We start from the raw sequence: 72,089 nt of genomic DNA on the forward strand, positions 1-72,089 counted from the left end.
TTGAGGAGGGGATTTATTGAGAAGAGAGGATTTATTGAGGAGAGAGAGGAGATTTATTGAGAGAGAGAGAGAGAGAGAGAGAGAGAGAGAGAGAGAGAGAGAGAGAGAGAGAGAGAGAGAGAGAGAGAGAGAGAGAGAGAATTTATTGAGGAGAGAGGGGATTTATTGAGGAGAGAGGGGATTTATTGAGGTGAGAGGGGATTTATTGAGAAGAGAGGATTTATTGAGGAGAGAGGATTTATTGAGGAGAGAGGATTTATTGAGGAGAGAGAGAGAGAGAGAGAGAGAGAGAGAGAGAGAGAGAGAGAGAGAGAGAGAGAGAGAGAGAGAGGATTTATTGAGGAGAGAGGGGATTTATTGAGGATATATATATATATATATATATATATATATATATATATATAGAGAGAGAGAGAGAGAGAGAGAGAGAGAGAGAGAGAGAGAGAGAGAGAGAGAGAGAGAGAGAGAGAGAGAGGATTTATTGAGAGAGGATTTATTGAGGAGAGAGAGAGGGGATTTATTGAGGAGAGGATTTATTGAGGAGAGAGAGGAGATTTATTGAGGAGAGAGAGGAGATTTATTGAGAGGATTTATTGAGGAGAGAGAGAGGGGATTTATTGAGGAGAGAGAGAGGGGATTTATTGAGGAGAGAGAGGAGATTTATTGAGAAGAGAGAGGATTTATTGAGAAGATTTATTGAGGAGAGAGAGAGAGAGAGAGAGAGAGAGAGAGAGAGAGAGAGAGAGAGAGAGAGAGAGAGAGAGAGAGAGAGAGAGAGAGAGAGAGAGAGAGAGAGAGGATTTATTGAGGAGAGTGGATTTATTGAGAGAGAGAGAGAGAGAGAGAGAGAGAGAGAGAGAGAGAGAGAGAGAGAGAGAGAGAGAGAGAGAGAGAGAGAGGATGAACAAAATACTATATGATAGACAAGAACATTTATATAATCTTAATTACCAGGCACACCATGAGGCACTCAACAGGAGAGAGGAAGTCCTCCACCTCTTAAAGCTAACCTCCACAATGGGTTGAGTAGCTCACTCCTTTAGACACTTCCCTAAGGTATAAAATCTCCTTCAACGAATGTATTTTCCTCCCTTACTGACGTACAGAATCTTCATCCTAAGAGCTGCTAAAGAAAGGTTACTAAGGTAGGTATACTTAGATGCCTCACTCCCTCACATCAGATATTTCCAAAGGCCAAAAATGAGGTCAGTTAAGTCTTATTGAATGTTTTGGCAAGTTCATGGTTCAGAAGAATGGTCACACTACCACCAGGGTCATTAAACTACCCCTGGAAATGCCTCAAACTCCTCCGAAAGCCTTCTTAAATGTGTGTTTTTCAGGTTCATGGTACAGAAGAAGGGTCACACTACCACCAGGGTCATTAAACTACCCCTGGAAATGCGCAAAACTCATCCGAAAGCCTTCTCAAATGTGCATTTCTTCTGATCATGGTACAGAAGTCACATTACCAGAAGGGTCATTAAACTACCCCTGGAAATGCCCCAGACTCCTCCGAAAGCCTTGCCATGTATGTGCTGCTGGGTGCAATACAGGCTTAGTCCTCACGCAGGAGCCCAGCCAATGCGAGACTAGACTAGCCGTGCCGTGTGAGGTCAGAGCGTCAAAATACAATTAACCTGGTAGCAGCGACAGGCCAATTTTATGGCTTTACCGTGTAGCAGCGACGGGCCAAATTTTTGCCATGACATAAACCCCCTAAAATAGATGATACATAAGGTCGCATTATAAGACATATATTTGACAAGGCTTTCCTCGGAGTTGTGGGTATATCCAGGAGTAGTTTTATGACCCTGGTGGTAGTTTAACCATTCTTCCGCACCGTGAACCTCAAGAAACGCTCATTAGAACCCGACTGACCCCCTCTTTGGCCTTTTGAAATAGCTGATGTGGGAAGCAAAAGTGTCTTATGATACCGGTGTTACACGCCATAGTGTCCTCCCCCGCCTAAATGTCCTCCCCCCCCCGTCGGGTCCCCGGTGTCGGAGCGAACATAAACAAACAAAGGCCAGCTGATAGCAGTCTCACGCCAGAGTGTCCACCACAACAATGGCTTCGGATCTCCGCGACAGGATTTTCCATTTTAATGAGAATTTAGTCCCGCTTAAGCAACTAATTCTTAACAACCAGTATCCACCAGGCTTGACTGGAAATCAAAGGAGAATTTTGAGAAGACAGAGGGAACATCACATGATAAAAGGTGAGTACTGATCGAGTGAAAATAGTTTATTGTTTCGGGGAAACAACAAAGGGGTACTCTTGCATTTAATAAACTCTGGTTTGTTGAAAAAGCCAGTCAGCCTGAATAGCACCCGTGGAAAGTGGCAGCCACAAGCTGAGCAATACAGTGGTTTGTGTTTTATGGTTCCAGGGCTGAAGGTCAGCTCAGGCTAGGGCAGGTCATACCCAGTCTTGCCCCCCCCACATAATTATCAGAATTTATCTACCATCCCTAAGGAAATCCCCTTCATTAAGAACTATGAAAGGGAAAAAGAAGGCCTGGGCCACTTAAGGAAATGGCCATAAGTGTCTAGGAAGTGCTGTGGCTGTACAAAAATAGAACACTACAAAGATGGCCACCCATGATGTGAACAAAGGCACCCAAGGCAGGCCAGCCATGTGCTGCCAGGTCAAGTGGGCAAATTACCCTACTTTCCCCCTTAAAATTACCCTGTTTGCTTTAAAATTACTCAGTTTGCCATCTGTTTTATACATAAACACACACACACACACACTATATATATATATATATATATATATATATATATATATATATATATATATATATATATATATATATATATATATATATATATATATACGGTATATATATATATATATGGTCAAAATGTAATATTCATACTCATCAGTGTGTACTGCTGTGTAGAGTTGTTGGTAAACCATGTCATGCCTGAGAATAGAAATTAAAGTGTTTGGTGACTATATTAAGAAAATTACATTAAAAGAATCCTGATGGATCCTAGCATCATGACTCATGAGGACTGACTTCAGTTTGTGAGTATGTAGTACTATGTTATATTCAATGTATAGGTCGGTGCGCTCTCTCTCTCTCTCTCTCTCTCTCTCTCCTAAATAGCTAGATTTCAGAGGGTTTTGCAGTCTGTGGTGAAATTACTCTAGAAATCTGTCTTTGTCTATGCTTCTACCCATTACCCTGATAGTGTTCAGATTACCCAAAAAACAGGGTAATTACCCTGCACCTGGCAGCACATGATGTGCTTGGCAGTGTTACGCAGATTATGACACCCTGGCTAGTGAGAATGAAGAATGTATGCAATCTGCACGGTTGCAGACCATCAGTGGCACACACAACACTGCAAACGCTAATCTCCATGGGAAATCCATAAAATAGTGGAAGAGATACATGGTCAAGGGGAGGGAGACTAGAGGCCAGTAGACAAAGACACTCCTTCACCCTAAAGGCACACAATTTCCCAGAAGCCAGAACAACAGAGGCAGAGGTGTTGAGCTACCAAGTGGAGAAAAGAAGTCATTTTTGAAGGACCTGTAATTATACCATAAAAAAAAGACTGTACATTTGGCTAAAATGGAATCAGCTGTCCTTATGAACACTCAAAATCATGCCCAAAGCTCCTCACACTTGGCTTGGACAAACAGATACACAATGCAGACAAGGGAAGCATTGTAAAGACTTGCACCCAATTTGAAAATTTTTGTTGAGTTTTGAATTAATATAACAGTTTCTTGTCAAAATCACATTCTATATTACTGAAATAATAGGCCTGGCCAGCGATGGTCAGGGCTGCCACTCAGGGTGCCTCGCCATAACTGTTATTTTGTCCTTCAACTGCTGTGCTAAATCCCCTCACTCACAGAATTTTCTAATGAAGAAACAGTAAATTTTAAAATTAAATCAAATCTAACCTAACTAATCTCCTAACTTAAGGCTTTGCGTCTTAACCCCCTTGAAAATTAAGAAATTTATATCATTGTTATTTCTAAATTTTTCAACCTAGTTCAACTGTGAAAATGTTGAGATCTATTCAATGAAACGGTTAAGGTTTGATTGTTTCATGGATGCTGTAAAGCAGTATATAATACCATTACTTTTACATGTGGTAAAGTTATCCTTGTGTTACAGAGAACCAGCTGTATCGCAAGAGAAGAAACACATGGGTTCAGATTCCTTCAACACTGGGAGAAGTGATTGATATTCTGCTTTTTATCATGTCACAAGTGGCTGTCATGTTGGTATTGATAAAACCAAGTCCAGGATTTCTGACCATTATTACTGGCTTGGTATGTCAAGGGACGTCATTGCATATGTAAGTAAATAACACCTTCAGGTAAAAGTTTTATTGCACTTTTATCTGTGTATATTTTAGTTATTAGTTGTATTTTTTGAAGTCCACAAAAGTGAAGGTTCAGATCATAGGTTTAGGAATTAACAAATTTCACACTCAGAATATAAAATATGTAGTATATTACTGAAATGCATACTGTACTATCTGTTTCTCTTTAATAATGCTAATATCTCTTTCTATTTTTTATTGATATTTCCACGCTGACTGCTCTTCTGAACTTGCTAACTGCATGCCTCACCCCTCCGCAGCCCCGCTGCACGCAATTTTCTACTCATGCTCATCCCTATTCTGTCCAAACCCCTTATGCAAGAGTTAACCAGCATCTCCACTCTTTCATCCCTCATGCTGGTAAACTCTGGAACAATCTTCCTTTATCTGTATTTCCTTCTGCCTATGACTTGCACTCTTTCAAGAGGAGGATATCAGGACACCTCTCCTCCCGAAATTGATCGATTTGGATATATCTATCAATTCTTTTTTGGGGAAGCAGCGAAAAGCGGGCTTTTTTTTTCATTATCTTTTTTTTTTTGTGCCCTTGAGCTGCTTCCTATGTTTAAAAAAAAAAAAATCCACCAAGACAGTATATAATAATTTTGTCTGCCTTCTGTTTAAAGTCAGCAACACAACACAAGGTGATAGTGTTATTTCCATTTAATACTTGATATTAGCAACACATCAAAAATAATTATGCCACAGCTACAATTCTTTACAGAATCAGGATAGAAGCACAATAACCCTGCCTACCTTTCAGGTTTACTACATCCTTTCTTTACTTTTTTCAGATATCAACTTGTACAACTTGCCAGACTTTTGAGGTTGTAAAGACACAAGCTCCCACACTTAAACAAATTAAGGTGTCTCAACCCATGGAAGTCGTAGGCATGGATCTTATTGGTAAGTGTTTTGGTGTATTTATCGCCTCTACATCAATGGATAATATTTAATAATGTTTAGTCCATTTCTTTCATGCTTTGTTGGTGGACAGACGGAATGAAACAGATTATAGTTATTTATACATGTGTGCAGTATCTGTCATAATGTTGTTTAAGACTGAAGATTTTGATATTTTTTATCAATGTACTGAAGCTGATGATTGTCAAAATTTAGTATAATTGTTAGTGTCATCACTATTTGTCAAACTACATTAGTGTAGCATATTAATTGTCCATTATGTAAATTCCAGCTATTGTCACATGGATTTCCATGCTTGTTTTCAATTTACCATAATTTCTTGAGCAATAGGTTAAGGCTAGATCTAGTGGAATATATATATATATATATATATATATATATATATATATATATATATATACATATATATATCTATATATATATATATATATATATATATATACAGATATGAGAAATTGATTTCAGGATTTACATGTTATTACAGGAAAAGCTAAGGTAGTGTTGCAAGCAGGCAGTGACAAATACAGTTCGGCGACATGACATGCTCATCTTGTCCAGGACCTCATCCAGTATAATGAAGGGCAATCAGTTTCTAGTTTATTAGAATGCATATGAGATTTTAAGATGCATGATGAACCCTTGCATGTTTTATGGTGTCTTAAAAGTTTTAGGTGAACATCGTGAAATATATTATATTTTACCTGTAAAAATGTAACTCATTTATTTACTTTTGCTAAGGTTTCACATCAGGAAGTATGGTCCCTCTTCTTACTGTTTCTTATTATTGTGTGTACATAAACACATTACTTTCTCACACTTATGTTGGCTAATAGTTCACTCTATGATGGCATGTTCCCTGCAATGACCTCTGTATCACATTTACTGCTTTCTCTTACTTATTTTTGTTATGTGGTTGCCACTAGCATTAGGGCCCCAGTTACTGTTATTAGGTTATAAGAAATAGCAGCTGCACTTAATTAGCCTAACTGTTACCTTTTTCTGACAAATTAAAACCTAAAGGGTGGAATGTACAGTGAAAGCCATAAATCCTCGCACAAACTTCAAAATTATGGCGGAAAAAGTCGGACCAGAAAACCCTGTCACCCGCCCTTTAGGGTTTAACCTCCCCTGCTTCATGCCCTGGCCAGTAATCCTCACATCCCCTGCACTTAGGAGTTTGGTTCAGTAGGTTTTGTATGCCTTATTTATATTACTATAAAATCTTACCATCCTCACACCAGATAAGATAATGGTTTTTGCATGTGGAATTTTGTATCTTAAGAGATCTTACAAATGACAGAGTGTTGCTCTGCGATGGATTTCTCAATTGACTTCATTGATTTAGAAATGATGAGTTAAGGGATGATGATAGAAGATACTTTGATGCAGTAAATACTGTTACATTTACAATTGCCACAATTTAATTTTCCACAATATTTTGAAACAAAACAACTTAGCATTCAGTGTTCCATTGTAATGACACCTTTATTATCTGTTTTCTGCCACCACATAGTAAGTCATTACAGTGCTGCTCCTCATGTTTTTCAGCTAAATGATATCCATCGTGGGGAGGAAATATGCCACTACATGTATACTGATATATTTTCACTGTATTACAGGACCACTAGCGATGACCAAGAGTGGGAGTCAGTACGTATTGACAATTGTGGATTACTTCACCAAATATGTACTGTTGTTCCCTCTTCCAAGAAAGGATGGGACAGGTGTCAACAATTGCATCAAGCAGTACATAAGCATGTAAGATGAATTTCATTGATACGTACTGGTTTTGTAGGTCTTTGTATTCCAATGGGACAATCCTTAGTGTAATAAGATATCAATAGTATTTCCTTTACAGTATTCTTAGGTAGAATAAGCATAAACATACACAAAATATATTTTATGTAAAATATTTATGGCACTGTAAGGTCCATGAGGGAGAATGTGTAAGCTCGCTGTACCATATGGTGTGTGTTTATGTTTTCACAGATTGGGAGCACCAAAACGCCTCATCTCTGATCAAGGGAAGGAGTTTTGTAATAAGGTATGGATCATTTAGAATGACAGGTATAATACTGGAGCTTTTGAAATTGACAATATATATATATATATATATATATATATATATATATATATATATATATATATATATATATATATATATATATATATATATATATATATATATATATATATATATATATATATATATATATATATATATATATATATATATATATATATATATATATATATATATATATATATATATATATATATATATATATATATATATATATATATATATATATATATATATATATATATATATATATATATATATATATATATACATATATATATATATATTGTATTCTGTTTTAACTGTAATATTGCAGTGTTCTGCCTTAGTTACATCTGTTGCTTTGTAGTTTCTTAGCTTCGCCTTTTGCTCTTTAAGCACCTGAACACAGCTTGGCATTCATAAAATCTACTGGTGGTAAGGTATGATATACTACATGTATGACTTCTTTAGATAGTCACTTTGAAAGGTTGTCCATACTTAATAGGCCTCACCAATTTTTCAGTTCGGTTAAATCAGGAAATTTTGAACTTATGATAATGGTTGTGCACTATTTTGTACCTCCCATACTGTAACCAAGTAGGGGGGAAGGAACACCACCTCCTTACTGTCAGCTGAAGGAGAGGACATTCATGTCCCCTGATCCCTGTCACACATTCATTTGCTGCCGTGCAGTCCTGCCACAACAGTAGTTGTCACCCCGCCATGACTTCTTGTGGAAAGTTTAATATTTTCTTTAGTGTTTAGTGTAGCGTGAACGGATTACTCAACCCATGGCTATAAGCTACATAAATGTGTTAGGATGATTAACACATATAATTAATCTTACGGTTTGTTGAAAATTACTCGATCATTGACAGTTTCTACAATGTGTGCAATATTTTTACATGCAATGCCTCATACTTTCAGATCAACAATGACTTCTGCCAGCAAATGGGAATAAAAAGGTGTGTCTCCAGTGCTTATCATCCCCAGACCAATGGTTAGTTTGGCTTAATTATACAGTATACTTTGAAGCAGGATGCTTCAATTAACACAACTTGGGAACCAGCTTTTATTAGCTTAAGTTTTATCTGGCACTGCTTAGGGAATCATTTAGTAAAAGTTTTGTTAACAGCTTTCCTCTAATAAAGTGGTGGTGCTTATCATCCAGGGCATAACAGTTCACTTACTATTTACCAAGTATTATCAATTTAATGACGAGATTTTCTGTTCTCTTTTCCTATTACTCTCGCACGTCCTCTGCGTGTATCAAATCACACGAGAGACTAATCACAAGGAGAGAGTATTCGCCGGCTGCCTGGGATTGAACCTGTGACGAGAGTGTCGGGAGAGCCACTCCTTACCGAGTTGGTTATGGGAGGATGTTCATCAGGCATAGTCACTGCAGTACATAAACAGCTTTGTTTGGTCTAAAGTACTACTATTCTTGTGCTTTTCTTGCCTTGGAATGTCATGCAGATCAGGTCCCCATTAGAGTATGGGCACTGTAAAGGAACTGCACAGCAAACAGTCTCAGGTGTAGCAGATTTATTTTCACTGAGCTTCTATAACAGTGGGATTATAAAACAGTAATGTTGCTGTGATAGTGATATGGCAGATCAGTTTGAACACATTTCCTGATATCATATGAGTTGAGTTATGTGGCTTTTATTTGGTTCTTAAGATTGGTATCCATTTCTAGGTTTGGTGGAAAGAGTAAACGGTATGGTGAAACGCCGAGTAAGCAAGCTGTTGGTTGACCGTGGCAAAAACTGGGACGAGAGTCTGCATGACATCATTTTCTCAATAAACGCTCAGCCACAGTCAGCTACGAAGTACACACCATTTTTCCTAATGTTTGGTCGGGAAGCCCACACACTTTTGGAGGTCAGTATAAACATTGTTTTTGGTGCATGTAATGCCTAAAAGTAACAGTTATTGGTGTGCATCACATTTTTAGTCAGAGAGGGAATATGCAGAAAACACTATATGATTCATGTAAGCTTCAAAACCGTAATGATAAAAATCAACAGAATTATTTTTAGCACTACTGAATAAACTTATGGGGACGTTTGCATTGTCCAACTATATGTAGCTTGTGTAATACGTATTTCATGATGACCAGTATGTCTTATTGATTATGTAGTTCATGTAAATTTGCCTTCCCTCAGATCAAAGGTGTGGACTCTGACACTGACATCATAGAAGATGGCAAGCTTGAGGAATTTGTAGAAGACCATGCAACCACCTACGAAAAGGCATATGAAAAGGTGAGTCTTGACTTTACTTATAATAGTCTCTTTTGAATGGAAATTACAATTTGTAGCATGTATTACTTGCTGACATAATGTAATTGTATTTTGGTAGTACATTATTACATGGATTTGTAGTAATTTCCATATATTGGTTTTACTCTCTTTTAATAAGTATTAAATTTATAGGCTTAGATCAACCAAACAAAAGCACATGCCAAGGCAAAAAAGGCATACGAAAAGAAAAAATCCAAGGGGGTCAAAAGCTTTGCACTGCATGTGGGCCAGCTTGTGCTGAAACGCCAGGCAGCCAACATTGCACGCAAAGGTGGACAGTGTGATCCACTGTGGACTGGCCCATTTAGGTGAGTGACATTTTTTGCTAATCTATGAATGGCATTTGAATATGTAATTTTAGTTTTACTAATCCAGTAAGATGTGATCCACTTTGGAGTGGGTAAGAGAAATTTGTAGTTTATATATGAATGGCTTTTGAATATAATGTTATACTAATTGACAACAACACACTATTGCAAATTTTGCCTCCACAACTTCCATAAAACATAGTTGACAGTTGACTACATTTAAGCATGGTACCTATATTATGTGTGCTGTTAGATTGCATATTTTTCCTGTTGTCTTTTATGGGCATGTTTCAGTTCAGTAGTGATTGTGTTTCCTCATGTACCTATGTTGTGATGTATGCATGTTTTAGTTGATGCTTCTCTCATGTATGAACTTTTCCTCTTTCTAGTAGTGTTGAGGGCAGAGCCTTGAGCCTCCATCAACTGTCTTTACAGAGAGGTAACAACAGGCTGCAGCGTTGTGGAATTCAGCAGTGGCATGATTAGGGAGACACCACAACTCTGGCTGGCAATGGAGCACTCGCCCAGCTGTGGGGTCCAGCCATTAATTGAGATCACCAGAACCTTTCTCAACTGTTTCCATTGTCTCCACAAAATAATATTAATTATCTTTCTTAACCCTTTCATTGCTAAGCGCTCACAATGAGACTCCCTCAGGCGCGTTCACAGCGAGCTTTTAGCACCACCAGCAAGTGACGCTAGTGCTCGCTTTTAACCTTTGTATAAAAAACTATTTATCACAGCTAAAAAACAAAACACCATTGGAAAGAGGAGGCCAAGATTTATAATATTCGGTAATGTAAGCTCTCCTGCGAAAATACAGGCACGTTCAGGGGTGTTTCCTGTGAAGATGTACATTTATGTGTGCGTGACGGTCAGCCGCAAGGCAACTACTGTAGATCTCTTGATGATGGGTGCTGGCAAGGGAGTATTGCCAACTGCAAACTTTACAACTATTTGGTCAAAATATGAGTCAAGTGATAGGTGAAGCTGTGCAAAAATGTCACTATATTGGGCAAGAATATCCACCACTTGCTCATCCGTAGATTTTCTGTGCTTGGCTGACATGATTTTCCACCAAATTTAGTGAAGAACCCACTCTATTGGCAATCGGACCTGTGTTATGAGAATTAGTTATGGAACACTCACATGTGGGAGATTTGAGTGCAGCTGGAGCTCACAGCGAGTGTTTAGCGCCACCAGCAAATACGCCTAATGCCCACTGCAAACATTTATCAATGAAAGGGTTACTAAAATTTCATTGCAGATTTATTTATTCTTAATGAAATATTGGCTTCTCCATTTCCTTCCCTCATACTCTCTCTTCACATATTCTTTTTTTTTTATGAAATATTGGCTTCACCATTTCCTTCCCTCATACTCTCTCTTCACATATTCTTTTTTTTTATGAAATATTGGCTTCTCCATTTCCTTCCCTCATACTCTCTCTTCACATATTCTTTTTTTTTTTTTATGAAATATTGGCTTCACCATTTCCTTCCCTCATACTCTCTCTTCACATATTCTTTTTTTTTTATGAAATATTGGCTTCACCATTTCCTTCCCTCATACTCTCTCTTCACATATTCTTTTTTTTATGAAATATTGGCTTCACCATTTCCCTCATACTCTCTCTTCACATATTCTTTTTTTTTTATGAAATATTGGCTTCACCATTTCCTTCCCTCATACTCTCTCTTCACATATTCTTTTTTTTTAATGAAATATTGGCTTCACCATTTCCTTCCCTCATACTCTCTCTTCACATATTCTTTTTTTTTTTGTAATGAAATATTGGCTTCCATTTCCTTCCCTCATACTCTCTCTTCACATATTCTTTTTTTTGTAATGAAATATTGGCTTCACCATTTCCTTCCCTCATACTCACTCTTCACATATTCTTTTTTTTTTATGAAATATTGGCTTCACCATTTCCTTCCCTCATACTCTCTCTTCACATATTCTTTTTTTTTTTATGAAATATTGGCTTCACCATTTCCTTCCCTCATACTCTATCTTCACATATTCTTTTTTTTGTAATGAAATATTGGCTTCACCATTTCCTTCCCTCATACTCTCTCTTCACATATTCTTTTTTTTTTGTAATGAAATATTGGCTTCACCATTTCCTTCCCTCATACTCTCTCTTCACATATTCTTTTTTTTTTGTAATGAAATATTGGCTTCACCATTTCCTTCCCTCATACTCTCTCTTCACATATTCTTTTTTTTTTTGTAATGAAATATTGGCTTCACCATTTCCTTCCCTCATACTCTCTCTTCACATATTCTTTTTTTTTTAATGAAATATTGGCTTCCATTTCCTTCCCTCATACTCTCTTCAAATATTCTTTTTTTTTTTGTAATGAAATATTGGCTTCACCATTTCCTTCCCTCATACTCTCTCTTCACATATTCTTTTTTTTTTTGTAATGAAATATTGGCTTCCCTCATACTCTCTCTTCACATATTCTTTTTTTTTGTAATGAAATATTGGCTTCACCATTTCCTTCCCTCATACTCTCTCTTCACATATTCTTTTTTTTTTTTTGTAATGAAATATTGGCTTCACCATTTCCTTCCCTCATACTCTCTCTTCACATATTCTTTTTTTTTATGAAATATTGGCTTCACCATTTCCTTCCCTCATACTCTCTCTTCATATTCTTTTTTTTTGTAATGAAATATTGGCTTCCATTTCCTTCCCTCATACTCTCTCTTCACATATTCTTTTTTTTTTGTAATTAAATATTGGCTTCCATTTCCTTCCCTCATACTCTCTTCACATTTTATTTTTTTTGTAATGAAATATTGGCTTCACCATTTCCTTCCCTCATACTCTCTCTTCACATATTCTTTTTTTTTGTAATGAAATATTGGCTTCTCCATTTGGTTCCCTCAGACTCTCTCTTCACATATTCTTTTTTTTTGTAATGAAATATTGGCTTCACCATTTCCTTCCCTCATACTCTCACGTCACATATTCTTTTTTTTGTTATGAAATATTGGCTTCACCATTTCCTTCCCTCATACTCTCTCTTCACATATTCTTTTTTTTTGTAATGAAATATTGGCTTCACCATTTCCTTCCCTCATACTCTCTCTTCACATATTCTTTTTTTTTGTAATGAAATATTGGCTTCACCCTTTCCTTCCCTCATACTCTCTCTTCACATATTCTTTTTTTTTTTTAATGAAATATTGGCTTCTCCATTTCCTTCCCTCATACTCTCTCTTCACATATTCTTTTTTTTTTTTTTTTAATGAAATATTGGCTTCTCCATTTCCTTCCCTCATACTCTCTCTTCACATATTCATTCTCACAGGTCCACACCATCTCAGTGCCCCATGCTTCACCCACTCCACAATCCACTTTTTCACTGTCACACCGATACCAAACTGCTTATGCATGCTTTCACTACTTTCTCCATCTCATCCGGACACACATGTTTTGATGGGGCTACCCTATGTTATATTATAATAGTGATGCAACTTAAGGTAATGAATGTTTATATTTGCAGGATTTTGGAAATAACAGAAAGGGACACAGTAAAGCTGGCTCACGTCAAGATTGGACACGATGATGTTCCCCTGGCACGGATGGTGGCTTACGATCAGCTTAAGCCTGTAAAGTTCGGTGCTCTTCACAGGCCCTCAGAAGAGCTGCCAGCAGGCAGTTCTACTGATACAGACCCTGAACTACACCTCAATGAGGAATTATACCAAAAAAGACAAGGCCTTTCCATCCCTGTGTCAGTTACTGCCCCTCCTAAGCCAGGGGACACAAGGCATCCAGACACGGAGGAAGACGTCATTCTGATCGGAACCAGGGCCAAGGCTGAAAGAGAAGCCGTGTGTCTGCCCCCTGTGCCAGCCAGTCGCCAAGATCCACAAATGGAGGTAATGATTCAGATTCTTGAAGAGAGAAGGTGGCTCACTGATGACCACATGAATCATTGCCAGGCCCTCCTCAAACATCAGTTTCCCGAGGTTGATGGCCTCCAAAGCTGTGCAATATTTGAGGCGGTGGAGCATATTCGTGTTGGTACCCCTAGGGGGAAGTTTGTTCAAATTATCAATGTCAGTAGTAATCACTGGATTACAGTAAGTAACATTCAAAATTTTCAAGAAGGTAAAGTAAGAATCTATGACTCCATGTTCACTAAAGTCGGTATGTCCCACCGCCAAAAATTCATTGAACAGCTTGGGTGGATGCTACACACCTCTAGCGATGCCATAACAATGGAATGGCGTGATGTTCAGCGTCAGAGGGCGGCGATGCTTGCGGCTTGTATGCCATCGCTAATGCTTATGCACTCTGTGCAAATATCAGACCTGAGGAGTGTGCATGGGATCAAGATAGTTTGTACGACTGGCTGGTTGGATGCCTTCAAGGAGAACTGTCTCAACCCCTGTAACAGTACCCCAAAGGAACAATAAGGGTACTGTTCACACTGAGGTGGAAACAGTCTTAGGTAAATGCCGTTTGCCAAACAATGAGACCTGTCCCATGATTGCCTGTGATAACTGCAACGCGTGGTATCACTTCAGCTACGAGGGAGTGTCAGAAGCTAACAGCCAGACATTCCACTGCAGCAACTGCAGGTAACTTCTTTTCAGATGTTATTTGAAAGTACCTGAAAGAATAGGAGTTGTTTGCTGCATTCATGGACATAGAGATGGCATATGAAAGGAAGGGTTAATGGAGTAACATCCCATAAACCCTTCCTGTCAACCTTGTCATATACCATCTCTAGGTCCTTGAATGCAGCAAACAGCTTCCTATGCTTCTCTAGGTACTTTTCAAATAGCATTTTCAGTAAAAGAAAATAATCTACACAACCTCTTCCTTTCCTAGAAACACCTTGGTGTAGATTTGCTCTAACCTCTCAATGTTTCTGTGTGTGATAATGCCGCACCGTGGAGCAGTATTCAAGCATTGATCTCACAAGTGTGATATACTACTACTAGTTGTATAAGTGTTTTTTTTTACAGTTATGTTGATTACACTTAAGGATCCAAAAGTGTTCAGTTGGCTGTGGCACTGATGTGTTCTGTGTGAGTGTTGAATTTTAAGTTAATGGAGAATTGAACTCTGAGGTATTTGTGTGTGTGTACAATTCACATGAGCATTTGGGTTGTAAGGCCATGTTGTGAGTCAGAAACAATGTTGTTTGTGTCAAGCAGATTTCATTATGTGTTTGTGTATTGTGTTCAAAGTTCCACATGGAATCAGTGTTAGTGAAATGGGGCAATAATTGGCTGTGTCAGTCCAGTCACCTGTCTCAAATAAAGGGTTGATGTTTGTCAGAAGCCAGTCAAAGTAATGATGAGGATGATATATATTGGATCAAGGAGTCCCTGGAGGACGGGGCTAAGGATTTAAGAATGAAGGCAAGGATGTTGTCGGGCCCAGTGAATTTACTTGTCAAGTCCTTCTGTAATGCCAGGATTCCCCCTCTCCTCCCCATACTGTTAATGGGAATGTTGAGGGGGGCTGTTGGAAGAAGGGGCTGTGTGGCATGGTTGGTGTCTGGTAGTGTTCTTGGGTGCACACTAATTGGAACGGTGTTGTGGGCTGGTTACTACTGTGATATTGTTGTCTTTCTGTGATATAATAGTGTTGGTAGCATATTTGCATGCCCTAAAGAATTTGAAAAAATGTTTATGTTGTTACTTAAATTGTCTGCGAGGAAGGTTGCTATGTGTTTGTGTTCGGCAAATTTTATGTTTTTGTTAAGTGTTTTTTGGGGGGCCATCTAATTATCTGTTGTGTTGTATGTCTGTATCTGTACCTTTTTTATTATTATAATTAGTAGTAGCAGTAGTAGTAGTAGTAGTAGTAGTAGGTAGATAGTAAATTAATACACAATTGTGTAAATAACTATATGTAATTTACCAAATATATATTTATGCAAGAAATTTTGGAGCCTTCTTTGACCCTTAAATTAATTATGGATGGTTGTTAGACTACCAAAGGAATATCTTGTAACATGAAGAACTAGAGAACTAGAGAGCATGAAGAACTGGGGTCTTCCTTAAGCCCTTGGGAGGGAAGGAAGGGGAAAAACGTGTACCAAGGTAAGTAAGATCTTGCAGCATGAACTGGGGTCTTCCTCCGAGCGCTTGGGAGGGGAAGAAGGGCACAGACCTGTTACCAAGGTAAGGAATCAAAATCATGCTATATGAAGAACTGAGGACTTCCTCAGAGCCCTTGGGAGGGGAGGAATTATGTGAAAATATGTACCAGGGGGGATCTTATAACAAATGATGTCCTTAGAAGAGAAGAAAATATAAATGGATAGCTCTCTGGGACCTATTACATTCTTAAATAGCCATTTTTCCAGCAAGATACTTGATTCCTGTAGACAATCAAACCTCACCCATAGCACAGTGTACCGCAATGTAATTCTGATAACCTGAGTTGTTATACAGTAGGGTCATATGTAGTAGACCCCACATAATTATAAGAGAAAGCAATCTGCTTTGGGGGGGGGGGGGGTAAGCTATTTATATAGCACCCCCCCCAACTTTTTTTTAGATCATATTAAAAATTCCCTTAAAGGGCTTATATAAAGAAAAATAAAAAGCACATATGCATGGCATGCTCAATTCGCTCACCCCCCCCCCCCACACACACACACAAAAAAGGGTCTCATAGGCTATGCATATCGACATTTTTTTTACTATAGCAAAAGGCTATTTGCCGTTAATTTACTGATGAATCATTGTCATGAAGGCTATTTATTGTCCCTTCACTTCATTTATACAAAGCAGAGCGTTGTAATGTATTCACTGATGTTTTCCTATGAAAGAATATAACAATATGCCCTTCCGTGCTGGAAAATAATGGGAGGACATTTAGGAATTTGAGGACGCGGCGGAACACGATACCGTAAGCCTTAATGTCCTCCCTTTTGTTTGTAAACAAAGGGGGACATTTAGACGGGGGAGGACACTGTGGCGTGTGACACCGGGCATAAACTGATCACAAATGCGTTGATATATATTATGAAATGGTTTGCGTGAGTGATGATTTTTTCTCATTTTTCTCGCTTTGATGGAGGAGCCTTTAACCCGAGAAGTTTCTGGTCCCTACAGAGTTTGGGATGAATAACTCTGTAGGGACCCAAAACTCCTCGGATTGGCCCTGTAAAACGGCCCCTAAACCGACCTTTGGAGGGACCCAAAACTTCTCGGGTTTAACTCGTAATACTTTGCACAGTCCCAACACTTTATTTTTCCCTCTCATGTATTACCAATAGATAACATAGGAGAGGGAGGGAATCCAACACCCAAACAGACTATTTGAAATGGTTATACTGAAGTCGTTTGATCCTAATTCTGTCCTTTCATGGGTTTTTTCTTTATTTCCAGGGGTAGATTTGTGACCTCGATGGTAGTTTGATCCTTCCTCTGTATCATGAACCTAAAAACACAGATTTGCCAAGGTTTTCGTAGGAGTTTTGAACATTTCCAGGAGCAGTTTTGTGGCCCTGGTGGTAGTGTGACCTTTCCTCTGTACCATGAACCTATAGAAACACACATTTGTCAAGGATTTCCTAGGAGTTGTGGGCATTTCCAGGGGTAGTTTTGTGGCCCTGGTGGTAGTGTGACCCTTCCTCTGTACCATGACCCTGAAGAAACACACATCTGGCAAGGCCTTCCTAGGAATTGTGGGCATTTCCAGGGGTAGTTTTATAACCCTGGTGCTGGCCTAACCCTTCTTCAGTTGCAGGAACCCCACAAAACACTCATTGCAACCCAACTGATCCCCTCTTTAGCCCTTAGAAATAGCTGATGTAAGAAGCAAAACTGTCTTACTATACTGGCCAAAGACATGCCCAAGTTGGTGGCAATGCAGACCCCACAAGACCGCCACAAAGTCATCATTATCCTTGACGGTGAAGGCCTCAGTCATCGTCAAATAGCACAGCCGACTGGTGTGTCTGTCTCTAACGTATGAATGGGTCTGCAGACAACATGTGGTCACAGGCTCCACTAGTGACAGGCCTCAAAGCCTTGCAGCAGATTTTTAACAGTGTAATCACAGCATTACTAAATAGATACCTATCATCCTCATATATCGTATAGCTATGGTGCAGTATGTGCTTTACGTATTAATTTTGGCAGATATTATAATTCTGTATAATTTTACCGGTAATTATGCTTCTATACCACCACCTAGAGTTATCATTGACTCAATTAAATAAGGATGAGGTCAGCCCCAGCATTTAAACTGCCTGAGAATGGTTCATGTTACAATACAAAACATGAAGAAACACTCATTAGAACCCGATTGCCTCCTCTTTGACCTTCAGAAATACAGAACATAGTTGACGTGAGAAGCAAAAGTGTCTTATTATACCAATCCCAGGATATAGTTAATATTGTGTCATCAAAACCCAGATTAAATTCAAACCTCTCCTGCGTCCATCCCACTCTGACTGGGCTCATGTTAACGCCGCCCTGCACTGTGACGCCTTGTTTAAGAGGCCCCCGAGCCAAGAAGGACGGAACAGAGAGGGAGAAAGCTGTTGCTGAGAGTGAGAAAATATAAGAAAGATTTTAATGGAAGCGGCCAAGATAGATAATGGAGAGAGAGAGAGAGAGAGAGAGAGAGAGAGAGAGAGAGAGAGAGAGAGAGAGAGAGAGAGAGAGAGAGAGAATTACCTCCACTAAAAATGATCCACAAAGTCTAAATGGATGTATATAATCCCCCCTTTGCGCCCATGGACCCCCCTAACGAAACAGACCAGCTATAGTGTAAGCTATCTAATGGGGGCCTTCTCCCCCTCAACAACTTGACAAAACTACAAAAAACATCACACTTCCCTCCTTATTATAAAAATTCCTTGACTGCTCCGTAACCATTGGAGAAAAAATAAATCACCACTCACCAATGGGCACCTCCTGTGTTCCTCGTCTTCTTCCAAGTCCTCCTCCTCCTATTGATCGTTTGGTTGTTTCTGCAAATCAAGTTCGGTGTCAATTAACTTTGTAAATGTGGTACCTGCAGGGCGCTGCATCCACTAACACAGACGCAGTAACGTCAACTGACCCAGTACATCCATCACAAATAAACAAGGAAGACGAAAGCGACGTAGAACGTTAGAATACATCCAACTTTAAGAACAATTTGAAGAACACAGCACAGCGAGGCGACAGTGAGAAGAACAAATCATTATCAAAACACACAGGAAGCAAAAAGGCGTCTCGGCCACCATACAGCCGGCGCTCTGCCGGCTTCCCGAAACCGCCCACTTCACCCAACGACAGCACCACGCTAAAGACTATAAGGACGAGAATCATGTAAACGGAAGTCATGTAAAATAACACTACTCATGAATATTCACTCTTATGTGCTATAACCATAGAGGATGTAACAATATCATAGGGAAAGGAGTGCACCTCAGTGCAGGAGCCTTGTGTACCCAGTCAATAGGTATGACGTAGTGATGACGTATAGTGACGTAGGCAATCGCCCATATAAGGGGTTCCTCGAGTACTCGGGCAGAACTAGAAATATTCTGACCGACACTCACGTGTCCTCTAAATTTTAGACACAATATGTGTCGTGTGTTCATCTACGCTGTCGTGAGTAGAAAGTGAAGTGTTGTACCGTAAAGGAAAGCGCACTAGTGTCCATTGTGTATAGTGGTATTGTTTAGATTATAAGAGTATATATCTTCAGTGTATGTGTAATAAGAAATATTTAGGATTGCAACTAGTATTGAAGTAGGACGTTACTTGTCCCTTAACAGGCAGTGTGCGAGGCCTGACGACCCGCTGGGTCTGATTGAAGTGTATTCTGTATTTTATATTATTTTGTTATTCAAAGTGTTAAAATAAGTTAAAATTAAATATAAAAAAGCGACAACGTTTCATCACCCCAACTACGAGCTCCTTCAAATACTCTTGAAGTACCAGAATATTAAGTCAGTTGTCGCTACGACGAATCAGTCTTAAACCTCCTTGAGAGCCCGGTAGCGTACTACAACATAAACATTAACATACTTTTTGTTTACAGTAAACAGTTCAAGAAAAAAAAAGGAACCAATAATGAAAAAAAGCCTGTCACTCCAAAAAAATATCATTATAAATTGTGCGCAACAACTTCAGCGTGCGATGGTGTACCCAGTGCAGTCCAGCCCAGTATCACAAGTCTACAACAAAATGACCTGACCTGTCTCCCAAAACCTAGTCCTGATTTGAGTATGTAATGACCTAGCCACCATAGTAACCTGTCCCAAACATTCATAACAGCTTTTCAAACGAGCAGAGTGCGTCGTCATTACGTTCAAGGCTTTATTCAGAAGGTAATTCCTGGTACAGTGAGCAGTATAATCTGACTTACAGTGGACTACTCTGGGGATAGAAAGCAAAGATCCGCACTCGTGGCTTACCCGAACAGGTCCCAACGTTACGTACCACATACCCGTAACCCAGGGGTGGATATGGGGTGACCTCATTCCTCACATGCAAGCAGAAAGTGAATTTTAGTGCAGGCCACTATCATCAGGAAATAAGGGAAGACTTCCTTGCCTTTGTGCACGCCAGGCCTCACCGGTAAAGGTTTAGCCTGGCTCCTTTTGCGCACCGTTGAAGACCTCGGATTGGACATGGCCAAGTGCAGGGGACTTGGTTTCGATGGAGCAAGTGCCATGATGGGAAAATTCAAAGGGTGTGCCGCAGTACTCATGAAGAAGTACACCCTGGCCAAGCCAATCCACTGCTCTGACCACCGGCAGAATCTAGTACTGACGAAGCCGTGTGACGTCAAGGAAGTGAAGATCGCTCTTCAAACACTGACCGAGGTGTGCAACTTCGTTCATTCTTCAAATATGCACTGTCTCCGCTTCACAGAGGTTGTCAAGCTTACCTCGGCCAAGCGCGAAGAGCTTGTTCCCCTGTGCCCCACCAGGTGGATTGAGAGGCATGACGCAGTGCTGGTTTTTGTTGAATTTCTGCCTGTCATTGATGTTTTTCTCAAGGAAGAACTTGACGCCACCGCTGGGCTCCTTCTCATCGCCATACATGTTCCCCGCTTTCTCGTTGGACTGGTTGTAGTGGAGTGTACATTGGCGCATACTCTCAAGCCAAGCCGAACTCTTCAGAGAAAAGATGGCGACCTGGTGTCAGCCTATGCCCGATTCGTGGCATCGAGACCATTTTTGGCAAGTTCAGAGCAGATGTGGAGAATCATTTCCACGATGTGTTCATGAAAGCGGAAGAGCTTTTGGTAGAGGTGGGGTCATCGCATGACACCATCCCTGTGCCACGACTCTGTGGACGACAGACCCAGCGATCAAATGTTCCGTGCGAGAATGCTGAGGAGTGCTACCGCCGGGCGGTGTACATTCCATTCGTGGACCACGTCTTGGCTGAGTTGAAGAGTCGGTTCGGCGACTACACAGTGCCTGTCGCACTTCGATCAGCTCAAGCAACTCCTCAATGGCCTCGAAACGGATGTTGCAGCTGTGCTTCAAGCGGAGAAGCTCTACGAGCTCGACATGGAATCCCTGACACTCGTGAAGGCACTGGGCATTATCTGTTTTGGTCTTCCAAACTATCAAAGAAGCCCAGGCACACGCCAGCACCAGCGTGTTCCCCAATCTCGCCATTCTCTTGAAAACTCTGTTGACGCTTCCAGTCTCCAACGAGAGGTCTTTCTCAGCATTGAAAAGGCTTAAAACCTATTTGAGGAGTACCGTTGGCCAAGAGCGCCTGAACGGACTTGCCCTCCTCTATGTCCACTATGATATCCCCCCCATTTCAGTCAAGAGAGTGATAAGCAAATTCGGCGAAACAAACGCCAACTACTCTTTGCTTAGTGAGGCACTTGTTGAATACTTGGGAATTTATTGTAAATATATTTCTGTACCGTCCTGAAACCCTCACTTAAGGGTAAGGTCAGGATAAGTTAAGGTAAGGTTAGGATATTAAGGTAAGGTCAGGATAGGTCAGATTCAGGTTACCTTGGAGTGAATTACGTTTAGGGGATTATTTTAAGGCAAGTTTAGGGTAATTCAACTGTAGTTTTAGGTAAGATGGGAGTGAATTACATTAGTTTAGGGTCATTCAAGACAGAGTAAGGTTACTTTAGGGTGAATTAGTAAATTCAGGCTGCTTATGACAGACTTTCGGCACTTAGGGATCCTTTGTTTTGATCGTTACCAATGGCGCCGATCGATGCTATAGTTTTCCATGTGAAACTGGCCTATGGGGTGGTGGCGGCTGCAGAGGAAGCGAGAGGGGTTGAGAGTGTGTGGCTAATATATTGCTCCACATAATTAATGGAAGCTGAGATTCCGGTGATGTGGACTCCAGCAGCCATTATACCTCCATGGGAGGAACCAACAGACGGAGAGAAGAAACAACTGTGGAAAGGAGAGGAGGAAGAGGAAGGATCAGAGAATGAAGGAGGATTAGGCAGAGAACAGATGTAATTAAGAGGAGGTAGTATAACGATAAAGGGAGGAGGAGAAACAGGAAAGAATTATTATTGACACTCACCAACTGATTCCTCTGTATCCTCTTCCTCCTCCTCTTCTTCTTCTGGCAGTATCTGCAGATCAAGTGAGGGATTAATAGGCTGTATAAACATTAACATGCTTTTGGAAATAATAAATTCTCTTCACTGTCTAAATTCAACACAACAATAGTTCGCATGCATAAAGTTCATACACAATTGTTTGTAAGCAAGGATAAAGTTCGTCTGAAAAAGTACGTACGCTGAAGTTCGTATGGTATAAAGTATGTATGTAAATTATTCGTAACGACAAAAGTTCGTATGGAAAAGTTTTGTATGAAATTGTTCGTAAGCAAAAGTTTGTACGCAAATTTGCATCAGGGATTAAGTTCATCTGACAAAATACTTAAGTAAAAGTTCGTTCGCTAAAGTTCGTATGCAGATATTCGTGTGGTATAAAGTACGTATGTAAAATATTCGTAACGACAAAAGTTAGTATAGAAAAAAAAATCATGTGCAATTATCCGTACGCAAATGTTCGTCAGGGATAAAATTCTTGTGTGTAAAGTAGTACGGACGGAAAAAGTTTGTGAGCATGTTTGTATGGCAATAAGGGCCGCTTTCAGTCGTTTTGTTTGTTTTGATCGTTACCTACGGCGCCGATCGACGCTATATTTTTCCATGTGAAACTGGCCTATGGGGTAGTGGCGGCTGCAGAGGAAGCAAGGTGTTGAGAGTGTGTGGTAGGTGCGGGCTGGGCTAACCCGCAGCCGCCACTTCCCATCGGCCAGTTTTGAGTGGAAATTCTAAAGCGGCGATCATTGGTAACGATCAAAACAAACAAAACGACTGTGAAAGCGGCCCTGAGTTGCTATGGATACTTGCGACACGAAGCTTTTCTATACGAATTTTTGTCCGAAACCCATGAAAAATGGGGGTGTCGCTAAGAGCCGACCCTGCTGACAACCACCATCACCTCCGCTACCAACAACCAACATCATAACTTTGCACTCTGCCGCCACCGCCCTCATTAACGCAAAATAATACACACTGACAAGATGAGCCACTGCCTCCAGGAATTATTTCAAGACTAAAGATCTTGTCGCCCAGTACCTTAAAAAGTTTCTTACTGGACCAGTTTTTCACCACGGGGAGACCTTTTGGTCCCCCAGTTATGTTAAAAAAATGCACACACACACACACACATTTCTCTCTCTCTCTCTCTCTCTGTACAAACTATTTCCATGCGTACTTTGGTCCTAGAATCAAACGAACTTTACCATACGAATTATTGCCATACAAAGTTTTTTTCTATTCCATACGAACTTTATCTCTGACGGATATTTGCGTACGAACAGTTGCGTACGAACATTTGCATACGAACGTTTTCCATACAAACTTTTACGTGTACGAACGTCTTTCTACCGAACATTTGCACGACGAACATTTAAGCTTACGATTTTTTTCCTTTACGATTTTTTCCCATTACGAACTTTTGACATGACGAACTTTATACTCTACGTACTTATGGCAAACGAACTTTATCCTTCGAATTTGCCATTGACTGGCCCAACGTGCAAGTCGATCTCAATCTGATTGTTATGCTTCTTCGTCGAGTGTCGCAGTTACTTTACTAGCAATTTTTGTGTCATCAGCAAATTTTGATACTTTGCAAGTGAGCCCATCATCGATATCATTAACATAAATTAAGCAGAGCATGGGGCCAAGCACTGATCCTTGAGGTATGCCGCTTCTGACGTCGAGCCAGTTAGATGTAACACCATTTAGAACTACTCTCTGTTTCCGCTCAGAGAGCCAGTCCACAAGCCAATTGTGAATGTTACCCGAGATACCGTGCGCCAATAGTTTGCTGAGCAATCGTTGGTGGGGGACCTTATCAAATGCCTTTTGAAAATCCAGATATATGATATCTACTGATCTGCTTTCATCGAACACCTCAAAAATATAATGAAAAAAAATCAAGTAAGTTAGTTAAACACGAACGTTTACTACGGAAGCCATGTTGCGAATTATTTATCATATTATTTTCTTCGAAAAATTTCACCATATTGTCGCGAATGATAGTCTCCATTAACTTACAAACAATCGATATCAGGCTAATTGGTCGATAGTTTCCTGGATGAGACTTGTCCCCCTTTTTGAAAATTGGTGTGACATTTGCAAGTTTCCAATCTGACGGAACTTTTCCAGCTGTTAAAGATTTATTGAATATGATGGAATAGATGGGAATGGAATGGAATGGAAGGGAAGAGAAGGGACAGGAAGGGATGGGAATGGAAGGGAAGGGAAGGGATGGGAATGGAAGGGATGGGAAGGGAAAGGATTGGATGGGATGGGATGAGAAGGTAAGGGATGGGAAGGGAAGGGAAGGGATGGGAAGGGAAGAGAAGGATGGGAAGGGAAGAGAAGGGATGGGAAGGGAAGGGTAGGGAAGGAATGGGAAGGAAAAGGAAGGGATGGAAAGGGAAGGGTTGGGAAAGGAAGGGAAAGGAAGGGAAAGGATTGGATGGGATGGGATGAGAAGGTAAGGGATGGGAAGGGAAGGGATGGGAAGGGATGAGAAGGATGGGAAGGGAAGAGAAGGGATGGGAAGGGAAGAGAAGGGATGGGATGGGAAGGGAAGAGAGGGTTAGGGAAGGGGAGGGGAGGGAAGGGAAGGGAAGGGAAGTTAAGGGAAGAGAAAGGTTAGGAAGGGGAAGGGATGGAAGGGGAAGAGAAGGGATAGGAAGGGAAGGGATGGAAAGGAAGGCATGGGAAGGGATGGGATGGGAAGAAATGGAGTATGATATTCCCAAACACACACACACACACACACACACATATACACTCACTCACCCACCCAGATACATACATATTCAAAGTGTGTGTGTGTGTGTGTGTGTGTGTGTGTGTGTGCCCTGAGACTTCCATATAGTTGTGTGTCACTTTCATGAGGTGCTTTTCCTACTAGTGTTTTTAGGGCGAGTCCATTCAAGGCACCTGTGTACCACCCCATACAAGCTCGAAGTCTTGACAAATGTGTGTTTCTTTAGCTTCATGGTACAGAGGAAGGGTCACACTACCACCAGGGTCATAAACTACCCAAGGAGATGCCCCAAACTCCTATGAAAGTCTTGACAAATGTGTGTTTCTTTAGGTTCATGGTACAGAGGAAGGGTCACACTACCTCCAGGGTCATAAAACTACCCAAGGAGATGCCCCAAACTCCTATGAAAGTCTTGACAAATGTGTGTTTCTTTAGCTTCATGGTACAGAGGAAGGGTCACACTACCACCAGGGTCATAACACTACCCCAGGAAATGCCCACAACTCCTACGAAAGCCTTGTCAAATATGTGTTCTTGGGCGGCGAAATGTCTCATAATACGACCCTAAGAGCCACCTTGCCACCAGGGTCTGACCACCAACTGACTCCAAACCAACCCACTCTCTCTTTGAACCCAGTCATGATTAGGACCACCCTATATATGGCAGGGACTTCACTATTCTGTACAACTGCTCCCACAACATGTCACGCTTGATGGCAGAGTCCCTTTCATATGACAACTCTGCCCTGCACTGTGACCTGACATTGTACCGAGGGCAGCTGTGTGGCAGGAACTAACAGGAAGGAGAGAAGACTGAGAGCTGGAAATGGAAATAAAAAAGACCGAGAATTTTGCACAAAAGGAACAATTGCAGGAAGAAAATTGGTGCAAGAAGATGAACAAGGAAAATAGTTATAAAGTTAACAACACTCACCATTTGATTCCTGTGTGTCCCTTCATCCTCCTCCTCCTCCTCTTGTTCTTCCTCCTCTTCTTCTTATGTCTGCAAATTAAGTTAGGAATGAGAACTGTATAAACACTGAGTCAGGCAGAAGTATGGGGCCATCCAGTCCCCATTAAAGCTAATGATACATATATGGAAAAAATTAACATCTATATATAGTGAGAGTTATCACCTTCATATCACAGGTAAAACTCCAGAAATACACCCACCAACTACCAGTGACAATGGAGCAGTGCAAAGCCTGCCCCATTTTTACCAAGGCAACCTGACCAAATCTAACCTAACCATTGAGTAAATAGAACGTTAAATGGTAAAAAGCGCTCAAAATAACGGAAAAGATGAGTAAAAAGATGAATTAATCTAACCTAACCACATCTGATTTCTGGAAAAACACACAAATAGTTAGGGATAAATGTATAAATAATTAGGCTACCCTTTCTTCAATAATCCCTTAATGATAACAAATACTCTAACCTATCACTGCCGCTGCCGATGTCAATGGAGGTGGAATTGGTGGAGTGGACATGGCGGCTGACCCCAATCACTGCTGAGGGTCTAACACCATCATCACCACCACCACCATCAACACTGCCATCACCACCACCACCACCACCATCACTGCCATCACCACCATCACCACCGCCGTCATCACCACCACCATCATCACCACCACCACCATCAACACTGCCATCACCACCACCACCACCACCATCACCGCCGTCATCACCACCATCAACCATCACCACCACCACCGTCATCACCACCAACACCTGTCACCACCGTCATCACCACCATCAACTCACCACCACAGCCGTCATCACCACCACCACCATCACCACCGCCGTCATCATCACCACAAACACCTGTCACCACTGCCGTCATCACCACCGCCGTCATCACCACCACCACCATCACCACCGCCGTCATCACCACCGCCGTCATCACCACCGCCGTCACCACCACCACCACCATCACCACCGCCGTCATCACCACCACCACCATCACCGCCGTCATCACCACCACCACCATCACCACCGCCGTCATCACCACCGCCGTCATCACCACCACCACCATCACCGCCGTCATCACCACCACCACCATCACCGCCGTCATCACCACCGCCGTCACCACCACCACCATCACCGCCGCCATCACCACCACCACCACCATCACATGAAACAGATTTTCCAATTTTCCCCTATTTCCACGCCCTGATTTCCTGTCCCTGCACACTAAAATAAGGGCAAAGGATCCACCTACCTTCCCACAGCATGGCGCTTCCGGGCACTTTATAATAACCTAAAAAAACAAGAAAAATACAGCGCTGTCTCGGCAGCCTTCACAGACGACAGGGAAAATGGAGGCCGTGACGTCATCATAGTGTTGGAACTTTAATACACGACAACCTTAGAACTTGACGACGGATAAATAGAGCAAGTTCACTGGTAAAAACACGCTCAAAATAACAGATAAGGGGAGACGAATAAGATCAGGGTATGCTATTAAGTATTAACGAAAGAAGAAAACGATACCCGAAGGGAAAGTTTGCATCAGTAAAGTCTTCAGAACACTTGAACTCGGGGCATAATAACGTGTTTAAGTGTGCAGGGTGACGTGGGTAAGTGTGGAAAAGTGTACAAAAGTGTGCAGAAGGATATGAAAAGCGAGACAGAGCGGGGAAGGTCAAAATATTAATAATTTTCTCCTCCTCTCTCTCTCTCTCTCTCTCTCTCTTGTCTATTTCTTTCTCGTAGTAGTAGTAGTAGTAGTAGTAGACTGGACCAATTTTTTCTTCATCAACGTTGTAGTGCGAGGATGGACTAAGCTTAATTAAGGTGACCTTTCTGAGACAAAATCCGGGGACATTTTCGGTGGACCCGAGGCTTAAAAACTTCCAAATGTAGCGTTTTTGTCACTGAAAAACCAAAACGGGGACACTGCCGGGCTTAGTACCATTCATGGAGCAGCATTCAAAAGTCTCTCACCCTATTTGGTTGATTGATTGATAGTTTATTGTTGCAAGTAAAAAAATAAAGGAGAAGGGAGTTCCTTAGCTATATACACTGCGCCGAGGTCCACAACTATATATACGTAGAGTTTGCTCAACATTTTCGTGTTCTTTTTTTATCTTTGAGTCACAGTGAAAACCGGGGACAGGTCACTGAAAACGGGAACGTCTGGTCACCCTAAATAAGCTTCCTGCCTTCCTTCAGTGGTCCAGTGTTACACGACTGACTCCTTGAAAAACAAGCTCGGCCGTGTATTTCCCTCAACTCAATATTAACTATATAGAAATGCAACGTTCTGGAGCCATCGGATTAACGTAGAATCACTTAGGTTTAAGGACAGACTACCTATGTCTGGACCATGGGGTCTGTGTGGTCTGATTTTCTATGTAAATCTATGTAAATTTAAATCCACACAGCTCCGGTAGCTATGACGTAATGTTTAAATCTCCGCTTACCCAATCAGCTGATCGGTCACCTCAGCGCGTACACTACTGATATATCGTTTCCGGAGTCATCACACTCGTACAGAACATGTTTATTGCATGACTTGACCTGACCTAGCATACCGAGACACAGGGATGGATGAAATTCTCTAATATATAAACTTACGAGAAAATAACAAGTTTTTTTTCTCTCAGAATGGCAACACCCCCGCCAATAGACTCGATCGCTCGCCATATATAATTCTTCCGCCTCGTCATATTTTTTTTTTTCAGCTTTCTCGTCCCCTGCATGCATGATGGTTAATGTTGTACTTAACGGCAACATCAATAAGGGCTGATATCATATTAAGCCGTGCTGGGAAGAGAGAGAGAGAGAGAGAGAGAGAGAGAGAGAGAGAGAGAGAGAGAGAGAGAGAGAGAGAGAGATGCTGACTTTAAATGCCGACTCATAAATGCTGACTGATTATGGGCCATGAGTTTATTGACCTTATAACACAAATGCATGCTGACTTGAGGTACGTGTTGATACTCAGCACTCAGCATAAAACTGATTTTCACTGCTGAACTAATTAACTATAAGAGATGAAGAACCCTTAGAATATATATCATTCTAGATCTCTTCCTTTCCTCTATGAAACACATAGGAATGTATAACTATCTCCTATAAGTCACCCTAAGGACCTTGCTCATGGTACAAGATACAGTAATGTCTTTGATAAACTAACTCAAAAGATGGACAATTGTAACCTATATGAGTGATAATATATATTGAACAAGCCCTCTTTCCATTATCTTTGCAGTATTAAGGAATATATATCAAGCTGCTAACTCATCCCTTGCTCATGGTAGAAGATTGTGATATGTCTTTGATAAACTAACTCAAAAGATGGACAATTGTGCCTGATATATATACTGAACAAGACCTCGATCCATTGTTTATGCAGTATTGAGGGATAGGTATATCAGTTTCCTAACTCACCCCTTGCTCATGGTATCTTCCTAAGGCATTGCTAGACTTGTTTTTATATGCCAAAGATTGAGTACATTAAGACCTTCTCAAAGTCTTACCCAAGAGTTAGTGCTTGATATAAAACTATGCTCATGATAATTAAGGCTTCACAAATCCCGACACTGACCATGGTAAGACACTTAATGTCAGGTAATTATCAAAACTAACACATAATTAATGGTTTTGATCCCCCAGAAAATAAGGTAGCTACTGGGGGGGTCTGGAAGAGGCTGATCGAGGGTCTGGGGGCTTGAGCTAGGGGGCTTCAGGTAAGAGAAAATACATATAATTAATAGCTTGGACATCAATAATCTTGACCAACCCTTGCTTATGGTAGCTTTCCAAGGCATCGCTTATAGACTTTTTATAATATAGCAAAAATAGAGCACCATCAAGGCTTTCTCAGTCCAATTACTCAAGAATTAGTTCAGTGCTTGTTATAATATTGTTTTCTCGGCCAACCCTTGACAAGGCTATTAAAACTGTTCTTGACAATGCTAGTAATTATCTAACATATACTGGAACCCTTACTAATGTTACATAACAAAGTGGAGACTTAATTGCTGGGGATATTTGATTCAGTTCCATATTAATTGTTTTTGCTCATTGGAAAGGTTAATTAAAATGTTACCGCCAGTATTATGCTAAGACACCTGCTTGGATAGGTTAGGTGACCAATTACTGGGGGCCTGAGGGTCTTAGGGCTGACACAGGAAGGGAAAACACTTATATAATGTCTTTGACCCCCAGAATAAAGGTAATTTGGAGCCGAGACTGGGGGTGGGAATGCACTGGGTACTTGAGGGGGCTGGGTACATACTGTTTGGGCAGGTAAATCATTCTTCTACATCAATCCTCTGTTATTTTTAAGCTTAAGAACTTTGACTAAAAGCAGCGATGGACCTTCAACTGTAAGGACGTGGCAAATTCTACGAGTCTGAGGCCTCTTCAAGCACTCAAAATCTCTCTTTAAATAGTTTGGGGGAGATAATTCATTCCTTTACATCAAGCGTGTTATTTTTTAAGCTTGAGAACTTTGACTAAAAGCAGTGCTGGACCTTCAACTGTAGAGACATGGCAAATTCTATGTTTGAGGCCTTTTAAATAGTCAAATCCTTCTTATATGTTGTTTGAGGAGGTAATTAATTCTCCTATGAACTTCTTTGCCCCGAGATATTTCCCCCTTCAAATGTGATGCCTAAGAGCTTAAATATAATACTAGTGCTAAGCTTTCAAGTAAAAAAAAAAAAATTGGGAGTGAGGAGTTTTTTTCCTTTCAAAAAAAAAAATTTTAAATACTGGGTAATAACATGGCAAATTCTGAGTGTACGAAGCCTTTCCAAATAGTCAGTCTCTTTAAATACTGTATGGGGAAATAATTGATTCTCCTACATCAACCCTTGCTCAATGAAGATCTCACTCACTTTAAAATATTCCGCCCCCCAAAATATACATACTGGGATCAGAAATCTATGTGGTTGCAGCTATCCACAGGCTATGAAGGGTAAATTTCACTCACCAAAGGCCGCCGAGTGGCTTAACCCGGTAGCAGGGACGGGCCAAATTTGTGGCTTTACCGTGTAGCAGCGATGGGCCAAATTTGTGCCATGATTTGAACCCCCCAAAATAGATGATACATAAACTTGTCACAAATGCTGATATATATTATTATGAAATGGTTTGCGTGAGTGATGATTTTTTCCCATTTTTCTCGCTTAGAGGGACCATTAAGAAACATGATCCTCGCTGCTACCGGGTTAAAACTACCCACATGCTGTCCAGAAGACCACCTACCAACCCGGACTCTAGATTCTAGGATTAAAGATGAGCTCCGGGAGGGCAGCATGAGCCAATGCAAGATGGCACCACTATAAACACTTGCCTGCACCAGAACGGGCTGGGCCGACCATCAGGCCCCACCGGGAAGAAGCCTTGGGCCGACCATCAGGATCCACTGGGAAGAAGCTTACCGGAGCAATAGGCCATGACGTAAAAAAAAAAAAAAAAAAAAACCATATTTGACAAGGCTTTCAGGGGAGTTACAGACAGGGGTGCTTTTATGACCCTTCCTCTGTACCATCAACCTAAAAAAAACATCATTGAGAACCCAATTACTGACCCTTTTAGCCTTGGAAATATACAACAGAAAATACAAGACCCAAACAGTCCCCTCAATAAACAGACATACAACTGAAATTTGTGCCATGATATAACCCCCAAAATAGATGATGCATAATGTGATCACAAATGCTTTGATATATAGTATGAAATGGTTTGTGTGGTGATGATTTTTCTCGCTTAGAGGGACCGTTAAGAAACATGACCCCTACCACCACCACCACTGGGTGAAATATGTTAGGTTGCAAATATTTCCACGAGTCACTACATCATTTGAAGGCTTTCCATATACGCTGTGTTGCTAGTATTTCCAAGGGTGGTTTTACGAGCCTTGACACCGTGACAAGGCTAACGTAACAGCCACCCATGACAGCCTGACCCATACCCTTAACAGCCGTGGGAAATTGCCGTCTCGAGATTCCAAAACAACGCCCGCCAGACTCAACGTCATATGGTGGTGAAGATTTTAACGCAGGTACACAAAGACGCAGGGATGGACGCTCAACCCTAAGGTCGAGACGTCGGCCGAAGATGTTGACGTAGCGATCCCAGACGCAGGGACAAACGGTCAACTGTGGGGTCAAACATCAGATATCAACCCGTTTTTTCAACCTGTACATATCTGCTGCCGAATATGGATGAGGGAAATATATTTTAAACCAATTTATTTTTTCCTGTTACGTATATTTATTTCATAGAGGTCAGAGTTCACCACCCGTACTGCACGCATGGGTGGGTATAAGACATGTATATATATAACCGTACGTGTTTGAGGATAATCTCCCTCCATAGTCAGGATTCACACATGACTAGGTTACGTATGGTCATTGTTTAACACTTTCCAACTTTTTTCTAGTTATTTATTGAGGTACAAGCCTAACAGAGGTGTCCCCATATAGGCCTGAACCCCTCTCTGATACCTGGCCTGTACTGCTGCTCTCAAATTATGTCAAACTATTTTTTTTAAGGTGAAGGGAGACAGCTCTAGCAGGGAACGGAACCTGACGGAACCTCCCTCGCTAGACGCCGATCCGACAGGCTTGTTAGGGGTCACCTGAAGCACTGGGCGGCAGCTTACAGAATGGGTTAGGTCGTTAGGATACTCAAGCCAGCAGTGTGGGTTAGTGAGCAGCAGAAATGAAATGCGTTCACATGCAAAAGCCATACGTGCTGTTATGGAAGCCAGAGAATTGTCATACGTAAGCAGGAGTAGCTGTTATGCGAAATTTTGCCATAAGCAGCTGGAGTTGTCATGCAGAGAAGCCGTGGGATTAGTTACGAAGGAAGGCGCAGAATGTGTTGATAGGTACGAAAGCCAGAAGCAGAGAGAAGTGTAAATCCATGCGGGTTATGCGAGCAGGAGTTAGTATACAGAAGCCATGCCCTGTTACGACAGCAGACGCAGAACGGGGTGTTATGAATAGCAGAAGCAGAGTGAGTTGTTACAAGGGCATGCAGATGTTATGCCAGTCCCAGGAGTGCAGGAGTTGATACCCGGAGCAGCAGAGGTTGTCCTTGGTAGCTGAAATTAAAAGGTTTTGTTAATACTCCAAGTACGGAAGTGTTGTAAGTTATGGACAGCACCAGTAGTAGTAGTAGCTATTGCAGAAGGGGTTGTTAAGTTAAGACAAATCCCTACAGACATTATCATATTACCCCAACATAAATACCCTTCCATCCAGTATCTTAACCTTCAAATACATATCTCCAATACATAATTAAATCTATACACAAGCACCAGTAGGAGTTGTTGCAGGAGAGGTTGTTAGTTACGACACCCCCACTACAGACCTTTCCCCTACATAAATTCCCCTCCATTCAGTACTTTAACCTTGAAATAAATACCCCCAATACACAATATATACCCCAATACATTGAATACACATACACATGCAACTCAGTAACACGCACATTTAAATCCATACCAAGTTTCTTATACGTACTGGGATAGGAAATACCTTATGAAGAAATAACCACAGACTTTGTATATAAATAACCCCAGTGCATAACATTCTTTCCCAACAAAACACCATTCTTAGGATATACATATATAAAACACAGAAGACGAAAATCCCAAATACACATTTTAGTATACATGCAACTCAGTAACTCACACATAAATCCATACCCAAGTTTCTTATACGTGCTGGGATAGGAAATACCTTAACCTAAAGAAACACTAAAGGCTGTATATGTAAAATCATGCGTAGTACCTTATAAGAAATAACCCCGGCCCTTTACGTAAATACTCTCAGTGCATGACATTTCAATACATGCCAAGTAACTTTCTAACCCCGTACACATGCTGAAAGAGATTGTTGTTAATAGCCATAACACACTTCCATACTTATTGATATAGCCTTCATAGATAACATGCACCCTTTAACTACTTTCTGAGCCAGTACACAAGCTGAAAGAAAGAGGATTTTGTTAATTAATAGCCATAGTAGAAAGGCTTTGTAGGAGGTACCCACAGCCACAGAACTTATAAGTAAAATCCTAAGTACAACCTTATAAGTAAAAAAAAACACCACAGACCTTGTAAGTAAATCCCATAGCCTTATACATACAAACATCCAAGTTCATAACATTTCAATACATGCATAATACAAATCATTTAAATATTTTCCTTGGCACATAAACTTCTGCCTATATTTACAAGTTAACCTTCTCCTCCCTCTTATCCTCTTTAATACATAGAATGACATATTTCCTCTACTCCATAAGCTTCTATATATTGATCTGCCTTTATGTATAGAACTCACATCCTCCTCTTCTTCTTCCTCCTTCTTCTCCTCCTCCTCCTTCTCCTCTGCACTGCTTGGCCTGTAAGAAGATGGGATTGTCAGATGCTTCCAACTCTAACATTAACTACTTGCAAAGGCTAAAAAAAGAGATCAATTTGGTTCTAATGAGTGCTTCTGTAGCACCATGTAATTCTGCATGTTTTCATATATAATACATGATGATTATGTTGAGTTTATGGCTGAAAGCTTGTTATATTCAATAGCGACATTTGAAATTTAGCGCGCGTGGCGATCTCGGATACGGTGCGGGGTGTTGTTTTGGCCCAGCCGTAGTGAGTTTCTTTATGTGCACCATGTAATTCTGCATGTTTTCATATATAATACATGATGATTATGTTGAGTTTATGGCTGAAAGCTTGTTATATTCAATAGCGACATTTGAAATTTAGCGCGCGTGGCGATCTCGGATACGGTGCGGGGTGTTGTTTTGGCCCAGCCGTAGTGAGTTTCTTTATGTGCACCATGTAATTCTGCATGTTTTCATATATAATACATGATGATTATGTTGAGTTTATGGCTGAAAGCTTGTTATATTCAATAGCGACATTTGAAATTTAGCGAGCGTGGCGATCTCGGATACGGTGCGGGGTGTTGTTTTGGCCCAGCCGTAGTGAGTTTCTTTATGTGCACCATGTAATTCTGCATGTTTTCATATATAATACATGATGATTATGTTGAGTTTATGGCTGAAAGCTTGTTATATTCAATAGCGACATTTGAAATTTAGCGCGCGTGGTGATCTCGGATACGGTGCGGGGTGTTGTTTTGGCCCAGCCGTAGTGAGTTTCTTTATGTGCACCATGTAATTCTGCATGTTTTCATATATAATACATGATGATTATGTTGAGTTTATGGCTGAAAGCTTGTTATATTCAATAGCGACATTTGAAATTTAGCGCGCGTGGCGATCTCGGATACGGTGCGGGGTGTTGTTTTGGCCCGGCCGTAGTGAGTTTCTTTATGTGCACCATGTAATTCTGCATGTTTTCATATATAATGCATGATGATTATGTTGAGTTTATGGCTGAAAGCTTGTTATATTCAATAGCGACATTTGAAATTTAGCGCGCGTGGCGATCTCGGATACAGCGCGGGGTGTTGTTTTGGCCCGGCCGTAGTGAGTTTCTCTATGTGCACCATTTAATTCTGCATGTTTTCATATATAATGCATGATCTCTCTCTCTCTCTCTCTCTTGCACGCATGCACACACACACACACACATCTTTTTTTTCTGGAAAAGAAGCAAAATGAAGTCTTATAAGCAGGCAAGAAAGACAATGAAAATCCTAATCCTTGAAGGTAGGACTTAATAGTTGTCTGAAATTTGGGGTTCAAGAAAATTAAGGGTTGACTGGAGATCCGGACGGCATGTGATGACCTTCAGTGTTTCGGTGCGAACCTACGTCCCTGGGCTAAACACACTTACCACCGACCCACTACTCATACAGTCGCCTCTCGATTAACATGAGTTTAAATAAAGCGTTTTTGACTTAACACAAGTTGATATTCAACCCTTTCTTTGCTAAACGCTTGCAGCGAGCGTTAGGCGTGTTTGCTGGTGGTGCTAAACGCTCGCTGTGAGCTCCACCCGCACTCAAATCTCCCGTGTATGAGTGTTCCAACACTAATTCTCACAACACAGGATTGACAATTGAGTGTGTTCTTCACTAAATTTGGTGGAAAATCATGTCAGCCCAGCGCGGAAAATCTATGGACGAGCAACTGGTGGATGTTGTTGTCCAATATAGCGACATTTTTGCATAGGTTCACATGACTGATATTTTGACCAAATAGTTGTAAATATTGCAGTTGGCAATACTGCCCTGCCAGCACCCCATCATCAAGAGATCTACAGTAGTTGCCTTGCGGCTGACCGTCGCGCATGTATAAATGTACGTCTTCACAGGCAACACCCCCTCAACGTGCCTGTACATTCGCAGGAGAGGTTTACATTACTGAATCGTATAGATCTTGGCCTCCTCTTTCCAATGGTGTTTTTGTTTTGTAGCTGTGATGAATAGTTTTTGAGACACAGCGGTTAAAAGAGATTCCCTTCCCCCGCTGGGGTGCCCGAGCGCGCCTGAGGGGATAGTCTAACTGTGAGCACTTAGCAATGAAAGGGTTAAGTAGATACATTTGACTAATGCAATATGTTTGATTTAACTGTCTTTCTCCTCAGTCTGAAGCTAGCCAGCACTGTGAGTGGAACGTTTCTCTGGAATACATACACCGCATTTTGACCCCTACTATGGCACCCAGGCGTCCTTCCACCTCGTCCAGTGACATAAGAACATAGGAGTCTGCAAGAGGCCAGTAGGCCTGCACGAGGCAGCTCCTCTGAACCTTGGCTCCCGTGTATCTAACCCTACCTAATATCGCTGTCCATGACGCATCAACAAAGTGATGGTGGTGAGTGTTTTTGTTGTGTCAGTGACTTACAAATGTAATGTAGCAATTCTTTCTTTAGAAAACTTTAACTTAACCCGGTGGTGGCAGGGATCATGTTTCTTAATGGTCCCTCCAAGCAAAAAAAATGAGAAAAAATCACCCCTCACACAAACCATTTCATAATGTATATCAAAGCATTTGTGATCAGTTTATGCATCATCTATTTTTGGGGGGTTTATATCATGGCACAAATTTGGTCCGTCGCTGCTACAAGGTAAGGCCACAAATTTGGCCCGTCACTGCTACACGGTAAAGCCACAAATTTGGCCCGTCGCCGCTACACGGTAAAGCCACAAATTTGGCTCGTCACTGCTACACGGTAAAGCCACAAATTTGGCCCGTCACTGCTACACGGTAAAGCCACAAATTTGGCCCGTCACTGCTACACAGTAAGGCCACAAATTTGGCCTGTCACTGCTACACGGTAAAGCCACAAATTTGGCCCGTCGCAGCTACACGGTAAAGCCACAAATTTGGCCCGTCACTGCTACACAGTAAGGCCACAAATTTGGCCCGTCACTGCTACACGGTAAAGCCACAAATTTGGCCCGTCGCAGCTACACGGTAAAGCCACAAATTTGGCCCGTCGCAGCTACACGGTAAAGCCACAAATTTGGCCTGCCACTGCTACACGGTAAAGCCACAAATTTGGCCTGCCACTGCTACCGGGTTAGTAATAGAGGAAGCAGTTCAAGGGTAACTATGCATGAACACAACAAAGCCCACACAGCTATGGGCTTGTGTAACCATCAACAGTGGTATGCATTTCTTACCAATGTATGCCGGGAGGTCATGACGCAGGGCAGGGCGGGTCATCTCAGGCATGGAAGAGTCGGTCATTTAGGGGTTTCTGGAAACTATAACCTTATAAATAATAACAGGCATCATATATTTATTAGAAATGAACAGTCAGTGTCTCAAAATTGGTATGCAAAGCTAATATGCTACCTAACTACTACTCCCAAGGTTAGGTTAGAATTGTTTTGAATCATACAGTAAAGGGATGCAAGTCAAAGGCATAGCTAGGCACGATAACAGAAAACCTTATTCCCGATAACCGATAACTGATAATGAAAAACCTTAACGGCGATAACCGATATTCGTTAACTAGAGACACAAATATACGCGATAACCGATAACCGATACCCGATATAAATCCACAATTCTGATACTAGCTAGCGATAAGTCCAATAGGCGAAAACGATACTATATTGATATTTCAGATAGAACAACATTGATGAATTCAAATTTTCATTATCTGTAATTTAGGAAACTTACAAAACCTTAAAACCACACGTTGACACGTACATATGGATGTTAATACTAGAAATACTAGAAATGCCTGAACCGGTGTTGTGTTATTTGGCGTCCCCACCGTCAAAATTGTTTACAAACACTGGTCTCGTGAACGGTGCATTCTCAGACCACCAAGCGTAGACCTGTACAGTCTCAAAAAGCTTTTAAACAATTAAGAGTTGCTGGAAGGCTGAATCAAACATATAGTACAACTACCACCATCCTCGCTGTTTCTAGAACGACACTCTGTACGAGTTGTATTTATATGTACAGAGTGTACGTCGTTCTAGAAACAGCAAGGATGGTGGTACTGTATGTTTGATTCAGCTTTCCAGCAGCTCTTAATGTGTTAAAAATACATTGTGAGACTGTACAGGTCTACACTTAATGGTCTGAGCATGCGCAGTTCACGAGAGACCAGTGTTTGTACACAAAAGCGCCAGCTTTTGAGGATGGGACACCAAATAACACAACACCGGGTGCCTTCAATACCATGACATGCTCACCAACGAATATGGAATATCAAATTTGAGGCAGTGAATAATCATTTTTGGGGCAAAGTTAAATGATTTTTCTCTATGATATATTGATTTTTGATTAGCATAAAAAAAATACCCTAGTGTATTAATTTTCATGACCTAAGTATGAAATCTCATCACCGAAGATATTTCATACCCCGAAGTTTTTTCATACAACACCGGGCCACGCATGCGCAGTAAGGAGACAACATTTTTTTCTGAGAGGCGGAAAAAAAGTAGCGATTATCGCTAGTTTGGTTACAAAAGTAACGAGGATACCGATATATATTTAAATAAGTAGCGGATGGTTGATAATCCGATTTTGTTATCAGCGATAAAGTATCGCGATAACGCCCAGCTATGGTCAAAGATATATATAACAACACACCCCACATAGCTATGGACTGGAATATCCATTAACAGCAGGCATTTCGTACCAATTTATGCCAGGGGGCGGGCAGGCCAGGAAGGTGGGGGCGGGGCGAGGTGTTAACGGGGCATCTCAAGCATGTAGTGGTTTCTGTAAAATACAAGGAATTACCAGACCTAAACCACTATTACACCAGCCCACTACACACCACAAAAAATGTCCACATATGCAAACTAACCCCCCACAAAACCCAGCAGGGGGCTTCGTGGTGCAGTGGTCAGCACACTCGGCTCACAAACGAGAGAGCTCGAGTTCGATTCATACGACAGCCTTCCACGCCCGTGCACACGTGGATACATGAGATTAGTGCAGGAAAGATGTATTTTACCCGTGAAAACAAAAAATGTTACGGGTTAGGTTTCTGCCCAAGCCCGCCACGAAAAATATATATGCTTATTTTCTCAAAAAGAAAGACACTAAAGATCACGCCCGTACACCCACGTCAGCCTTCCACCCCCGTGCACACGTGGATATATGAGAGTAGTGCAGGAAAGATGTATTTTAGCCGTGAAAACAAAAAATGTTACGGGTTAGGTTTCTGCCCAAGCCCGCCACGAAAAATATATATCCTTATTTTCTCAAAAAGGAAGCAACTTAAGATCACGCCCGTACGCCCATGTCAGTCTTCCACGCCTGTGCACACGTGGATATATGAGATTAGTGCAGGAAAGATGTATTTTAGCCGTGAAAACGAAAAAATATATTACGGGCTAGGTTACTGTCCCAGCCCGCCACGAAAAATATATATCCTTATTTTCTCAAAAAGGAAGACACTTAAGATCACGCCCGTACGCCCACATCAGCCTTCCACGCTCGTGCACACGTGGATATATGAGACTAGTGCAGGAAAGATGTATTTTAGCCGTGAAGACGAAAAAAATATGTTACGGGCTAGGTTACTGTCCCAGCCCGCCACGAAAAATATATATCCTTATTTTCTCAAAAAGGAAGACACTTAAGATCACGCCCGTACGCCCACGTCAGCCTTCCACGCCCGTGCACACGTGGATATATGAGACTAGTGCAGGAAAGATGTATTTTAGCCGTGAAGACGAAAATGTCAAACTGCCCCGCCCCGCCCCGCCCCGCCCGCCGAGAATATTTGGGCTTGTTTTCTGCAATATTACATCATCTACGCTAACGCCAGTGTAGGAAAGCCTTTCCCCATCGACAGTGAATGCGTGGGGCGTTGTGGCGACTCTTGCAAACGACAATTAGTGACACAACGTAAGAAAAACTGTCTGTACGGGGCTGGGCTCAGGTCCGGCGGCCCCCGATGACGCGGGTGTTAGAATCGCTCCTAACGGGGTAACTAACGCTGGCACACCTGACCTGGCACCTCACACACCTGCCGGCACACCTCTAAATTATGTTGTAATAGTCCACGCCCCCCAGTGGTCAGTATTTAGGCCACATTACCTGATATTGCACGAGGCAACTCGAAGCCGTTCGTCCATAATTAAGCAAACGTTTGTGTTTTTTCCAAGTCAATGAAAAAAATGCATAAACGTCCCTTATTTCTAAACGTACACCAATTCTGATACACCACTGGAATACAACAGAATAGACAACAGAATACATTAAAATACAACAGAATACAACAAAAAACAACGGAATAGAACATAATACATTAAAATACAACAGAATACAACAGAATACAACAAAAAACAACGGAATAGAACATAATACATTAAAATACAACAGAATACAACAGAATACAACAAAAAACAATGGAATAGAACATAATACATTAAAATACAACAGAATACAACAGAATAGAACAGAAAACAGCAGGAAACAACAGAAAACAACAGAAAAAACAGGAAACAACAGAAAAACAACAAGAAACAACAGGAAACAACAGAAAAACAACGGAATAGAACAGAATACATTAAAATACAACAGAATAGAACAGAATAGAACAGAAAACAACAGGAAACAACAGAGAACAACAGAAAAAACAACAGAAAACAACGGGAAACAACAGAAAAACAACAAGAAACAACAGGAAACAACAGAAAAACAACAGGAAACAAAAGAAAAACAACAGAAAAACAAAAGAAAAGAACAGAAAACAACAGAAAAATAACGAAAACAACAGAAAAACAACAGAAAAAATAACAGAAAACAACAGAAAACAAAGAGAAAACAACAGAAAAACAACAGAAAAAAAAGAAAACAACAGAAAAACAACAGAATAAAGAAAACAACAGAAAAACAAAAGAGAAAACAACACAAAACAACAGAATAAAAGAAAAAACAACAGAAAACAACAGAAAAAAAGAGAAAAAAACAGAATACAACAGAATAAAAGAAAATACAAAAGAAAACAACAGAATACAACAGAATACAACAGAATAAAAGAGAATACAACAGAATACAACAGAATAAAAGAGAATACAACAGAATACAACAGAATAAAAGAGAATACAACAGAATACAACAGAATAAAAGAGAATACAACAGAATACAACAGAATAAAAGAGAATACAACAGAATAAAAGATAATACAACAGAATACAACAGAATAAAAGAGAATACAACAGAAAAAAAGATAATACAACAGAATACAACAGAATAAAAGAGAATACAACAGAATACAACAGAATACAACAGAATAAAAGAGAATACAACAGAATAAAAGAGAATACAACAGAATACAACAGAATAAAAGAGAATACAACAGAATACAACAGAATAAAAGATAATACAACAGAATACAACAGAATAAAAGATAATACAACAGAATACAACAGAATACAACAGAATAAAAGAGAATACAACAGAATACAACAGAATAAAAGAGAATACAACAGAATACAACAGAATAAAAGAATACAACAGAATACAACAGAATAAAAGAGAATACAACAGAATACAACAGAATACAACAGAATAAAAGAGAATACAACAGAATACAACAGAATAAAAGAGAATACAACAGAATACAACAGAATAAAAGAGAATACAACAGAATAAAAGAGAATACAACAGAATAAAAGAGAATACAACAGAATACAACAGAATAAAAGAGAATACAACAGAATACAACAGAATAAAAGAGAATACAACAGAATAAAAGAGAATACAACAGAATACAACAGAATAAAAGAGAATACAACAGAATAAAAGAGAATACAACAGAATACAACAGAATAAAAGAGAATACAACAGAATAAAAGAGAATACAACAGAATACAACAGAATAAAAGAGAATACAACAGAATACAACAGAATAAAAGAGAATACAACAGAATACAACAGAATAAAAGAGAATACAACAGAATACAACAGAATAAAAGAGAATACAACAGAATACAACAGAATAAAAGAGAATACAACAGAATACAACAGAATAAAAGAGAATACAACAGAATAAAAGATAATACAACAGAATAAAAGAGAATACAACAGAATAAAAGAGAATACAACAGAATACAACAGAATAAAAGATAATACAACAGAATACAACAGAATAAAAGAGAATACAACAGAATACAACAGAATAAAAGAGAATACAACAGAATAAAAGAGAATACAACAGAATAAAAGAGAATACAACAGAATACAACAGAATAAAAGAGAATACAACAGAATACAACAGAATAAAAGAGAATACAACAGAATACAACAGAATAAAAGAGAATACAACAGAATACAACAGAATAAAAGAGAATACAACAGAATACAACAGAATAAAAGAGAATACAACAGAATACAACAGAATAAAAGAGAATACAACAGAATAAAAGAGAATACAACAGAATACAACAGAATAAAAGAGAATACAACAGAATAAAAGAGAATACAACAGAATACAACAGAATAAAAGAGAATACAACAGAATACAACAGAATAAAAGAGAATACAACAGAATAAAAGAGAATACAACAGAATACAACAGAATAAAAGAGAATACAACAGAATACAACAGAATAAAAGAGAATACAACAGAATAAAAGAGAATACAACAGAATACAACAGAATAAAAGAGAATACAACAGAATAAAAGATAATACAACAGAATACAACAGAATAAAAGATAATACAACAGAATACAACAGAATAAAAGAGAATACAACAGAATACAACAGAATAAAAGAGAATACAACAGAATAAAAGAGAATACAACAGAATACAACAGAATAAAAGAGAATACAACAGAATACAACAGAATAAAAGAGAATACAACAGAATACAACAGAATAAAAGAGAATACAACAGAATAAAAGAGAATACAACAGAATACAACAGAATAAAAGAGAATACAACAGAATAGAACAGAATACAACAGAATAAAAGATAATACAACAGAATACAACAGAATAAAAGAGAATACAACAGAATACAACAGAATAAAAGAGAATACAACAGAATACAACAGAATAAAAGAGAATACAACAGAATAAAAGAGAATACAACAGAATACAACAGAATAAAAGATAATACAACAGAATACAACAGAATAAAAGAGAATACAACAGAATACAACAGAATAAAAGAGAATACAACAGAATAAAAGAGAATACAACAGAATACAACAGAATAAAAGAGAATACAACAGAATACAACAGAATAAAAGAGAATACAACAGAATACAACAGAATAAAAGAGAATACAACAGAATACAACAGAATAAAAGAGAATACAACAGAATACAACAGAATACAACAGAATAAAAGAGAATACAACAGAATACAACAGAATAAAAGAGAATACAACAGAATACAACAGAATAAAAGATAATACAACAGAATAAAAGATAATACAACAGAATAAAAGAGAATACAACAGAATACAACAGAATAAAAGAGAATACAACAGAATACAACAGAATAAAAGATAATACAACAGAATACAACAGAATAAAAGAGAATACAACAGAATACAACAGAATAAAAGAGAATACAACAGAATAAAAGAGAATACAACAGAATAAAAGAGAATACAACAGAATAAAAGATAATACAACAGAATACAACAGAATAAAAGAGAATACAACAGAACACAATAGAATACAACAGAATAAAAGAGAATACAACAGAATACAACAGAAAAGAGAATACAACAGAATACAACAGAATAAAAGAGAATACAACAGAATACAACAGAATAAAAGAGAATACAACAGAATACAACAGAATACAACAGAATAAAAGATAATACAACAGAATACAACAGAATAAAAGAGAATACAACAGAATACAACAGAATAAAAGAGAATACAACAGAATAAAAGATAATACAACAGAATACAACAGAATAAAAGAGAATACAACAGAATACAACAGAATAAAAGATAATACAACAGAATACAACAGAATAAAAGAGAATACAACAGAATAAAAGAGAATACAACAGAATAAAAGAGAATACAACAGAATACAACAGAATAAAAGAGAATACAACAGAATACAACAGAATAAAAGAGTCCAGCACATGATCAGGCCATGGTGAACTCATACCACGAGTCTAGCACATGATCGGGCCATGGTGAATCCATATCACGAGTCTAGTACATGATCAGGCCTTGGTGAATACATATCATGAGTCTAGCACATGATCAGGCCGTGGTAATTACGAATTACACCTACTCCCATTAGCCCCCCCCCATTACCGTTAACCCCCGCCCCTTTTAATTATCAGCACGCAATTTACTGACCCTATTTACCCCTTATTCGCCACCGAACATGACCTAATTACGATTTCCACCTACTCCCAATGGCCCCCCCCCCCCATTACCATTAACCCCCGACTTTTTTAATTATCACCACGCAATTTACTGACCCCATTTACCCATCATTCGACACCGAACATGACCTATTTTCGAGTTTCACTTGCACCCATTGGGCCCCCCTCCATTACCATAAATCCCCGCCCCCTTTAATTATCACCACGCAATTTACTGACCCCATTTACCCATTACTCGACACCGAACATGACGTAATTATGAATTCCACATACTCCCTTTAGCCCCCCCATTACCATTAACTCCCGCCCCCTTTAATTATCACCACGCAATTTACTGTCCCCATCTACCCATTATTCGACACCGAACATGACCAAATTGCGAATTCCACCTACTCCCAGTAGCCCCAGACAGTACTATAAACCCCGGCCCCCTCTGATTATCACCAAGCAATTTACTGACCCCATTAACCCAGTATTTGACACCTCACATGACCAATTTTCGAGTTTCACGTACACCATTAGCCCCCTCCATTAACATTAGCCCCACCCCTTTAATTATCACCACGCAATTTACTGACCCCATTTACCCATTATTCGACACCGAACATGACCAAATTACGAATTCCACCTACTCCCAATGAGCCCCCCATTACCATTAACCCCGCCCCTTTAATTATCAGCACGCAATTTACTGACCCCATTTACCCATTATTCGACACCGAACATGACCACATTACGAATTCCAGCTACACCCAATGGCACCCCCATTACCATTCACCCCAGCCCCCTCTGATTATCACCACGCAATTTACTGACCCCATTTACCCAGTATTTGACACCTCACATGACCTATTTTCGAGTTTCTCCTACTCACATTAGCCCCCCAATTACCATTAACCCCGCCCCTTTAATTATCACCACGCAATTTACTGACCCCATTATTCCAGTATTTGACACCTCACATGATCCATTTTCGAGTTTCACCTACACCCCTTTGCCCCCCCGCCTGTCCCGTTCGCCGCCGCCCCCTTTAATTATCACCACGCAATTTACTGACCCCATTTACCCATTCTTCGACATCGAACATGACCTAATTACGAATTCCACCTACTCCCATTAGCCTTCCACGCCCGTGCACACGTGGGTACATGAGACTAGTGCAGGAAAGATCTATTTTAGCCGTGAAAACGAAAACTATGTTACGGGCTAAGTATCTGCCCCAAGCCCGCCATGAAAAATATATATCCTTATTTTCTCACAAAGGAAGACACTTAAGATCACGCCCGTACGCCCACGTCAGGGGCTTCCACATGCCGGGCAAGCCATCCATCACGGACATCAGATCGTGGTATGGCTTCATAAACCAGCTCGCCCTTCCTCGCCACCGCGCCGATCATGAACGCCTTCCGGGAGTTACTGAAGAAACCAACCGGAAGACACGTGTACTGGGACGACCAGCTTCAGTAGAAATTCCGCCAAGCCCAGGACACTATATGCCAGCTGGCCAAGGACGGTCTGACGTATTACGATAAAACCCGCCCCACCGCTGCCATCACCGACTGGAGCCGAGAGGGCATCGGATTCGTCATCCTCCAGCAGTACTGCAGTTGTGCATCGGCCTCCGCCCCATACTGCTGCTGACGTGACACTGAGGCAACAAGTGTACCAGGCGTGTGACTCAATCGGCAGTGTCGACGCCCTGAGGGCCATGTGTTGTGCTCACGAGGCCGCCCGGCGCGACACCACAGGTGGTGGAGGCCCGGGCGGGAGGCTGCTCAGAGGCTGGCACCGCGCAAAGTGAGGAGACCGAGTGCGAGGAAGAGTAGCTGTAATTTGAACTGAGCTATAAGATTAACAGTATTTATAACTGTTGGTGGAATTGAGGTTTTAAATCTAATAATTGTAATTCAGCTTAAGAGTTGAAAAAGTAAACTAACTCATGTAAACAATATTCTCATGAGTAAATACACTCATCATATATATAAGGAACACAGTGCCCACCACCTCAGACAATTTGGTGGAAGACACTTAAAAATCCCTCCCTGACACTTACCCTGACGGTGGTAAGGGTATACAATATACATATTAGCGACGTTTCACAGGAGGTTTAATACATTATGTTAGTATCTTAATGTAGTGACACGACTTGCCTGATGGGCGAGCCTCGCATAACCCACTTAGCCAGGGGGTACCTCTTTGGCCGACTGGTAAAGGAGTAGCTCTCGTTACGCTGGTCGCGGGTTCGATCCCCGGCGCCGGCAAACCTTTCCTTGTCTGGATTAATTTCGTGTGTTTCGTTACACGCGGTTTGTCGGGTGGGAGTGTTGTGAAGAGAAAATTCTGGCATTTCATTAATACTAACTAACAGCTTACAGAATATTGAAAACTTCTGAAAAAAAAAACGAAAAGTTTTATAACAGCCATTGTATTCTGGCAGAGACACAGGTCAGTCAGGTGTCATGTTAGGTCTTGTTCATTAGGTTAGGTTAGAATTAATTAACACTAAACTTCCTAGCGATCCGATCACACCTCGGACAATGTATTGCATCAGCGGCACACGTTAGGTTTTATGAGGTAATAATTCTTGCTTTAAACAGAACCAGCTCATGGGTAATATATATGACAACAATAATGCCCACCTAGCTGTGTGCTGGATAACCATTAACAGTACTATGCATTACTTACCAACTGACGCAGGGGCAGGTCGTGACATGCGAGGCGGGCAGGGCGGTGTGTCAGGGAGTGGACCTCCAGCATTGAAAAGTCACCCATTCAGCGCACGGTTTCTGTAAAATAGCAGCATCCCCATAATAAAGAGCATCATATACTGACCAAAGCAGAAATAAGTAGTACCAAGGAATCAAGGTACAAATGGAATACGAGAAATTTTCAGAGTAAATTCTCAGACGGGGTTAGATTAGGTTAGTTTTTTTTTTTTATTGACCCGGCGGTAGCAGCGAGGGATCATGTTTCGTAATGGTCCCTCTAAGCAAGAAAAATGAGAAAAAATCACCCCTCACACAGCTATGGGCTTGTGTAACCATCAACAGTGGTATGCATTTCTTACCAATGTATGCCGGGAGGTCATGACGCAGGGCAGGGCGGGTCATCTCAGGCATGGAAGAGTCGGTCATTTAGGGGTTTCTGGAAACTATAACCTTATAAATAATAGCAGGCATCATATATTTATCAGAAATGAACAGTCAGTGTCTCAAAATTGGTATGCAAAGCTAATATGCTACCTAACTCCTACTCCCAAGGTTAGGTTAGAATTGTTTTGAATCTTACAGTACAGGGATGCAAGTCAAGGGTATTTATAACAACACACCCCACATAGCTATGGACTGGAATATCCATTAACAGCAGGCATTTCTTACCAATTTATGCCAGGGGGCAGGCAGGTCAGGAAGGTGGGGGGGGGGCGGGTCGGGTCATCTCCGGCATGTAGTGGTTTCTGTAAAATACAAGGAATTACCAGACCTAAACCACTATTACACAAGCCCACTACACACCACAAAAAATGTCCACATATGCAAACTAACCGCCCCCCCCCCCTCCCAACCCAGCAGGGGGCTTCGTGGTGCAGTGGTTAGCACACTCGGCTCACAAACGAGAGAGCCCGAGTTCAATTCCCACGACAGCCTTCCACGCCCGTGCATACGTGGATACATGAGATTAGTGCAGGAAAGATGTATTTTAGCCGTGCAAAAGAAAAAAATATGTTACGGGGTAGGTTACTGTCCCAGCCCGCCACGAAAAATATATATCCTTATTTTCTCAAAAAGGAAGACACTTAAGATCACGCCCGTACACCCACGTCAGCCTTCCACGCCCGTGCACACGTGGATATATGAGACCAGTGCAGGAAAGATGTATTTTAGCCGTGAAGACGAAAATTTTGTTACGAGGTGAATGTCAAACTGCCCCGCCCCGCCCCGCTCCGCCCGCCGAGAACATTTGAGCTTGTTTTCTGCAATATTACATCATCTACGCTAACGCCAGTGTAGGAAAGCCTTTCCCCATCGACAGTGAATGCGTGGGGCGTTGTGGCGACTCTTGCAAACGACAATTAGTGACACAACGTAAGAAAAACTGTCTGTACGGGGCTGGGCTCAGGTCCGGCGGCCCCCGATGACGCGGGTGTTAGAATCGCTCCTAACGGGGTAACTAACGCTGGCACACCTGACCTGGCACCTCACACACCTGCCGGCACACCTCTAAATTATGTTGTAATAGTCCACGCCCCCCAGTGGTCAGTATTTAGGCCACATTACCTGATATTGCACGAGGCAACTCGAAGCCGTTCGTCCATAATTAAGCAAACGTTTGTGTTTTTTCCAAGTCAATGAAAAAAATGCATAAACGTCCCTTATTTCTAAACGTACACCAATTCTGATACACCACTGGAATACAACAGAATAGACAACAGAATACATTAAAATACAACAGAATACAACAAAAAACAACGGAATAGAACATAATACATTAAAATACAACAGAATACAACAGAATACAACAAAAAACAACGGAATAGAACATAATACATTAAAATACAACAGAATACAACAGAATACAACAAAAAACAACGGAATAGAACATAATACATTAAAATACAACAGAATACAACAGAATAGAACAGAAAACAGCAGGAAACAACAGAAAACAACAGAAAAAACGGGAAACAACAGAAAAACAACAAGAAACAACAGGAAACAACAGAAAAACAACGGAATAGAACAGAATACATTAAAATACAACAGAATACAACAGAATAGAACAGAAAACAACAGGAAACAACAGAGAACAACAGAAAAAACAACAGAAAACAACGGGAAACAACAGAAAAACAACAAGAAACAACAGGAAACAACAGAAAAACAACAGGAAACAAAAGAAAAACAACAGGAAACAACAGAAAAACAAAAGAAAAGAACAGAAAACAACAGAAAAACAACAGAAAACATTAGAAAACAACAGAAAAACAACAGAAAAATAACGGAAAACAACAGAAAAACAACAGAAAAATAACGGAAAACAACAGAAAAGATTAGAAAACAACAGAAAAACAACAGAAAAATAACGGAAAACAACAGAAAAACAACAGAAAGCAAAAGAAAAACAACACAAAACAAAAGAAAACAACCGAAAACAACAGAAAAACAACAGAAAATAACAGAAAAACAACATAAAACAAAAGAAAACAACAGAAAACAACAGAAAGCAAAAGAAAAACAACAGAAAACATAAGAAAACAACAGAAAAACAAAGAGAATACAACAGAATACAACAGAATAAAAGAGAATACAACAGAATAAAAGATAATACAACAGAATACAACAGAATAAAAGAGAATACAACAGAAAAAAAGATAATACAACAGAATACAACAGAATAAAAGAGAATACAACAGAATACAACAGAATAAAAGAGAATACAACAGAATACAACAGAATAAAAGAGAATACAACAGAATAAAAGAGAATACAACAGAATACAACAGAATAAAAGATAATACAACAGAATACAACAGAATAAAAGAGAATACAACAGAATAAAAGATAATACAACAGAATACAACAGAATACAACAGAATAAAAGATAATACAACAGAATACAACAGAATAAAAGAGAATACAACAGAATACAACAGAATAAAAGATAATACAACAGAATACAACAGAATACAACAGAATAAAAGAGAATACAACAGAATACAACAGAATAAAAGAGAATACAACAGAATACAACAGAATAAAAGAGAATACAACAGAATAAAAGAGAATACAACAGAATACAACAGAATAAAAGAGAATACAACAGAATAAAAGAGAATACAACAGAATAAAAGAGAATACAACAGAATACAACAGAATAAAAGAGAATACAACAGAATAAAAGAGAATACAACAGAATACAACAGAATAAAAGAGAATACAACAGAATACAACAGAATAAAAGAGAATACAACAGAATACAACAGAATAAAAGAGAATACAACAGAATACAACAGAATAAAAGAGAATACAACAGAATACAACAGAATAAAAGAGAATACAACAGAATACAACAGAATAAAAGAGAATACAACAGAATAAAAGATAATACAACAGAATAAAAGAGAATACAACAGAATAAAAGATAATACAACAGAATACAACAGAATAAAAGATAATACAACAGAATACAACAGAATAAAAGAGAATACAACAGAATAAAAGAGAATACAACAGAATAAAAGAGAATACAACAGAATAAAAGATAATACAACAGAATACAACAGAATAAAAGATAATACAACAGAATACAACAGAATAAAAGAGAATACAACAGAATACAACAGAATAAAAGAGAATACAACAGAATAAAAGAGAATACAACAGAATACAACAGAATAAAAGAGAATACAACAGAATACAACAGAATAAAAGAGAATACAACAGAATAAAAGAGAATACAACAGAATACAACAGAATAAAAGAGAATACAACAGAATAAAAGAGAATACAACAGAATACAACAGAATAAAAGAGAATACAACAGAATACAACAGAATAAAAGAGAATACAACAGAATAAAAGAGAATACAACAGAATACAACAGAATAAAAGAGAATACAACAGAATACAACAGAATAAAAGATAATACAACAGAATACAACAGAATAAAAGAGAATACAACAGAATACAACAGAATAAAAGATAATACAACAGAATACAACAGAATAAAAGAGAATACAACAGAATACAACAGAATAAAAGAGAATACAACAGAATACAACAGAATAAAAGAGAATACAACAGAATACAACAGAATAAAAGAGAATACAACAGAATACAACAGAATAAAAGAGAATACAACAGAATAAAAGAGAAAGAATACAACAGAATACAACAGAATAAAAGAGAATACAACAGAATACAACAGAATAAAAGATAATACAACAGAATACAACAGAATAAAAGAGAATACAACAGAATACAACAGAATAAAAGAGAATACAACAGAATAAAAGAGAATACAACAGAATAAAAGATAATACAACAGAATACAACAGAATAAAAGAGAATACAACAGAATAAAAGAGAATACAACAGAATACAACAGAATAAAAGAGAATACAACAGAATAACAGAGAATACAACAGAATACAACAGAATAAAAGAGAATACAACAGAATACAACAGAATAAAAGAGAATACAACAGAATACAACAGAATAAAAGAGAATACAACAGAATACAACAGAATAAAAGAGAATACAACAGAATACAACAGAATAAAAGAGAATACAACAGAATACAACAGAATACAAGAGAATACAACAGAATAAAAGAGAATACAACAGAATACAACAGAATAAAAGATAATACAACAGAATACAACAGAATAAAAGAGAATACAACAGAATACAACAGAATAAAAGAGAATACAACAGAATACAACAGAATAAAAGAGAATACAACAGAATACAACAGAATAAAAGAGAATACAACAGAATACAACAGAATAAAAGAGAATACAACAGAATACAACAGAATAAAAGAGAATACAACAGAATAAAAGAGAATACAACAGAATACAACAGAATAAAAGAGAATACAACAGAATACAACAGAATAAAAGATAATACAACAGAATACAACAGAATAAAAGAGAATACAACAGAATACAACAGAATAAAAGAGAATACAACAGAATACAACAGAATAAAAGATAATACAACAGAATACAACAGAATAAAAGAGAATACAACAGAATACAACAGAATAAAAGAGAATACAACAGAATAAAAGATAATACAACAGAATAAAAGAGAATACAACAGAATAAAAGATAATACAACAGAATACAACAGAATAAAAGAGAATACAACAGAATACAACAGAATAAAAGAGAATACAACAGAATACAACAGAATAAAAGAGAATACAACAGAATAAAAGAGAATACAACAGAATAAAAGATAATACAACAGAATACAACAGAATAAAAGAGAATACAAAAGAATACAACAGAATAAAAGAGAATACAACAGAATACAACAGAATAAAAGAGAATACAACAGAATACAACAGAATAAAAGAGAATACAACAGAATACAACAGAATAAAAGAGAATACAACAGAATACAACAGAATACAACAGAATAAAAGAGAATACAACAGAATAAAAGAGAATACAACAGAATACAACAGAATAAAAGAGAATACAACAGAATAAAAGAGAATACAACAGAATACAAAAGAAAAAAAGATAATACAACAGAATATAACAGAATACAACAGAATAAAAGAGAATACAACAAAATACAACAGAATAAAAGAGAATACAACATAATACAACAGAATAAAAGAGAATACAACAGAATACAACAGAATAAAAGAGAATACAACAGAATACAACAGAATAAAAGAGAATACAACAGAATACAACAGAATAAAAGAGAATACAACAGAATACAACAGAATACAACAGAATACAACAGAATACAACAGAATAAAAGAGAATACAACAGAATAAAAGAGAATACAACAGAATAAAAGAGAATACAACAGAATACAACAGAATAAAAGAGAATACAACAGAATACAACAGAATAAAAGATAATACAACAGAATACAACAGAATAAAAGAGAATACAACAGAATACAACAGAATAAAAGAGAATACAACAGAATACAACAGAATAAAAGAGAATACAACAGAATAAAAGAGAATACAACAGAATAAAAGAGAATACAACAGAATAAAAGAGAATACAACAGAATACAACAGAATAAAAGAGAATACAACAGAATAAAAGAGAATACAACAGAATACAACAGAATAAAAGAGAATACAACAGAATACAACAGAATACAACAGAATAAAAGAGAATACAACAGAATACAACAGAATAAAAGAGAATACAACAGAATACAACAGAATACAACAGAATAAAAGAGAATAAAAGAGAATACAACAGAATACAACAGAATAAAAGAGAATACAACAGAATACAACAGAATAAAAGAGAATACAACAGAATACAACAGAATAAAAGAGAATACAACAGAATAAAAGAGAATACAACAGAATACAACAGAATAAAAGAGAATACAACAGAATACAACAGAATAAAAGAGAATACAACAGAATACAACAGAATACAACAGAATAAAAGAGAATACAACAGAATACAACAGAATAAAAGAGAATACAACAGAATACAACAGAATAAAAGAGAATACAACAGAATACAACAGAATAAAAGAGAATACAACAGAATACAACAGAATAAAAGAGAATACAACAGAATACAACAGAATAAAAGAGAATACAACAGAATAAAAGAGAATACAACAGAATAAAAGAGAATACAACAGAATACAACAGAATAAAAGAGAATACAACAGAATAAAAGAGAATACAACAGAATACAACAGAATACAACAGAATAAAAGAGAATACAACAGAATACAACAGAATAAAAGAGAATACAACAGAATACAACAGAATAAAAGAGAATACAACAGAATACAACAGAATAAAAGAGAATACAACAGAATACAACAGAATAAAAGAGAATACAACAGAATAAAAGAGAATACAACAGAATAAAAGAGAATACAACAGAATAAAAGAGAATACAACAGAATAAAAGAGAATACAACAGAATACAACAGAATAAAAGAGAATACAACAGAATAAAAGAGAATACAACAGAATACAACAGAATACAACAGAATAAAAGAGAATACAACAGAATACAACAGAATAAAAGAGAATACAACAGAATAAAAGAGAATACAACAGAATACAACAGAATAAAAGAGAATACAACAGAATACAACAGAATAAAAGAGAATACAACAGAATACAACAGAATAAAAGAGAATACAACAGAATACAACAGAATAAAAGAGAATACAAAAAGAATACAACAGAATAAAAGAGAATAAAAGAGAATACAACAGAATACAACAGAATAAAAGAGAATACAACAGAATACAACAGAATAAAAGAGAATAAAAGAGAATACAACAGAATACAACAGAATAAAAGAGAATACAACAGAATACAACAGAATAAAAGAGAATACAACAGAATACAACAGAATAAAAGAGAATACAACAGAATACAACAGAATAAAAGAGAATACAACAGAATACAACAGAATAAAAGAGAATACAACAGAATACAACAGAATAAAAGATAATACAACAGAATACAACAGAATAAAAGAGAATACAACAGAATACAATAGAATAAAAGAGAATACAACAGAATACAACAGAATAAAAGAGAATACAACAGAATACAACAGAATAAAAGAGAATACAACAGAATACAAATAGAAAACAGAATACAACAGAATAAAAGATAATACAACAGAATACAACAGAATAAAAGAGAATACAACAGAATACAACAGAATACAACAGAATAAAAGAGAATACAACAGAATACAACAGAATAAAAGAGAATACAACAGAATAAAAGAGAATACAACAGAATACAACAGAATAAAAGAGAATACAACAGAATACAACAGAATAAAAGATAATACAACAGAATACAACAGAATAAAAGAGAATACAACAGAATACAACAGAATAAAAGAGAATACAACAGAATAAAAGAGAATACAACAGAATACAACAGAATAAAAGAGAATACAACAGAATACAACAGAATAAAAGAGTCCAGCACATGATCAGGCCATGGTGAACTCATACCACGAGTCTAGCACATGATCGGGCCATGGTGAATCCATATCACGAGTCTAGTACATGATCAGGCCTTGGTGAATACATATCATGAGTCTAGCACATGATCAGGCCGTGGTAATTACGAATTACACCTACTCCCATTAGCCCCCCCCCATTACCGTTAACCCCCGCCCCTTTTAATTATCAGCACGCAATTTACTGACCCTATTTACCCCTTATTCGCCACCGAACATGACCTAATTACGATTTCCACCTACTCCCAATGGCCCCCCCCCCATTACCATTAACCCCCGCCTTTTTTAATTATCACCACGCAATTTACTGACCCCATTTACCCATCATTCGACACCGAACATGACCTATTTTCGAGTTTCACTTGCACCCATTGGGCCCCTCCATTACCATAAATCCTCGCACCTTTAATTATCACCACGCAATTTACTGACCCCATTTACTCATTACTCGACACCGAACATGACGTAATTATGAATTCCACATACCCCATTAGCCCCCATTACCATTAACCCCGCCCCTTTAATTATCACCACTCAATTTACTGTCCCCATCTACCCATTATTCGACACCGAACATGACCAAATTGCGAATTCCACCTACTCCCAATGGCCCCCTCCATTACTATCAACCCCTGCCCTCTGATTATCACCATGCAATTTACTGACCCCATTAACCCAGTATTTGACACCTCACATGACCCATTTTCGAGTTTCACCTACTCACTTTAGCCCCCTCCATTAACATTAGCCCCACCCCTTTAATTATCACCACGCAATTTACTGACCCCATTTACCCATTATTCGACACCGAACATGACCAAATTACGAATTCCACCTACTCCAATGAGCCCCCCATTACCATTAACCCCGCCCCTTTAATTATCACCACGCAATTTACTGACCCCATTTACCCATTATTCGACACCGAACATGACCAAATTACGAATTCCATCTACACCCAATGGCACCCCCATTACCATTCACCCCGCCCCTCTGATTATCACCATGCAATTTACTGACCCCATTTACCCAGTATTTGACACCTCACATGACCTATTTTCGAGTTTAACCTACTCACATTAGCCCCCCAATTACCATTAACCCCGCCCTTTAATTATCACCACGCAATTTACTGACCCCATTATTCCAGTATTTGACACCTCACATGATCCATTTTCGAGTTTCACCTACACCCATTAGCCCCCCCTCCATTACCGTTAGCCCCTGCCCCCTTTAATTATCACCACGCAATTTACTGACCCCATTTACCCATTCTTCGACATCGAACATGACCTAATTACGAATTCCACCTACTCCCATTAGCCTTCCACGCCCGTGCACACGTGGGTACATGAGACTAGTGCAGGAAAGATCTATTTTAGCCGTGAAAACGAAAACTATGTTACGGGCTAAGTATCTGCCCCAAGCCCGCCATGAAAAATATATATCCTTATTTTCTCACAAAGGAAGACACTTAAGATCACGCCCGTACGCCCACGTCAGGGGCTTCCACATGCCGGGCAAGCCATCCATCACGGACATCAGATCGTGGTATGGCTTCATAAACCAGCTCGCCCCCTTCCTCGCCACCGCGCCGATCATGAACGCCTTCCGGGAGTTACTGAAGAAACCAACCGGAAGACACGTGTACTGGGACGACCAGCTTCAGTAGAAATTCCGCCAAGCCCAGGACACTATATGCCAGCTGGCCAAGGACGGTCTGACGTATTACGATAAAACCCGCCCCACCGCTGCCATCACCGACTGGAGCCGAGAGGGCATCGGATTCGTCATCCTCCAGCAGTACTGCAGTTGTGCATCGGCCTCCGCCCCATACTGCTGCTGACGTGACACTGAGGCAACAAGTGTACCAGGCGTGTGACTCAATCGGCAGTGTCGACGCCCTGAGGGCCATGTGTTGTGCTCACGAGGCCGCCTGTCGCGACACCACAGGTGGTGGAGGCCCGGGCGGAGGCTGCTCGTGTGGCTGGCACCGCGCAAAGTGAGGAGACCGAGTGCGAGGAAGAGTAGCTGTAATTTGAACTGAGCTATAAGATTAACAGTATTTATAACTGTTGGTGGAATTGAGGTTTTAAATCTAATAATTGTAATTCAGCTTAAGAGTTGTAAAAAGTAAACTAACTCATGTAAACAATATTCTCATGAGTAAATACACTCATCATATATATAAGGAAAAAAGTGCCCACCACCTCAGACAATTTGGTGGAAGACACTTAAAAATCCCTCCCTGACACTTACCCTGACGGTGGTAAGGGTATACAATATACATATTAGCGACGTTTCACAGGAGGTTTAATACATTATGTTAGTATCTTAATGTAGTGACACGACTTGCCTGATGGGCGAGCCTCGCATAACCCACTTAGCCAGGGGGGTACCTCTTTGGCCGACTGGTAAAGGAGTAGCTCTTCCGTTACGCTGGTCGCGGGTTCGATCCCCGGCGCCGGCAAACCTTTCCTTGTCTGGATTAATTTCTCGTGTGTTTCGTTACACGCGGTTTGTCGTGTGGGAGTGTTGTGAAGAGAAAATTCTGGCATTTCATTAATACTAACTAACAGCTTACAGAATATTGAAAACTTCTGAAAAAAATGTGAAAAGTTTTATAACAGCCATTGTATTCTGGCAGAGACACAGGTCAGTCAGGTGTCATGTTAGGTCTTGTTCATTAGGTTAGGTTAGAATTAAATAACACTAAACTTCCTAGCGATCCGATCACACCTCGGACAATGTATTGCATCAGCGGCACACGTTAGGTTTTATGAGGTAATAATTCTTGCTTTAAACAGAACCAGCTCATGGGTAATATATATGACAACAATAATGCCCACCTAGCTGTGTGCTGGATAACCATTAACAGTACTATGCATTACTTACCAACTGACGCAGGGGCAGGTCGTGACATGCGAGGCGGGCAGGGCGGGGTCAGGAGTGGACCTCCAGCATTGAAAAGTCACCCATTCAGCGCACGGTTTCTGTAAAATAGCAGCATCCCCATAATAAAGAGCATCATATACTGACCAAAGCAGAAATAAGTAGTACCAAGGAATCAAGGTACAAATGGAATACGAGAAATTTTCAGAGTAAATTCTCAGACGGGGTTAGATTAGGTTAGTTTTCTTTTTTTATTGACAATGCGGTAGCAGCGAGGGATCATGTTTCGTAATGGTCCTCTAAGCAAGAAAATGAGAAAAAATCACCCCTCACACAGCTATGGGCTTGTGTAACCATCAACAGTGGTATGCATTTCTTACCAATGTATGCCGGGAGGTCATGACGCAGGGCAGGGCGGGTCATCTCAGGCATGGAAGAGTCGGTCATTTAGGGGTTTCTGGAAACTATAACCTTATAAATAATAGCAGGCATCATATATTTATCAGAAATGAACAGTCAGTGTCTCAAAATTGGTATGCAAAGCTAATATGCTACCTAACTCCTACTCCCAAGGTTAGGTTAGAATTGTTTTGAATCTTACAGTACAGGGATGCAAGTCAAGGGTATTTATAACAACACACCCCACATAGCTATGGACTGGAATATCCATTAACAGCAGGCATTTATTACCAATTTATGCCAGGGGCGGGCAGGCCAGGAAGGTGGGGCGGGGGGGGCCTCGGGTCATCTCCGGCATGTAGTGGTTTCTGTAAAATACAAGGAATTACCAGACCTAAACCACTATTACACAAGCCCACTACACACCACAAAAAATGTCCACATATGCAAACTAACCGCCCCCCCCCCCAACCCAGCAGGGGGCTTCGTGGTGCAGTGGTTAGCACACTCGGCTCACAAACGAGAGAGCCCGAGTTCAATTCCCACGACAGCCTTCCACGCCCGTGCATACGTGGATACATGAGATTAGTGCAGGAAAGATGTATTTTAGCCGTGAAAAAGAAAAAATATGTTACGGGGTAGGTTACTGTCCCAGCCCGCCACGAAAAATATATATCCTTATTTTCTCAAAAAGGAAGACACTTAAGATCACGCCCGTACACCCACGTCAGCCTTCCACGCCCGTGCACACGTGGATATATGAGACCAGTGCAGGAAAGATGTATTTTAGCCGTGAAGACGAAAATTTTGTTACGAGGTGAATGTCAAACTGCCCTGCCCCGCCCAGCTCCGCCCGCCGAGAACATTTGAGCTTGTTTTCTGCAATATTACATCATCTACGCTAACGCCAGTGTAGGAAAGCCTTTCCCCATCGACAGTGAATGCGTGGGGCGTTGTGGCGACTCTTGCAAACGACAATTAGTGACACAACGTAAGAAAAACTGTCTGTACGGGGCTGGGCTCAGGTCCGGCGGCCCCGATGACGCGGGTGTTAGAATCGCTCTAACGGGGTAACTAACGCTGGCACACCTGACCTGGCACCTCACACCTGCCGGCACACCTCTAAATTATGTTGTAATAGTCCACGCCCCAGTGGTCAGTATTTAGTAGGCCACATTACCTGATATTGCACGAGGCAACTCGAAGCCGTTCGTCCATAATTAAGCAAACGTTTGTGTTTTTTCCAAGTCAATGAAAAAAATGCATAAACGTCCCTTATTTCTAAACGTACACCAATTCTGATACACCACTGGAATACAACAGAATAGACAACAGAATACATTAAAATACAACAGAATACAAAAAAAAACAACGGAATAGAAATATAATACATTAAAATACAACAGAATACAACAAAAAACAACGGAATAGAAATATAATACATTAAAATACAACAGAATACAACAGAATACAACAAAAAACAACGGAATAGAAATATAATACATTAAAATACAACAGAATACAACAGAATAGAACAGGAAACAACAGAAAAACAACAGAAAAACAGGAAACAACAGAAAAACAACAGAAACAACAGGAAACAACAGAAAACAACGGAATAGAACAGAATACATTAGAATACAACAGAATAGAACAGAAAACAACAGGAAACAACAAAGAGAAAACAACAGAAAAACAACAGAAAACAACAGAAAACAAAACAGAAAAACAAAACAGAAAAACAATGTAAAACAACAGAAAACAACAGAAAACACAACAGAAAACTACAGAAAAACAGCAGAAAAACAATAGAAAACAGCAGAAATAACAGAAAACAACAGAAAACAACAGAAAAAAATATAAAACAACAGAATACAACAGAATAAGAGAAAACAACAGAAAACAACAGAAAACAAAAGAAAAAAAAAGAATACAACAGAAAAAACCAGAATAAAAGAGAAAACAAAAGAATACAACAGAATAAAAGAGAATACAACAGAAAACAACAAAATAAAAGAGAATACAAAAGAATACAACAGAATAAAAGAGAATACAACAGAATAAAAGAGAATACAACAGAATACAACAGAATAAAAGAGAATACAACAGAATAAAATAGAATACAACAGAATACAACAGAATAAAAGAGAATACAACAGAATACAACAGAATAAAAGAGAATACAACAGAATACAACAGAATAAAAGAGAATACAACAGAATAAAAGATAATACAACAGAATACAACAGAATAAAAGAGAATACAACAGAATACAACAGAATAAAAGAGAATACAACAGAATACAACAGAATAAAAGAGAATACAACAGAATACAACAGAATAAAAGAGAATACAACAGAATACAACAGAATAAAAGAGAATACAACAGAATACAACAGAATAAAAGAGAATACAACAGAATACAAGAGAATACAACAGAATAAAAGAGAATACAACAGAATAAAAGAGAATACAACAGAATAAAAGAGAATACAACAGAATACAACAGAATAAAAGAGAATACAACAGAATAAAAGAGAATACAACAGAATAAAACAGAATACAACAGAATAAAAGAGAATACAACAGAATACAACAGAATAAAAGAGAATACAACAGAATAAAAGAGAATACAACAGAATACAACAGAATAAAAGAGAATACAACAGAATAAAAGATAATACAAAAGAATACAACAGAATAAAAGAGAATACAACAGAATACAACAGAATAAAAGAGAATACAACAGAATAAAAGAGAATACAACAGAATACAACAGAATAAAAGAGAATACAACAGAATACAACAGAATACAACAGAATAAAAGAGAATACAACAGAATAAAAGAGAATACAACAGAATAAAAGAGAATACAACAGAATAAAAGAGAATACAACAGAATACAACAGAATAAAAGATAATACAACAGAATACAACAGAATAAAAGATAATACAACAGAATACAACAGAATAAAAGAGAATACAACAGAATACAACAGAATAAAAGAGAATACAACAGAATAAAAGAGAATACAACAGAATACAACAGAATAAAAGAGAATACAACAGAATACAACAGAATAAAAGATAATACAACAGAATACAACAGAATAAAAGATAATACAACAGAATACAACAGAATAAAAGATAATACAACAGAATACAACAGAATAAAAGATAATACAACAGAATACAACAGAATACAACAGAATAAAAGATAATACAACAGAATACAACAGAATACAACAGAATACAACAGAATAAAAGAGAATACAACAGAATACAACAGAATAAAAGAGAATACAACAGAATACAACAGAATAAAAGAGAATACAACAGAATACAAAAGAATAAAAGAGAATACAACAGAATAAAACAGAATAAAAGAGAATAAAAAAGAATACAACAGAATAAAAGAGAATACAACAGAATACAACAGAATAAAAGAGAATACAACAGAATACAACAGAATAAAACAGAATAAAAGAGAATACAACAGAATACAACAGAATAAAAGAGAATACAACAGAATAAAAGAGAATACAACAGAATAAAAGAGAATACAACAGAATAAAAGAGAATACAACAGAATAAAAGATAATACAACAGAATACAACAGAATAAAAGAGAATACAACAGAATAAAAGAGAATACAACAGAATAAAAGAGAATACAACAGAATACAACAGAATAAAAGAGAATACAACAGAATACAACAGAATAAAAGAGAATACAACAGAATACAACAGAATAAAAGAGAATACAACAGAATACAACAGAATAAAAGATAATACAACAGAATACAACAGAATAAAAGAGAATACAACAGAATAAAAGAGAATACAACAGAATACAACAGAATAAAAGAGAATACAACAGAATACAACAGAATAAAAGATAATACAACAGAATACAACAGAATAAAAGATAATACAACAGAATACAACAGAATAAAAGAGAATACAACAGAATAAAAGATAATACAACAGAATACAACAGAATAAAAGAGAATACAACAGAATACAACAGAATAAAAGAGAATACAACAGAATACAACAGAATAAAAGAGAATACAACAGAATACAACAGAATAAAAGAGAATACAACAGAATAAAAGAGAATACAACAGAATAAAAGAGAATACAACAGAATAAAAGAGAATACAAAAGAATACAACAGAATAAAAGATAATACAACAGAATACAACAGAATAAAAGATAATACAACAGAATACAACAGAATAAAAGATAATACAACAGAATACAACAGAATAAAAGAGAATACAACAGAATACAACAGAATAAAAGAGAATACAACAGAATACAACAGAATAAAAGAGAATACAACAGAATAAAAGATAATACAACAGAATACAACAGAATACAATAGAATAAAAGATAATACAACAGAATACAACAGAATAAAAGATAATACAACAGAATAAAAGATAATACAACAGAATACAACAGAATAAAAGATAATACAACAGAATACAAAAGAATAAAAGATAATACAACAGAATACAACAGAATAAAAGAGAATACAACAGAATACAACAGAATAAAAGAGAATACAACAGAATACAACAGAATAAAAGAGAATACAACAGAATAAAAGAGAATACAACAGAATACAACAGAATAAAAGAGAATACAACAGAATACAACAGAATAAAAGAGAATACAACAGAATACAACAGAATACAACAGAATAAAAGAGAATACAACAGAATACAACAGAATAAAAGAGAATACAACAGAATACAACAGAATAAAAGAGAATACAAAAGAATACAACAGAATAAAAGAGAATACAACAGAATACAACAGAATAAAAGAGAATACAACAGAATACAACAGAATAAAAGAGAATACAACAGAATAAAAGAGAATACAACAGAATAAAAGAGAATACAACAGAATACAACAGAATAAAAGAGAATACAACAGAATAAAAGAGAATACAACAGAATACAACAGAATACAACAGAATAAAAGAGAATACAACAGAATACAACAGAATAAAAGAGAATACAACAGAATACAACAGAATAAAAGAGAATACAACAGAATAAAAGAGAATACAACAGAATACAAAAGAATAAAAGAGAATACAACAGAATAAAAGAGAATACAACAGAATAAAAGAGAATACAACAGAATAAAAGAGAATACAACAGAATAAAAGAGAATACAACAGAATACAACAGAATAAAAGAGAATACAACAGAATAAAAGAGAATACAACAGAATACAACAGAATACAACAGAATAAAAGAGAATACAACAGAATAAAAGAGAATACAACAGAATAAAAGAGAATACAACAGAATAAAATAGAATACAACAGAATACAACAGAATAAAAGAGAATACAACAGAATACAACAGAATAAAAGAGAATACAACAGAATACAACAGAATAAAAGAGAATACAACAGAATACAACAGAATAAAAGAGAATAAAAGAGAATACAACAGAATAAAAGAGAATACAACAGAATACAACAGAATAAAACAGAATAAAAGAGAATACAACAGAATACAACAGAATAAAAGAGAATACAACAGAATACAACAGAATAAAAGAGAATACAACAGAATACAACAGAATAAAAGAGAATACAACAGAATACAACAGAATAAAAGAGAATACAACAGAATACAACAGAATAAAAGAGAATACAACAGAATACAACAGAAGAAAAGATAATACAACAGAATACAACAGAATAAAAGAGAATACAACAGAATACAACAGAATAAAAGAGAATACAACAGAATACAACAGAATAAAAGAGAATACAACAGAATACAACAGAATAAAAGATAATACAACAGAATACAACAGAATAAAAGAGAATACAACAGAATAAAAGATAATACAACAATACAACAGAATAAAAGAGAATACAACAGAATACAACAGAATACAACAGAATAAAAGATAATACAACAGAATACAACAGAATAAAAGAGAATACAACAGAATAAAAGAGAATACAACAGAATACAACAGAATAAAAGAGAATACAACAGAATACAACAGAATAAAAGAGAATACAACAGAATACAACAGAATAAAAGAGAATACAACAGAATACAACAGAATAAAAGAGAATACAACAGAATACAACAGAATAAAAGAGTCCAGCACATGATCTGGCCGTGGTGAACTTATACCACGAGTTTAGCACATGATCGGGTCATGGTGAATCCATATCACGAGTCTAGCACATGATCAGGCCGTGGTGAACACATCACGAGTCCAGCACATGATCAGGCCATGGTGAACTCATACCACGAGTCTAGCACATGATCGGGCCATGGTGAATCCATATCACGAGTCTAGTACATGATCAGGCCTTGGTGAATACATATCATGAGTCTAGCACATGATCAGGCCGTGGTAATTACGAATTACACCTACTCCCATTAGCCCCCATTACCGTTAACCCCGCCCTTTTAATTATCAGCACGCAATTTACTGACCCTATTTACCCTTATTCGTCACCGAACATGACCTAATTACGAATTCCACCTACTCCCAATGGCCCCCATTACCATTAACCCCGCCTTTTTAATTATCACCACGCAATTTACTGACCCCATTTACCCATCATTCGACACCGAACATGACCTATTTTCGAGATTCACTTTCACCCATTGGGCCCCTCCATTACCATAAATCCGCACCCTTTAATTATCACCACGCAATTTACTGACCCCATTTACCCATTACTCGACACCGAACATGACCTAATTATGAATTCCACATACTCCCATTAGCCCCCATTACCATTAACCCCGCCCCTTTAATTATCACCACGCAATTTACTGTCCCCATCTACCCATTATTCGACACCGAACATGACCAAATTGCGAATTCCACCTACTCCCATTAGCCCCCTCCATTACTATCAACCCCTGCCCCCTCTGATTATCACCATGCAATTTACTGACCCCATTAACCCAGTATTTGACACCTCACATGACCCATTTTCGAGTTTCAAGTACTCCATTAGCCCCCCCCCCTTTAATTATCACCACGCAATTTACTGACCCCATTTACCCATAATTCGACACCAAACATGACCAAATTACGAATTCCACCTACTCCCAATGACCCCCATTACCATTAACCCCTGCCACCTTTTATTATCACCAAGCAATTTACTGACCCCATTTACCCATTATTCGACACCGAACATGAACAAATTACGAATTCCACCTACACGCAATAGCCCCCACCATTACTATTCACCCCCGCCCCCTCTGATTATCACCACGCAATTTACTGACCCCATTTACCCAGTATTTGACACCTCACATGACCTATTTCCAAGTTTCATCTACTCCCATTCGCCCCTCCCCAATTACCATTAACCCCGCCCCTTTAATTATCACCACGCAATTTATTGACCCCATTTACCCATTATTCGACACCGAACATCACCTAATTACGAAATCCACCTACTCCCATTAGCCCCCCCCCCTATTACCATCAACCCCCGCCCCCTCTCATTATCACCACGCAATTTAATGACCCCATTAACCCAGTATTTGACACCTCACATGATCCATTTTCGAGTTTCACCTACACCCATTAGCCCCCGCCATTACGATTAACCCCCGCCCCCTCTCATTATCACCACGCAATTTACTGACCCCATTATTCCAGTATTTGACACCTCACATGATCCATTTTCGAGTTTCACCTACACCCATTAGCCCCCCCTCCATTACCGTTAGCCCCTGCCCCCTTTAATTATCACCACGCAATTTACTGACCCCATTTACCCATGATTCGACATCGAACATGACCTAATTACGAATTCCACCTACTCCCATTAGCCTTCCACACACGTGGGTACATGAGACTAGTGCAGGAAAGATCTATTTTAGCCGTGAAAACGAAAACTATGTTACGGGCTAAGTATCTGCCCCAAGCCCGCCATGAAAAATATATATCCTTATTTTCTCACAAAGGAAGACACTTAAGATCACGCCCGTACGCCCACGTCAGCCTTCCACGTCAGGGGCTTCCACATGCCGGGCAAGCCATCCATCACGGACATCAGATCGTGGTATGGCTTCGTAAACCAGCTCGCCCCCTTCCTCGCCACCGCGCCGATCATGAACGCCTTCCGGGAGTTACTGAAGAAACCAACCGGAAGACACGTGTACTGGGACGACCAGCTTCAGTAGAAATTCCGCCAAGCCCAGGACACTATATGCCAGCTGGCCAAGGACGGTCTGACGACACGATAAAACCCGCCCCGCCGCTGCCATCACCGACTGGAGCCGAGAGGGCATCGGATTCGTCATCCTCCAGCAGTACTGCAGTTGTGCATCGGCCTCCGCCCCATACTGCTGTAAGGGCGGGTGGCACCTGGCCCTGTGCGGCAGCCGGCACCTCACCACCGCCGAGGCTGGATACGCAGCTGTGGAAGGGGAGGCTCTGGCGGTGGCGTGGTACCTCCAAAAGGCGAGGTTGTTCCTGCTGGGATGCCCAAACCTCACCATCGTGACCGACCACCGCCCCCTTGTGAAGCTCCTAGGAGACAGCTCTGACGAGCGTTGTCAACCCCAGGCTCTTCAGGCTCAAGGAACGAACACTACAGTTCCGATTCCAAATCAAATACCCTGGGAAGAGCAACACCGCCGCCGACTTTCTGTCCCGCTACCCAGCTCTCAGGGCACCCCCGACAACAGCGGACCTCGACTCGGACGAGGATATCATCGGGGCAGTCGCCGCCGCAGTCACAGCCTGCACCGATCGGGAGGGACGCGTGGTGGACGAAGAGGAGGTCAAGCGGAAGGCCGCCGACGACCCGACGTACCAGATGTTAGTCGCCAGGGTCATGGCGGGTGACTGGCACCAGCATAAAGCACAAGAAGTGGCATCCCTGCGTCCCTTCTATGGGGCGAGGGACAGGCTGGCAGTGATGCACGACGTAGTGACATACATGTTTGACCAGGGGTACGTGCGCCTCGTCATCCCCGAAGCTCTCCGACAGCAGGTAGCAGCAAACCTACACGCCAGCCACCAGGGCCTCGGTTCCATGCTGCGGAGGGCGAGGCAGTGTGTATACTGGCCGGGATTGAGGGGACCTGCGGCACCACCGCCCGCATGCACAGAATGCGAAACACGCCCCCATCGCAGCCCGCAGAAACACTGGCGATGACGCCGCCCTGAGTACCCGTTCCAGCAGACGGTGGCCGACATGTTCCAGCACGAAGGACACATGTACATGGCCTACGCCGACAGGCTTGCCAGCTGGCTGGAAATAGCTCACTTCCCACACGGGAGCACACACGCCCTGCGTTTCCTTAGCCGGACATCTTACACTCACCAAGAAGCAGCAGACTGTCACACCAGCCAGTCAGGGGCAGGAGAGCCTTCTGAGGAAGTGTCGGGCAGTGCCACCGCTCTGAAAAACCAACATTACAATGAGTGGATGAGCCCAGAACACTGCTGCTGCCCAGACTGACAACACAGTGCAGCCCGGCACACTACACGTGCTGCTATAAGCCACCTCAGGAGGAGGAGGAGGAGGTGGAGGACTGGTTCACAGAGCCATCACATTCTTCTTCCAAACAACAAAACTGTTTCCTCAAAAACTTTTCTTACAAATTTCTGGTTCTTATAATTCCAATCTAACACTGACAGGTGTAGCCAGAACACTCTTCTGACGACAAGGAAAAAAGCTGCATGTCCCGGCCCCTGACCTGACCTGACCTGACCAAAGAAAAAGCCACCAAAAGCTGTCCACTCACTTCCTTCCTTTCTCTTCTGTCCTTCGTCTGGACACTCTGTTGACAGGAAAACAGTTAGGAAGAAAAAATAAAAGAAAATAAGAGTCAACACAACACACACACACACACACACACACACACACACAAGAAGAGGAAGGCTGTGAAAGGCAGGCAGGCACTTGTGGTGCCCCGCAGGGCACTACATCTACCAACACAGATGCAGTAACACCTCCTGACCCAGTACGAGCACCACAAATAAACAAAGAAGAAGAAAGCGATGATGAACGGTAGAATTCATCTAATAACAAGAACAATTTGAAGAACACAGCACAGCGAGGCGACAGTGTGAAGAACAAACCATTATGGAAACACACAGGAAGTAAAAAGGGGCGTCTCAGGCCACCACATAGCTCTGCCGGAAACCACCCACTTCACCCAACGACAGCACTATGCTAAAGGACGAGAATCATGTAAACCCAAGCCATGTAGACTACTCATGAATATTCACTCTTATGTACTTATGAGGATGTGACCACATCATAGAGTGCACCTCAGTGCCTTATGTAAAGTCAATGGTTATGACGCAGTAACGACGTATAGTGACGTAGGCAACCGCCCATATAAGGGGTTCCTGTTGGATGTACGAGATGTTTTCTGCCTGCGCCCGCACCCGCGAGGAGAACCTCTGTCAGTTATTGACTCACTCAGTAAACGGGAGCACACACGCCCTGCATTTCCTTAGCCAGACATCTTACATGGCACAGTGAACGGAAGTCTGGACCTACTACTGACCACCTCCCCGGCCGTCACCAGCCTCCGCTCCAGAGAAGTGCGAGCTGGAGATGTCGCCAGCCGCCTTTAAGTCACGGAGGAGGTCCATGGAGTGCTGGCTGCTTGTGCAGGTGGCTGCCACAGGAGGCAGTGCAACACATCAGGCTCCAATGCGTCCCTGCCCTGCAGTGGACCCTGGACGCACGCTTCACTATGGACCGGTGGAGCACCCTGACTCCACCCACGGCCTTGGACGCCATCGGCAAGCTTGTCCTTTGGCCATATACACAGGCAGTGCAGTGGGCAGAGTTCTTGGAGCGAGGCAGGAGCAGGAGTGTGTCAGTGAGTACATAACTGTGCACACAGAAAGCGACAGACTGTGCCTTTAAGTGCCAACAGCGTAGCACAGATTTGTCGGAGTACTTGTCGCTTAGAAAGTTAATGGGAGTCCTCCGTGACGTGACACTGAGGCAACAAGTGTACCAGGCGTGTGACTCAATCGGCAGTGTCGACGCCCTGAGGGCCATGTGTTGTGCTCACGAGGCCGCCTGTCGCGAAGCCACAGGTGGTGGAGGCCTGGGCGGAGGCTGCTCAGAGGCTGGCACCGCGCAAAGCGAGGAGACCGAGTGCGAGGAAGAGTAGCTGTAATTTGAACTGAGCTATAAGATTAACAGTATTTATAACTGTTGGTGGAATTGAGGTTTTAAATCTAATAATTGTAATTCAGCTTAAGAGTTGTAAAAGTAAACTAACTCATGTAAACAATATTCTCATGAGTAAATACACTCATCATATATATAAGGAAAAAGTGCCCACCACCTCAGACAATTTGGTGGAAGACACTTAAAAATCCTCCCTGACACTTACCCTGACGGTGGTATACAATATACATATTAGCGACGTTTCACAGGAGGTTTAATACATTATGTTAGTATCTAAATACTAACTAACAGCTTACGGAATATTGAAAACTTCTGAAAAAATGTGAAAAGTTTTATAACAGCCATTGTATTCTGGCAGAGACACAGGTCAATCAGGTGTCATGTTAGGTCTTGTTCATTAGGTTAGGTTAGAATTAAATAACACTAAACTTCCTAGCGATCCGATCACACCTCGGACAATGTATTGCATCAGCGGCACACGTTAGGTTTTATGAGGTAATAATTCTTGCTTTAAACAGAACCAGCTCATGGGTAATATATATGACAACAATATTGCCCACCTAGCTGTGTGCTGGATAACCATTAACAGTACTACGCATTATTTACCAACTGATGCTGGGGCAGGTCGTGACGTGCAGGGCGGGCGTCAGGGAGTGGACCTCCAGCATTAAAAAGTCATCCATTCAGCGCACGGTTTCTGTAAAATAGCAGCATCCCCATAATAAAGAGCATCATATACTGACCAAAGCAGGAATAAGTATTTCTATGTTCTTATGTAATGAAGTCATTTTCCCCCACAGCTTAGGTTACCAGTAGTGTAAGTTAAGGGTAGTAATCTCTTATTTCTCTCTTTACTGTAAAATTTCCATGGCCCTTTCTTCCTTAAAGGTACATGAGAGAGAGAGACTGCGAGCTCCGGGTGAAGAAAGGAAAAGCCCGTGGAAAAGTACCCCCCTTGTGACATAAACACGTCTGTTGGCTTGTCAAAACCAGGTTGGATGTGCTAGAAATGTTGTAATTACCACCACACCCCGCCCTAAACGCACACCCACGAAAGAGCTTGTGGTGATGATAAGCGAGGTTGTTTTGTAGGTGACAGCCCTGTGTGACTTGCTGTAGCCTTGGTCAGGTCAGCCTTGACGTGAGATTAACTTTAATTAACAAGAGTACTACATCACAGCAGTGCGAATATTCCTCTGTACAGGGTCCTAGGGTCACATGGGTGTTATTCTATACATTTGCCGTCCCCGGCACGAATGGCTGGCATCACACTGATTCTGGCACCACACGAATCTATGCCACTGTGAACACTGCCTGGTAACATAACACTGTCTGTGGCACTGCATATTAAACACCCTGGCTGAGCCCACATCACAGGAGGGGGGTCACACCAGGTAGGTGGTTAACAAGACACTGTAACACTGGGTAACTAATCTGTCTTGCATCACGTAACACCTGCTGACCATGGAACTGTCGGTGGCACTGTTAACACTGCATAACACCTGAGAGCCCACGTCACAGCCCGTCACCTTAACACAGTGACGTAACACAGCCAGTAACAGCCCTATCATGTGTCCAGGTAACAGAATACTACTAATGTCACAACGTGTAACACTCTCTGGGATCACGTAACACATTTAAACACTGCTGCTGCCACGTCACACACTCGTCCGTCACATGACGTAACTCTGTACTATGAAGGGAGAAAACACTCACGGGAAAGCGATTAATCTTGTTTTTCACCTTTTAGAAGCAGAGCAGCAGCAGGGCCTGAAACCTCATCAACGGTAACATGATTTTGGGGGCGGTTGATGCTTGAGGTCAATGAATCACATATTTGACAAGGCTTCCGTAGGCGTTGTGGGGGGCATTTCCAGAGGTAGTTATGACCC

General features: G+C 39.7%; 2 long non-coding RNA genes across 5 annotated transcripts; both read right to left on the bottom strand.

The window, feature by feature from the left end:
* Window positions 1-33,011: 33,011 nt before the first annotated feature.
* Window positions 33,012-41,261, bottom strand: LOC126989136 (uncharacterized). Of its 4 annotated transcripts, none has more exons than XR_007742909.1 (5): window positions 40,720-41,261; window positions 39,308-39,390; window positions 37,830-37,913; window positions 34,566-34,626; window positions 33,012-33,322 (listed from the first exon to the last, which is right to left on the bottom strand). It is a non-coding gene; the product is annotated as an uncharacterized LOC126989136 (long non-coding RNA). The 4 variants fall into 4 exon arrangements; XR_007742911.1 differs by lacking the exon at window positions 40,720-41,261 and adding an exon at window positions 40,548-40,713; XR_007742908.1 differs by lacking the exon at window positions 40,720-41,261 and adding an exon at window positions 40,428-40,713.
* Window positions 41,262-58,652: 17,391 nt separating this feature from the next.
* On the bottom strand, window positions 58,653-60,359 carry LOC126989137 (uncharacterized). Its single transcript, XR_007742912.1, has 3 exons — window positions 60,188-60,359; window positions 58,989-59,072; window positions 58,653-58,709 (listed from the first exon to the last, which is right to left on the bottom strand). It is a non-coding gene; the product is annotated as an uncharacterized LOC126989137 (long non-coding RNA).
* Window positions 60,360-72,089: the final 11,730 nt, after the last annotated feature.

This window comes from Eriocheir sinensis, unplaced genomic scaffold, assembly GCF_024679095.1.
Source record: "Eriocheir sinensis breed Jianghai 21 unplaced genomic scaffold, ASM2467909v1 Scaffold1064, whole genome shotgun sequence".
In the NCBI taxonomy this organism is placed as follows: Eukaryota; Metazoa; Arthropoda; class Malacostraca; order Decapoda; family Varunidae; genus Eriocheir; species Eriocheir sinensis.